General features: G+C 34.1%; 4 protein-coding genes across 4 annotated transcripts; all 4 read left to right on the top strand.

Moving 5' to 3' along the window:
- The first annotated feature begins 9,251 nt into the window (after positions 1-9,251).
- On the top strand, positions 9,252-17,693 carry LOC129003525 (uncharacterized). Its single transcript, XM_054431821.1, has 6 exons — positions 9,252-9,306; positions 11,289-11,480; positions 12,299-12,374; positions 13,273-13,405; positions 16,115-16,297; positions 17,508-17,693. Exons 1-6 carry the CDS (start codon positions 9,252-9,254, stop codon positions 17,691-17,693), a joined length of 825 nt encoding a protein of 274 aa, XP_054287796.1.
- Positions 17,694-18,329: 636 nt separating this feature from the next.
- Positions 18,330-18,942, top strand: LOC129002320 (cytochrome P450 4g15-like). Its single transcript, XM_054430031.1, has 2 exons — positions 18,330-18,501; positions 18,762-18,942. Exons 1-2 carry the CDS (start codon positions 18,378-18,380, stop codon positions 18,920-18,922), a joined length of 285 nt encoding a protein of 94 aa, XP_054286006.1. The 5' UTR covers positions 18,330-18,377; the 3' UTR covers positions 18,923-18,942.
- Positions 18,943-20,506: 1,564 nt separating this feature from the next.
- Positions 20,507-47,029, top strand: LOC129003526 (cytochrome P450 4C1-like). Its single transcript, XM_054431822.1, has 12 exons — positions 20,507-20,621; positions 30,618-30,809; positions 33,177-33,295; positions 34,742-34,853; positions 37,605-37,796; positions 39,834-39,906; positions 40,300-40,432; positions 43,283-43,459; positions 43,829-43,897; positions 45,570-45,735; positions 46,388-46,567; positions 46,869-47,029. The coding sequence occupies exons 1-12, from the start codon at positions 20,507-20,509 to the stop codon at positions 47,027-47,029; spliced, it is 1,689 nt and encodes a 562-aa protein (XP_054287797.1).
- A 4,214-nt stretch (positions 47,030-51,243) lies between these two features.
- Positions 51,244-58,080, top strand: LOC129003528 (cytochrome P450 4c3-like). Its single transcript, XM_054431823.1, has 6 exons — positions 51,244-51,348; positions 54,142-54,318; positions 54,719-54,787; positions 56,673-56,838; positions 57,475-57,654; positions 57,920-58,080. Exons 1-6 carry the CDS (start codon positions 51,244-51,246, stop codon positions 58,078-58,080), a joined length of 858 nt encoding a protein of 285 aa, XP_054287798.1.
- Positions 58,081-72,089: the final 14,009 nt, after the last annotated feature.

Raw genomic sequence — 72,089 nt, forward strand, 5'->3', positions numbered from 1 at the left:
AAGTTTTGACACTTCTGGTGTTCTGATATAATTTTCCCTTCCATCCTTGGATCTTAAGCTTTAACATGAATCCTCAACAGCTATGCTACCTTTTACGTAGCTCGAGATATTTAATGGGGACTGATTCGTTTACAGAATTGACAGACTTCATATCTATAATATGTAATATGACTCAAATTAAATACAAGCATTGACTGTTGGATACTGAAGTAGGTCTATATGGACCATCTGCACCAGCATATTTTTTGTTAAAAAAGAACGTAGTTGTGTGAGCCAGCCACAGAATGCACTAGTGACTAAAACTATATTTTTTCTACTTTTTTATTTTTATTAATGGTCAAAGATATAACCCAATTCTATACTTTGTAGTAAACCTATTAGCATTGACTATTGGATACAGAAGTTGTTGTATTAATAGTAAAAGCTATTTGTTGAATTATGAATCAAGAAACATGAATTCGTACTGAATACTTGTACGTAAATACACAACTTTCATTATGCACAAGGGATTTAATAGAATTTGTTTTTTTAATTTTTTTATGATTACAAAGTACAATAATACGATAACTTGTGTATTAATAATTACAAATTACAATATTATGAATCATATTACTAATCGCCTCCATTACTATTATCAAATTACTTTCTGGAAGTATCAAACGTGCCAATTTAATAACAAATATATTGTTATCATAAAAAACTTGCAAGAACTAAGAAATACATACCGGTAACCATATCCTAAACTTAAATAAAGAAATTACATTTTTAAATTTTAGAAAGCAACAGAGTAGCCATTCATTAATTTCACTCAGCCATCCCATGCAACGTTGCCACTTTGAACGAGAGAGCCCATGGTCCGAGAGAGACAGAAAATGGGACATTCAGTCAGCTGATCTGGTATCCTCTCCCCCATCCCACTGCCAACTAAGCGGTGTTCTGGGTTGGGTATTTACACTGCCATATTACCACGTCTATCCATATCCATAACAGGCATGGTCACCATGATAAAAGACAGCTGTACACAAATACCATGGTGCCACGGCTACAAGCAGCTTTAGTGTAAACAGTTTTCTGGCGGTGGATGTTTTATTATGGATTGTGCTAATAGAATAATTAAGGTTGTGCTACTAATGAGTGTTATTTTAGATGAAGAAATAGCACAAGGTTTTTGAGTGTTATTAAAAGAAATAAACTACACTGTAACTTTCAATATTTATATCAAATAAACAAGGTACAATTTATAACAGTTCAAGTATTTAAATTGTTTGACCTTCTGTTACACACAACAACAAGATGGAAAATAGCCTAAATAGCCTATAGATAATAATGAGGGAAATATCAAAAGTAACAATAGTAAAAATAAAAATACAGTAGCCTACATGCAAATACTGGATATTGAAAGAACTAAGAGTAAAACAAAAAATAAATACATAGTTGGATTAATAATGAAAATGTGTTTACAATAAATGGCACATGGACCAACCTAGAAAACAATAAATTGTAAAGATAACAATAACTATGATAAATATGTTTGTGAAAACTATACATTTCATTAATAACAATAACAATGATAAATATTTTAAGTGAATAGCTATTGAAAATTATTACCAATCTAAATAATTTTATTGTAGGCTAATTTGTTTCATACATTATGCAATCATTTCAAAACCATTTCGAGTCATCTTCAGATTAAGTAAAACAAATATAAATAATTGCCATTACAGACTGTATTATTACTACATGGTAAGTACTCCTAAATATGATTATGACAAGATGTGACGACACTATCAAAAATTCCAAATACTTATTTTTTATGTACTTTAAAATGTAGTAAATTCGATTTCATATTTTTGTGAGTATGTCTTTTGGAAACACATTAATGTCCTTATTGCTCAGTATTACGTGAAAAAGACAATAGGACCTTTGCTAATTAAAATTTTACCAGAATAAAGTGTGCAGTAGTGAGGTTGAAGTATTATTTTAGCTACTTTTAACCAGTGTGGAAAGTTACTTTCAATTATAGGCCTGCCTTAAGGCTAAGGTTGAAGTTTTGAATTATTGAAATGTTAAACGTGTTTTATAAATCTGAAACCCTAAAATAAAATTATGACTTCGACATTCCCTAGTTCTTAAAATTATCTATCTCTCAACACAAAAATCATGAAAATCCATCAAAAGGTTGATATAGAATCATGAAATAAAAAAAGCTGTCACATTTTAATATATTTGAGCTGTTGGCCCGTCCTATGTACAGGAGTAGAGTAGTCTATTAAAACTTTATTTACCGGTAGCATGTCTATTACTAATTCAAGCATAGTTTATGCAGTTCAAAATGTATAGTAAATAAAAAACTGCCAAGATGAAGTAAAACATGTTTTCATTGTTATTCTATCAACCTTTCCTTAGTCAAGTAGTAAAAAAGTTTTCATAGGCTTTCTTTTGAAGATTCATGAGCTTCGATTTGTATACAGCAATGGTTTTACTTATCTCTGTGGTATAATTATTTCTACTAATCTTACTCATTTCCTATAATCAATGACCAAATCAGAGTAAATAAAATAACCTAATAGTTCCATAGAATATGTTTTATTCAACCATCTGTTAGTTAAACAAATTATATTGCACTAAAACAAATCAAAGATTGCTTTACAAAATAATTTGAATATCCTAGTATTTTACTATAATATATAATTATTCTCTCATCCTCTTACCAAAGAATTGAACATATCAATGATCACCATTATACATAGTAAATGTCAACCCTTAGCATCTGCAACAAACTTGCAAATAAACAAAGCCAGACAGGACACATAAATTCTATTAAACCTTGGTTAACTACGAGTTCCTGTGGGAAGGTTTTTGACTGGGTTTGAATGGAGGGGGGTACTCTTGTGGTAACGCCATTCGCTACTGTTATATTTGCCGTTATATAAAGATTTTAGTGTATACAATAATGTACCATAATGTTGCTTTTTTTACAATATTTAGATTTGAGTTATAAAGAGTTGGCAATATGTTTTGCATTTGTGTCCTGATTGCGATCAGGCGACTGTGACGTCACATCGTATGTTTCCAATAAAGCTCCCGGATTGGCTACAACCCATCACGCCACTTTTCCCTCCACGTTTAACCGCCGATCCAAAAGTTTCCTTACTTGCCAGTCCTCAGTCCTCAAGATTCCAGCAAACCGCAATCATGTAGTCGGCCAGGTTTTTATTTCACTCCCAAATGTTGTTTTTATTGGATGGTTTATTCAATGGTGGGGGACATCGTCCTAAAGACCCTGGTCCAGTTCACTCGTTCAGTTGATGTTTGGTGATCTTCATAGTGTCTTCAGCACTTTCCAGAAGGTAAGATTATTTTAGCTCCTCACTTAGTCAAGAATAATTAAAAACCTTTAGGTAAATTTCTCTTTTAGTTTTCACTAAGTTATATACTAATAAAATTGAATTTATCTGCCTGCACAATAAATAGCTCGAGCAAAAATTGTGCTTAAGTTCACTATTGTAATTGCATTGTAAACTGTTGCACATTAAATAATATTTGTTACGTTTGAGTCATTAAGTTTTTATTACCAAATTTCACATTCTAAATGAGCCGTATGATTATGAATGTTAATACCTTGATTAAAAAATTCATGTTGGCCTACTTCTAACGTGTTTCAATACACTAAATTATCTGAACCTTTTAATGTGACGGAACCTCGTATATTACTTTATAGACATACTCTATTTACATTACTTAAATACCATTCAATAACAACACGAATTTGCCATTTATCTAAATTATACGGAATAGTAGCATTAGCTGAGAATGATGAGGAGTGGTGTTTTACCTTTTATAAAGTGGTCACAATATTAAATGGATGTTTTACACTAAATAAAATATATTTGTTTTAAGTTTAACTTGCTTATTTTTATAACATATTTTACAACTAAATTGTTTAGTATCACAAAAAACGTCAACTCAAAACTGTGTTATCAGTTGAGTGAGTGGGTTATATTGATAATTTACAGGGCTTCAGTATTTTTTTATTATATATAGTAATATCACACCTATTATTAGTATGTTATAGTGAGCCATTATGTTTTGTAAGTTCTGTTCACTTTTAGGGCTACTTTTTCAATAAAAACGTGATATAAAAAAAACTTAAGTACCCTGAAAATCATTTAAAAATGTACTATATCATTTGTTAAGTATATTATAATATAGGCTACCTAATGCTTTTCAACCCAAACAACTAGAGCGTTAAGTTCTTAAAAATAGGCCTACTAAGCAGTATAGGAATGGAGACTTGTAAAGATTGGTAGGCCCATTGACCGGGTACTCAAGGGGGGTACTCAGGGGGGTAGTCAACCGGGTAGTCAAAGGGGGCCGTAGATTTTTGGAGACTTTTAAAGATACGTGTCCTATTTGACCGGGTACTCAAGGAGGGTACTCAGGGGGGTAGTTAACCGGGTAGTCGAAGGGGGCCGTAGATTTTTCGAGACTTTTAAAGATAGGTGTTCTATTTGACTGGGTACTCAAAGAGGGTACTCAGGGGGGGTAGTCAACCGGGTAGTCAAAGGGGGCCGTAGATTTTTGGATACTTTTAAAGATACGTGTCCTATTTGACCGGGTACTCAAGGAGGGTACTCAGGGGGGGTAGTCAACCGGGTAGTCGAAGGGGGTAGTCGATGTTGGAGACTTTTGAAGATACGTATCCCCTTTGACTGAATACTCAGAGTGTACTCAGGAGGGACGGGGATATTTCTAGACATGTAAATGACTTTGCTTTATTCAGTCATACATTTACTTGGTACACTGTGAATTCATACTGTTGAGAGTTTGTTTTATATGTTGCTTTCAAAAGAGCAGTCAAACCAAACGTACATTCCTTTATAAGTCCTGGTTTGGAACTGTGCAAACAGGTTTGCATATGGATAGGTCAGTAACAAACCAGTGTTTCAAACAGTTATTCTTGTCCGACCTTGAGAGGCGAGACAGTTGCACTTTGCCGGGTATTTTTATCACTCAGGGAGTAAATATAGTGTTATTTAATAAAAGAAGCATACTACGTCTACGAACATTTTTTTATTTGTTAGTAAAGTGAAAAAGTTTGATAAAACATTATTTACAATTACATGTACAACACAAATAAATGAAGTTGTTTAATTAAACACAATTTATAAATAGAAAGTAGTTATTGAACTATAATTATCTTCAAAGAAACAAGAATAACTTTTTGAATTAGGTCTTATAAAAGTCAGAAAAGTAGATTGATGAACTAATTTAAGGAATATTTAATTTCTTTGTGTTGTATAGTCAATTGCAAGTTTATACGTCTACACCAGAAGTGCCATCGCCGTCGTCGTCTTCATCAAAGGACCACCTCATATTTACTATGAGACAGTTTCTGGGCCCGATACCTTCATACCGCAGCCGCAAAAAGGGGTCTTTTGTTGTACGCTTCGATAAAGTCTTTGGTTATGAAATCCGTAAATCTTGCTGGGAGAAACGTAGACACATTGACAAATGTTCTTCCGTTCGTATCTTTGTCCGGCATTGACACCTCTGCTGAAATGCACAACCCATAGTTTTTTGACTTTATCCTTTTAAACTTTTCAACGAAGTACAGACAAACATCATGACATACAGAGATGAAACAAAACTTTTCCCCACAAATCATACCCAAGGAACAACATAAACATATGTTTACCATTTTAAAAATACAGGGTGTTCGAGAAACTGGGGTGATGGGTTCGAATCTCAGAGTTTTCAAACGTAAACAATATGTCACGTTGTGCATAATTTTAAAGCTCTAGACTAGACAAACAATTTAGTAAAAAAATAACTCCTTCATTCATTTAAAAATGGCGACCATTTCTATGGAAAATATTAATATTTACAGAATACGCTGTATTTTAGAAACCACTAAACATATTTTCATTCTGTTTGAAAAATTCTTAATCCTCTTGAGTTCAGCTTTAATATTAGATGCGACATGTCAACATTAATGAACTAATTATTTTTTCTATTATATTTTTTATGTTTGTAGCCTTGTAAATGAAAAATTTTAAACGGCAACATTTTTTGTCAAATGGCATATCATTTTGCAAAAACAAACCACTTATAAGTTTAAACCCACCGTCTATCTTTGGTAGTGTTCTAGTAATTAACCAAAAACTCCAATTGCCCAAATAAAAACCACGTTAAACGTGCAGTACTGGATATAAGTGGATGCAGATACACTATTCAATACAGTACTGCACGTTTAACATGCGTTTTTTACGGGCAATAGGAATTATAGGTTATTATAGAAAACTACCAAAGATAGACGGTAAGTTTCAATATAAAAGTTATTTGTTTTTGCAAGACCTTTAAAATTATACGCCCTTGGGCATATGTTGCTTTTTAAAATTTTTCATTTACAAGGCTACCAACATAAAACAATAAAATCATCGAAAATAATTAGTTTTTAAAAAGGTTGACATGTCACATATAAAATTAAAGCTGGACTCACGAGGATTAAGAATTTTTCAAACAGAACGAAAATGAGTTTAGTGGTTTCCAAGATACAGGGTATTCTATAAATATCAATATTTTTCGTACAAATGGCCGCCATTTTGAAACGAATGAAGATAAAGGAGTTCTGTTTTCACTAAATTATTTGTCTAGTCTAGAGCTTTAACATTATGCACAACGTGACATATGTTTACATTTGAAAACTCTAAGATTCGAACTTATAACTCCCCGTTTCTCAACACCCTGTATTTTAAAAATGGTAAAAAAATTGTATGTTGTTCCTTGGGTATGAATTGGTGGGAAAAAGTTTATATCTGAATTGCAAACCGTTCGTCTGTAATCTTTTTAGGACAGATTAGAAGACTCACCCTGTCACGAGTGCAAAATGCCTTTTCTGCACTTGCAACTTTGCGCACGAGTAGCAGGTGAGTGCGCAAACATTTCTCTCGTGTGCAGCAAAGTGCCACTTCACCCACTAGTTAACAAATAACTATTTATCTCGGTGTCTTTTACTTTGGTTTTAGCCCTGGTCAGTATGGAAGTATTGACCATTGTATCCGGTCTGCTGTACTCCAGCCTAGTGTTGGTAGTCAGCCTATATTGCTGGTATCGATGGAGGTACAGAGATCTACTGAGAGTCGCTTCCAAACTACCCAGTGCATCCCGACCCTTGCCTCTGATTGGAGATGTACATGCAGCACTGTGGGGGCTGGAGAGTAAGTAATTTGAAGATATAAGTTAAAAAATATTAAACACAAAATAATATTCAACAATGGTAAAATCAGTATTTCTTATTGAGAATCAATCCAAATAAATTGAAAAACTTGTGGAAGGGAGTTCAAATGTGTTTTAGTGAATCGATATACATTTTATAGATTAATGTAATGCGTTTTAACACTACCTATATAAATTACAGAGAGGTATATTTAATTAAGTGACTGACTAAGGATATTTAAAAGAATTTAAATGTGTCTACAGAAAACAAAATCTGATTCTTCAGTCAGTATTTGTTGAAATACTAATTATTCTTATTATTTATTACTGAAAACTAGTTTTAAGTGTTTATTATTTGCTTCAGATTTTACAAGCTATATTCTTGAAATGTCAAGAAATGCTGTTGCACAAGGCTTGCACACTGTGTGTTTGTGGATCGGACCGTTGCCTTATCTGATGGTCCATGACATTGACGACATAAGGGTAAGGTTTCTAAACATTATGTACAGTTAAATTTTAAAATTAACTGAATGTCTATAACTGTTTTGTATTTAAAAACATGGTGCTTAGTGGCCAAGGATCATTTGCAGGATTAAATGGCTTAATTTGCCGATCTGTCGGTAATCCTTTTGTCATAACCAACCGATTTAGAGGTTAAAATTTCATCAGGCTTCATCAAAAGTCATATGAAGTTGAGGTTGAGGGCGTCATAGGTGAAGATGATGTTGGATTTAAAAGAGGCATGTTTATTTTAAATATGCTGTGACTTATTCTTTATTAATTTGCAGATCTCGAATTCTAAGCAGTCTTTATTGTTTTAGATTAAATTTGCTCTTAACATTGTTTAAATGAATGTCTGGCCAATGTAATGCAGGGTTATTAAAAAAGATTGGTACAAAACTAAACTGTTGGTACGTCCATTGTTAGTTATAAATATATTCCAATACTCTGTTTAAATAGTCAATAGAGGTGTAAATACCTTCAAGCACAACCATTAAATAAAACTGGCAGAAATAGCGTTAGATAAACTTATATCGGATCTAAAAAATCCAGTCAGCACTGCTTCATGATATAGTACTTGGGTTCTGAAAACAGCACCCACTTATACCCGTTACACTTGGTTACAAAATCACTCATTGTATAATATAAATGCCTCTATATCACAGATAAGCACACAAGAAACATTCGACGGAACACTTATGTGGTGTCTAGCACTAGTCGTTGGTGTCTAGGGCAAAGGCCAACCACCTCCACTAGATCAATTACTACAACGCTCACAGTAGAGTATGACCACGTGCCCCGCCCCGCACAGTGCCACAACCTTCCTTGCTCTTCACAAAAGTATATTTTCGGCACTGAATTCTGAAGTTGAAAGCACACGCTCGACCTATAAGCGTGTTTCCTGTGTACCTTACTTATCTACGACTTTATGATGCAAATTGTAGCTAAGGTTAACATTATTACTTGCTGATGCCGTTGGATTCTGTAGCGAGTTTTGGCACCATATGTAGCGTTAGCAAGACGACGGTGGGTAATGTGGGTGAGCGTTATGTAATGACGGTAGATGATGTGATATGGTACTGTGAGACTAATTTAAGCGTGCTGATTCTGCTACCAAATGATTTACATGAAAGACGTGTTGGGGACCAGAGGACGGAGATCTTTTACTGGAAGCTCGCATAGCCATCTTTGATTATTATCCTAATACAAGTAAGGGGAAGGCGTTCTCTTGCTCGCGGTGGGCTGACGAGTTAGACATGCAGCCCTGCCACGCAAAGCGCTGACACTATAAGAAATATAGCGTGCCGCTATGCGTCACAATCTGAAGCTAGATATTTTTTTCCACCGGTTAACATTTCCAAAGTGGTCACTAGAGTTTGTTTGATGAGCCATATTACTTGATACAATGCTTAACTACAATTTAATAATGAATATTATACCCTCTGAATTAGTCTTTGAAAGGTATTGTATCTTAGGTGGTGATGAAAAGCTCAAAAACTATTGACAAAACACAGGAGTATGACTTTATAATGATGGGACTGGACACAGGAGCCGGCCCTGTCAATTATAGCGTGCTCACGGCTCCCGGTAAGTATAATTCTGTTTTATAACATATCCGTATCAATCCATTTACGTTTAAAACACAAATCGTTATTCAAAGTAAAATGCATAACTTGTAAAAAATAATACATCAACGTATTACATTAGTGATTTTAACCTAGTTTCTAGAAGATAAATTAAGAAGTTGAAAACAAATTTTATGGGTCTAAAACTAGTTTTTATTTAGTATTAATTTCCTTATATTAATTTTCTTATGTATCAGTTACGGAAACGAATAATTGTAAAGTATTACAGGAGCTATTTAAAAACTAACTACTGCCATGATTTTCTATAATGATATTTAAAAAGGGAATAGTTTTGTGATATTATTAAGGAGATATTTTAGTGTATGGCATTCAAATTTCAAATTCAATCAAGCAAATGGAAATTCGCATAGTCTGTAGGTTTGCTGCGGCGGGGGCATTTATATATATGTATCTAAATATATAAAAGGCAAAGCCCTAACTGACTCACTGACTCACTCACTCATCACAAATTCTCCCACTTCCCATTTACCTAGGAGGCTGAAATTCAGTACACCTATTCTTTGGGCATTAAATAGGAAAACTAAGTAGTTTTTATTCTGATCGGGCTTTCGGGCTCCGCCCCAGTGGCTCTGGAGTTTTCCATCTTAACCTTATGATTTTTCATATTTAAAAGGAATTAATGAATCTTAACAGCTGTTTCAATTAAACAAGTTGATTCTGTTCTATGATGTTCAATAGCATTAAAGTTACAATGATGACCAACAGGGTGCAGCACTAATATTTTTTTAATGTATGACAACAGCTAATTTGCAACCAAAAGGTGAGTGAGCGTAGCGAACGAACTTCAACCTGGAGGCGAGTTAGCGTAGCGAACGAGCTAACCTGAAGGCAAGTGAGCGCAGCGAACGAGCTCCAACCTAAAGGTGAGAGAGCGTAGCGAAAGAACGTCAACCAGGACGTGATTGAGCCATGCGAACGAGCTCAATAGTTTTATTAATACTTATGAAGTTAAACGGGGCAAAGCTCGTGGGTACAGCTAGTAATAAATAAATAATGGTGTAAAATTGTCCAGCTGATCATTATGTAAACAAATGTGTTCTTCATGATGATAATATAGGAACCTTAAAGGCCACTGGGGCAGAGCCCAAATGAAGGGTTTCCTCAATTTAAGTGTCTTGTCAGACCAGACGTAAACTCAATGAGATCTTTTAAAAAAGTTGCAAAATAAAAAAGTCGGTTGAGATCACACGGAGGAGTTACGAAAAGAAACTTCGCGTTTGCCTATTGATATACACTTATTAATTGCATGGAAAACACTTTAAAATCCACAACCAACCCACAATATCTTGATTTTTAAACTCATTTAACGAATACAAAAAGCGTTTTTCAGCAAAAGACCAATTTTCAAGCTACAAAAATTAAAAATAATATTTTGATTGTAACTAATTCAATAAATATTCACAACAATGTTTAATAAATAACAATTTAAATACAATGAGCTGTTATCTCAACTTTAATAGTGTAAATTCAAAAGTATTCACCTGTTCGAACATAACCAAATATTTTCTCCAAAAGGATACATGGGAGCCTTTTAAAGACCTCTAGTGCAGAGCCCTGTTGTATTTTCTTGAAAACGCTTCTTATTGCACATATAGAGTTTAACTGGAATCACCATTCCAAGGTCCATTTTTATATTATAGTGATCAATGAGTCAGGTGTAAGAAATATAATTGCTTTTCGTACATATAGATTTCCTAGTCATGAATTATGTCACAATATAATTCTAATTTTCAACTAGTTTTATAATGATATTTATCCATTGTTTCCTGAACGGTGGTTTTTAGCTTATTTCTTAGCTGCAGTTACATTGAATTTATCTTTTATTGTTAGCAATGACATCAATATGCAAACTGATGAACAACAAGTAAATAAATCCTAATATCAAAATTTAATCATATAACCCCTTGATAATTCCAATTTTAGGCCCAGTTTGGAAGCCAATTCGAAAAATGATGAATGCAATGTTTAGTCCTCGCAACTTGAACCTGATGATGCCAGTTTACAACAAACATTCTCGCTATCTCATCAACAGACTGTCCACTGAGGTGGGCAATGGACCGACTAAAGTCAACATGATGGAGTATATAAATGACGCCGCATTCATGATAATCAACGGTAACGCTCCATGGTAGAGTATGTTCCTTCATTATAATTATATTTATTTTTCGTAGGCATATCAGGCTTAACTTCCTACACATGGGAGCGAGTTAGTCTAGTGGTAGAGTGTGGGACTTTGGCCCTGAGATCTCGGGATCAAATCCCGTCAAATCACCAATGAATTAGATTTAAAAGATAATGGTATAACCCCAGGTATATTCTAAAGTAATGTGATAAACGATCATTGTTAATCAATCACATAAATATTTTTTTATAAACAGTGTTTTTCTCCTTGTCACATTCAGCTCTATTAACAGAAATGTATTTTTAAAATCTAGATTTGTTTCAGTGCTCCTTCTAACATTTTCATATGTGGACGTGCTTACGGATTCGTTAAGTTATTGAAATATAACATCTATCTATATATTAATAGGCAAGCATGTTTCTTTAAAACCTTTTTTCTCAGCTCGTGTGAATCGTAGGGAAAATCTACGCATACCGTTGGAAAGCTATTTTCCTGTAGGTGTGCAGAATCCCTTTATAAATTTAAATAGGCTCAAAGATAAGCACAAAAAATGAGTTTAAAAATTTGAAAAAATTTACATGGATCTTATGCGTTGCTATGCTGGTTACGAAATAACAACGAAATATAAACAGAAAATCAAAACAAATGGAGGAAACTCCAATCACATGTTTTATTTACAGTGTGGGGTGAAAATAGATAAGTGAGTACATTACATATTTTTGGTCGAGTTTCGACCTCTCGTTTAGAATAATAATAAACACACCATTCATCATAAAAAAGTATTAGTCATTTAATTCTGTTTGTTTACCAGATTTCGTATTCGGACACGATAACAACATTGATGTTCATTCTGAAGAATTTAAAGCATTGGTAAAAACTGAGGAGAGGTAAGTTTTTCTTTTCAAGAAAGACAAGGTAAAAACACACCCTGGAAAATTATTAGCTAACAGAAAAAGAGATTTTAACGAGTATTTGCTGTAATAATATTTGGGCCCTATGATATATTTCAAGTTTTATACATGTATTAGGTTCTACCATGAAAAAATATAATTCTATTCCGAGTTGCACTACCTAGTTTTAAAGTGAGCATAATTGAAATTAGCCATCATCTTAATGGGAATCATTACAAATTTATGTAAAATGCAAAAACTGTTGAACTAAGACCACCTACTAAAACATACTGCATAATCGTTTTACCACATAAACTAAAACTAATGTTGGTAATTCAATTGTATACGGTATCTCCCTTTTAAGGAATCTCATTATTTGTTTTGAATAGTACAATTAGAAATGTCATCCTTTGTAAAATGTACAGTCTGTTACTGTGTGTTTCATGTTGAAGATCTGGTTTGAGTTCCAAATGTTTATTTCAATTTTAGGGTGACACTTTTGTTTTGCTCAACTCTTCTAACTCCTACCATTTAGATAAACAAATGGTTAAACAGATTTTTACAATAATATAAAATTAAAACCGTAATCCAAACTCCAAGTTTTATTTTCATCTTCGAAGTTTTTACCTGCAACCAGAAAGTGAAGTTGTCGGCTTAGCCAAAAACTAGGCTGGTCTCGTCGGGCATTTCGACTTCTAATAAAAAAATAGTATGGTATAAAATAATAATAAACTTGCAATTTACCATAGAATTATGTAATTAGTGCCACTATTTTAGTATTTGGATTACTTAGTACCATTTTTGTTTTTTCATTTTTCATATTATAATAATAGGTCACTAACAACGTGCTTAAACTATTATACTACTATATTAAATATTGTTCTTGTATTTGCAGAATTACAATACTCTTTATGAACCGTTTTATCAAGCCCTGGTTAAGGTGGCAACCTCTATTTGAATTGTTTAACAAGAAAGAGATAACTACAATTAACAAATTTTTAAGTACATTTTTAGAAAAACAATTGAAGGTGAGTAAAATATCCCCCCTCGTTTTTTGTTAAGCTATTAGCAATACATATACAGTATATAAGTAAATACAGTGATTTCTTATTGATTAAGAAATAGTCATTCCAAACCAGAATCATGTCCGTAACATTCGGTAGTTCGATATAAAGCTACCTGGAGAATATTTTAATAATACAAACATAGCTTCTCGGCTGTCCTCGGAATTTTGGTATCTCAAAGCTGCAAGTTTGAATGGTGAGTCCACCGTGTACCTATTACTAAATTACCTAAGGTGCATCCTCCAAATATCTTTTACGGCATAACCTAAGGCAGGGCTATCCAACCTTTTTTACTCAAGGGCCACATTGACAATTTTTGGAGGAAAAGCGGGCCGGGACGTCAATGTTTCAGTGTAGAAAAGTAGCCCACCTCAAAAAATCCCACAAAGAGTTGTTTTTCTAATTCAGCTCAGCAAAGAAGTTTCGACATTTCTTGCAGATTTGTTTATGCTATATTACTTTTTGACTAACTAAAATTCACTAGGTTTTTATGCGAATGATGCTGTGACCAATCAAAATAATTTAACTACTTCTCATATTTATTTATGAGTAGGCCTATATGAAATTTGGTTGACATAAGTATACTTTGTTATCCTTATAATTAGACCAATTCGTATATACCAAGGCAAAAATATGGTTAAGATTCCACTATAAACTTCAGGTCCCTTAATTGCCATTAGCTGTATGGTCTATTAATTAACAGCTGTGTCAAAGGAATATGTCGGCCTTAGTCACTAACAAGACTACAAGATCGCGCCACTCATTCTACACTCATCTCCATTCATTCTTGGCTTAAAATACCTACTTTGTATGGTGGCCATTTCATTGAAAAGTATTTACAAAAAAGTATTAAAGTATGATTATTCGAATTCAAAAGAAAGTTAATATAAATTATTTTACAGTATATTTACGATGATATTGGTATTTCTTCTATACAGGTAATGGAAGTTTGCGTGACTGATGAAAACACGAGACGACACAACACCAAATATTATCGATGTAGGCATACTTCTAAGTTTACTTAATTGAACATGATATCTTGTATTTAATGTCCTCCGAGTAGTTATACAGTAACACCCAAGGTGAGGATCCCTAGTAGCTATAACGGGGTAGCTCAAAATGCGTCTCCCAAATAGTTATAACACAAAAGGTGAGGTCTCCGAGTAGCTAAAACGGGGTAGCTCAAAATGCGTCTCCCAAATAGTTATAACACACTTTTCTACGGTGTGGACTCCGAGTAGCTATAACAGGATAGCCCAAGGTGCGTCTCTCAAATATTTATAACACTCAAGGTGAGGTTTCCGAGTAGCTATAACGGAATAGCCTGAAATGCGTCTCCCAAATATTTATACCACTCAAGGTGAGGTTTCCGAGTAGCTACAACGGAATAGCCTGAAATGCGTCTCTCAAATATTTATACCACTCAAGGTGAGGTTTCCGAGTAGCTATAACGGAATAGCCTGAAATGCGTCTCCCAAATATTTATAACACTCAAGGTGAGGTTTCCGAGTAGCTATAACGGAATAGCCTGAAATGCGTCTCCCAAATATTTATACCACTCAAGGTGAGGTTTCCGAGTAGCTATAACGGAATAGCCTGAAATGCGTCTCCCAAATATTTATAACACTCAAGGTGTGGACTCCGAGTAGCTATAACGGGATAGCCCAAGGTGTGTCTCCCAAATATTTATAACACTCAAGGTGAGGTCTCCGGGCAGCTATAACGGAATAGCCTGAAATGCGTCTCCCAAATATTTATAACACTCAAGGTGAGGTCTCCGAGTAGCTATAACGGGATAGCCCAAGGTGTGTCTCCCAAATATTTATACCACTCAAGGTGAGGTTTCCGAGTAGCTATAACGGAATAGCCTGAAATGCGTCTCTCAAATATTTATAACACTCAAGGTGTGGACTCCGAGTAGCTATAACGGGATAGCCCAAGGTGTGTCTCCCAAATATTTATAACACTCAAGGTGAGGTCTCCGGGCAGCTATAACGGAATAGCCTAAGATGAATCTCCCAAATATTTATAACACTCAAGGTGTGGACTCCGAGTAGCTATAACGGGATAGCCCAAGGTGCGTCTCCTAAATATTTATAACACTCGAGGTGTGGACTCCGAGTAGCTACAACGGGATAGCCCAAGGTGCGTCTCCCAAATATTTATAATAGAGTAGATATCACATTATAGCCTAGGATGAAGCCCCAGAGTAGCCATCACGGGATACCCCAGAACGAAGCCAAAGAGTAGCTATTACGGGATAGCCCATGATGAGGCCATAGAGGAAATAAACGGGATAACCCATTTTGAGGACCTAGAGTAATAATAATGAAATAGCCTATGGTCACACCCTAGAATACTTACGATGGCCAAAGACGAGGCCCCAGATTAGTTATGATGGGTAGCCCAAGGCTAGGCTGTTGATAAGATTTCATGATAAACCCAATGCGAGGCCCCCTAGGCGAGTAAGTATAATGACATAACCCCAGGCTAGGCCTTAGAGTAGATATAATGGAATAACACATTACAAGGCCCTAGAGTGTCCATCGTTTCTGTCTATCGAGGGTGGGTGTTCTAACAGACTCGTTTTCATGTTGTTGTTTTACTAAGTTTTAAGATACTGTATATCTGTATAGCCGTTGTACCATTTTATACCAGCAACCTTTGTTTTAGGACTCTCAGAAGCATCACGAGCTGAAACTAAATACGTCAACGGTCATAAAAAATGATAATGACGACAAAAATAGCAACGATGGATTCTTAAGTCTTCTAGACGTGTATAGACCCTTCCAGGAAAGGAATCCTCTGTTTACAGAAGCTGACATGAGGGCAGAAATTTGTATTTTGTACGCAACGGTAAATGGAACGTATTTCTAGAAAAGAATAATTTCGAGAACTCATTATTGCATTGGATTCTTAAAAAGATAACTACTTATTCTATCGGTTATTGCCTAAGAAAATTAAGTAATAACAAACGAGAATTGAGTAGAATTGTTCATAGATTTTGTTTCAATATGTCACTGGTTTTAATTCCTAATATACATTTTGTTATAATAAAAATACAGCTGAAATATATTACCATATCGTTCAGTAGTGTAGAGTTTTTATAATATTCTTAATATAAAAAAAATACACTCCTTGGGAGCCAATAGTATGAAAAAATATACGAAACTAAAATACCATTTTAAATATTGATATTTATATTGTGGTATTATTTTCTAGGGAACTGACACGGTTGTCAACCAAGCATCGCGTTTCCTCATGGCTATGGCACAATATCAAGAATACCAGGTACAAACAAATCAGATTTATACTAAACTAGTACATCTAATTAGAATTCACAGTGAAATGTTCTTGTCTTGTTGTGTATTTATAATATAGTTACTACAATAATTTTTATATTTTAAATTTTTGTCAACCATCTTGTATGTTAGTATTTATAGTGTTTATACATCAAGTGTTTATAGATTCCAGTAAAAAAGGTCATTTTTCACATTTTGTTTAAAAAAAATAAAGTTTTATAATTTAATATCCATTCTAACTTTGTATAACTATTTTATGTACAAAATGTTTAGAAAAGCATGATACCTTTTGAGTCAGTGTACCAGTCCATACAACGCTGGTAATTTTTGTTTAGGCCAGCCAAAGTATTGAGTTTTAAATGTTTTTGTGTAAATATAAATGTTTCGTGTGTCAGTGTGTGTATGTACTACATGTGGAATGCAACGACCGATGCTTTTAACAGTAATTAACAAGGCAGAAGATTTAACAATGGGGCTGTTGGCCCCGAAACTCATGGAAGTTTATAAGTCATGGAAAAAGACGACTTGAATTGTAAATTATTTAACCTATTATTAGTACTCTTTATAAGACAACCCACTCTTTGAACTCTTTGTTTACAAGAGGCGAAACAGGGATAAGTAATACCATTGATCATGTATAGAGAGTAGTTACATAATTTGTTTATAGGTACAAAACTATACAAACTATATAAATGTATAATCAAATACATTTTTTACAAAAAGCATAGGCTCCAATAAACATATTTGTATTGTAAATGCCAAAGGACAAGCTGTATGAAGAGATCACCTCAGTTGTTGGTCCTGATGATGACGTCACCACAGATGATATCCGTCAGATGATCTACCTTGACCAATGCTTCCAGGAGGCCCTTCGTAGAGACACCTTAGTCCCTTTAATCATAAGGAAAACCTCCGAAGAAATCAAACTGAGTATGTTTTGTGCCAGTTGAAATTAGCTTTTTAACTACTAACTTAGTAAAAGTAACTTGTAATTAGTCGTTATTTTTTAAATGCATTGTAGACATTTCTGGTGTAGTACACATTTTTCATTGTTTTTAGGCTACTATAAATTTAATTTGTATTGAACCTTTGTCTTTCTGATATCTATTGAACTCAGACAATTCATAAAGCCCAATTGTCAAGCCAATCGTAATGCAAAAATAAAAATTTAATAAACCTCACTTATGTAAATATGTGGAAATTTGCATTAGATTATGCAATTGTTTTACTTCTTCTTCTTTCTTCCCTAACTCATTTTCGTTTACTTCTATTTATGGTGAGTTGCTGGCTTGATTGGTAGCGCCACGGACTTTGTGCCCAAGACAGCGATTTCATGGGTTGGGATCTGACACTATTTTTTTTCAGTACACGTCCCCTTGTACTGTACTGGCTCACCCCTTTCGTTGCAGAATAAGTTTCATGCACAAGCCTCTGTAACCATTTTAGATGGGCTAATGTAAGCTAAAAGAGGTCACGGACTGTTTCAAAAATATAATTATCCATGCAAAGTACTACTTTACTACCACCCACACTGCAAAAGAACAAAAGTAAAATAAAAGTAATTGCTATGTTTTCCAGGTGATTGCACTGTGCCAGCCAATCAAAGCATAATTTTGTCACTCTATGGAGTCCACATGAACCCCAAGATATTCCCTAACCCTGAACGGTTCGACCCTGAACGATACTCACCAGAAAACGTCGCATCAAGAGGCAAACATGTCAACGTAGCCTTCAGCGGAGGACCAAGGGACTGCATAGGTAATGGACAAGCCATATATGCTCCTAAAAAGTTTGTTATATCACATGTATTGACCAGTTCGTATTGGTTGTCTAATCCCATATTTGTATATATATCATTTTTTAACTACGTCCCAGGGCAAGTTAAATATTTGTTTGCTAGAAAAGAAAAGACATCGGCAAACCCCATGTCAAGTTCAATAAAAAAAAGATTACTTCCCTTTTCTTTAAACCTTGTTGGACATGTATTTTACAATACCCATGTTATAACCTTGTTGCAGGCAAGCAGTACGCATCGCTTTTCATCAAGGTCTTGGTGGTACAAATTCTGAGAAAATACAAATTGACACCTGTAGTGGATGTACACAAATTGCGGGTGAAACTGCGCATCGTTTTAAGCAGCATGGAGGGATACGTCGTGGAGATGGCGCCTCGTCGTTAACACATTTTAATAAGCTAGTATAGGGCTTTACAGATAAAAAATGAAGCAAACTAAAGATAAGTAGTGATATAAAATATAAGTCCTAGTATAAATACTTTATAAATTTGTTTGTATGGTAGATTGTATTTTAGATGAAGAAGAAATTAAATCTTTATGTTATCAGGATATAGTGGAACTGACATCTTTTAGTAGAGACGTTAGGTTGAAACATTTTGTTACTTTTTACATTTAATCTTACTAATATTATAAATCTGAAAGTTTGTGAGTTTGTGTGTGTGTTTGTTGCTCAATCACGCATAAACTACTGGACGGATTGGGCTGAAATTTGGCATGATGATAGCTCACATTCCCGATTAACATCAAAGCATATTCTTATCCCAAAAATCCTTTCGGGCTCCGCCCTAGTGGCTCTGTAGTTCCCCATGTTAACCTTATGATTTTTCATATTTAAAAGGAATTAATGAAACTTAACAGCTGTTTCAATTAAAGAAGTTGGTTCTGTTCTATGATGTTCAATAGCATAAAAGTTACAAGGATTACCAATAGGGTGCAGCACTATTATTTTTTTTTTTAATTTATGACAACAGCTAATTTTCAACCAAAAGGGGAGTGTGCGTAGCGAACTAACTTCAACCTGGAGGCGAGTTAGCGTAGCGAACGAGCTAACCTGAAGGCAAGTGAGCGCAGCGAACGAGCTCCAACCTAAAGATGAGTGAGCGTAGCGAACGAACTTCAACCAGGACTTGAATGAGCCATGCGAATACTTATGAAGTTAAACGGGGCAAAGCCCGCGGTACAGCTAGTTAAGCATATTTAAGAAACACTGAAATTAATTTGTACTGCTATATAATAACTACATTAAGTACTTGGATGAAATTGTGTTTACAGAGGTTAATATAAAACAAAGTCTTACTGATCTTTTCAATTTGGATAATTTTGATGTTTATTTATTTATTTATAAATGGTTGCACAATTTTTTACAAGAAAAATTCAGTGGTCTTACAGAGAGAAGAATCAGAGTAAACATAGTTAATCGTAGTTAACTAAAACTCGCACTGTCTTTGCGATTATCACAGGCCAGTTCAAAAGTAGGGAAACAACTGGAAAACAAGACTTCAATAACAAGACATAAAAGATAAATAATAACTGTAAATAACAAACTATCTTAACAAGTTAACAAAACAAAATATTCGAAAAACAAAACCAGTATAACAACAACAACATAGAACAATAATGATAGTTGTGCAGTAAAACCTAGTAAAACTTTAGTAAAAGAGGCAGAACAATCTTGATGAAAAACAGATAAAACTTGCGGAAAAATAACAATATGATATACTCTGTACAATAACAAGATAACAACAGTAACAACAGAATAGACTGTATTAAGAAAAATAAATAACAATGCAACACCACTAAATAGAAAGTTTAGAAACATGCAAAGATAGAAACAGCAAACCGATGCCAACACACGGATAACCCCAGGATCCCCTCTGACCCCACACTATTGACATAGACTCACTGAACCACCATGAACACTTCCCCACAGAAGTGCCTCGTTTGCGTTGAGGCTAGTTGTATTAAAGAATGGAAGTCGCTCTCCGTTTGAAGGCAGCTGAGCTCAGGCGAAGAAATCCAGATGAGAAGCTACCATGTTGCCAAGACGCGTCGATCTGGGAAGAGGAGAGTGTTGTAGATAGTTGTAGGGATAAGATCTCTTGTAGAATAATGTTGTAATGATGTTGTATATAATTTGAGAATACACAGTAGTGTGGAGACGTTTGTGCTTTCATAAAAAAAGACACCATTAAAACATATCATATGTACAAAAGTCAAGTTTTGAGCATGTTATTTTAAATTGATTTTAAGACGATAGATATGTCTATTTGTATGTTGCTGTTCATAAACCACCTATACTTAATGAGAAAGTTTTCATAAATAAATTAAATGAAGTATTAATGGATATTAAAAGTAAATATATTATTTCGCTTGGAGATTTTAATGAAAACTTAAAAGAGAATCTTTAAAGCAATTTTAATGAATGGCCGGAGTAGGGGTGGAAGGTTCCAGAGCTGATCTAACTTATTAAAGGGAGCTGCTTCGATGTGGGATTGTTAGTTCAAGAGTGTAGATGTTGTACAGTATCAAGGTGTCAAGACCTGGGGTGGATTCCTGCAGCCTAATCAATGAGTAGTAAGTTTATTTTATTTTATTTAATTTGAATTTATTTACTTTTATCCATCCATAGGTGTTTTCTTATTAAATATTTAATATTGCCTTCAATTATTGCCTTCAAAATATAGGGTCGCCTCTTTTGGTTTACCTTAGTAGGATAGAACGATGAGTTTCTAATATAAATACAATAATTCAATTACAAATATTCTCAGGGAGGGGAACTCGGCTGACTCAAAAGATCTTCAAATATTTATTAACATACAATAATATTTGCCAATTATTTAAAACTAAAATGGGGATAATTAATTGATATTGCTCTTAGGCTTGGTTAGTTAGGTTAAATAGCCCAACGATGAATTGATTAGGTTTTAAAGTTAATAGTTTAATGGGTAAAGTCTTGCTCAAATTGTTTTTTTTTATTATTCTTGGTGATATAGAGATAAAGTGTTTTAATTAGAATTTGGTTTGATCAGATTGAAAATAAAATAAGTCTTTGCTTAATTTCTTCAAGTATGCCTTATAATAACAAAATGGAGAGTTCTTACCAGGTTTGTAAAACTCTATAAACCTTTTGCTGGGGTACACCAGGAAATCTAACAGTTTTATATGAAATAAAAGTAAGTTACTATTTGTGGTTGATAGGACTATTTTGCTAGAAATCCCGAAATGGAAACTTTTGAGGACTGTTTAACGGTTTTTTTAGTGAAGCCCTTTCAAGTGACACTTTATTTTTAATATCTTTATTTTAGACGTCTTTATCTTGACGCAGTGTGATTAGGTGGTCATATGAAAATTAATTGGCATTTTATAATGTATTTTATTTAATTTTTAACATGAAATGTATGTTTAATTGGTTTTGACATGATAGCTATGTTGTAATTGGTTTGGATACAAACTTGTAGTTTTCACCGATGTTTTTATTTTGTAAAGGCCTTAAATATAAAGTGTCATTCGATTGGGCTTTACGTTTAGACATTTTGAACTGACCAAAAAATACCCCGTGTTAGTGTCCCGGTAATGATTGTCACACGAACCAATAAAAACACGATTATGCTACTGTTTTTATGTAACCAATTTTAAAATTTAAGAGGAATAATTCACACTTTTTTCTCATTATGCACATACGCTACGTAAGCCATTTAATTATATTTTATGTAATATGAAATACTACAGGGTAAAATAATCCGGAACAAAAATTTGAAAAAAGTCTGATACGAGTTTACATCCGTAATTAAATCATTTTAACTTGTTTTAGCTTATTTATTTTTTCCTTATAATCCACACTGAAAATTAAATAAGTATTCCATTTTGTAAATAAACAGTTGCAACTTTGCAATAACTCCTTGAAATATACTAAATTAATACTTAAGTTTACTATTTTAAAAATGGTTGTAAACTAAATCTAATTTAAATATTATTTTTAACGTTCAAGTCATTTATTTTTTAATACTAGAATATGCCATCATTTAAATAAGGTGGAAGATTATGACTTTGAAATTGTACACCTACATTTTTTTTACAAACACTTTTTTATCAGCTAAGTGAGGAGGTCATATTGACTGTTTACAGGGGTTTGATATCTTTTCGATAGTGACATCACACCTAATTATTAGTATAATCATAGGCTAATGTTTTTCAACCCAAACAACTGAAGTTGTAAGTTCTAAAAATACTTACAAAGATTTCCCATTAACATATTTGTAAGGATTACAGTATTTCTTCCAAGCAATATTTAGAGAAATATTAACTAAGGCATGGAAAGTAAAACATTCTATATTTCTCCATTTACTCATATTTTAACATTTAAGTAGCCTAAGTTAAAATAAATAAACATATATAATTGAAAGTTACACGGAGCTAGAAATGAAGGAACGGCCATGGCTTTTAAGGTTCGTTTTAAAATTGCTGAAGAAGCTATTATTTATTCAAAAGAGGAAATGGAGAATACAGGTTGAAGTGAAACTTATCACCAACTTCGCATTATATCCTTGTTTACCCAGTAAATCACGCTTACAATAAGTCCTTAGCTCTAATCCTGTTTGTCTCACAAAAGAAGATTTACTGTATTTCCTTTTTTACCAAGTGTGTCAACAGCTAGAACAAAAGGAAATGCATTAGCATATGAAAATCAGCTGGAATGTATAACATGTTTTCTGTTTTGTACTCAGCAATTAATCTTTAACTTTTGGTAGCAGCTACTGGTTTTCCATTTAACTCTTCTTATTTGGTTATTAGTTAGGCGTGATTAGACCTAAACATCAGCATCCAAAGTGAAATTTTTACTCCAAACTGTTCAATATAGTCCGTATTTTGTGCCTAAGGTTACACAATTTTGAGCGTCGGGTTAGGGGGAGAGGGGTTTAAGTAGAAAAATTGGTAGTGGTTTAGATTTTTATGAAATATCTCGAAAACTATGTGGTTGGCACAAAATGCGTTATTTACAATTAGCAATCAAGGATGGCCAGTTTCATAATCTTGTTAAGGTAAATGGTTAAAGAGCGACAAAAGATTAAAAAAAATTTAGTGAGTTATGTTTATCAATCAATCGTCATGAGATGAGACGTCAATCAATGGGAATAATTATCGATAAGATGTGCAATGTCAAATCAGCATTATGTCATGCTGACATGCCAATAATAGGCCTACAAATATCCTACTCCCAATCCATGGAAATATTAATATTGTTTATGAATAAATGGTAACATAAACGAATATCATCCACATACGGTGTAAATGGTCTTTTGGAAAACACTCTTGTCACAATAAAATGTATTTATATCTAAACCACTGATCTTAAGCTAATGAAATAATAATGTATATAGTTAAAAGACACATAGCAAAACTATAACTGATATCATAAAGACATAATTGACGTTTGAAGTACTGTCATGAGAAACAGGCACTGATTCAAATATTGTGGTAGTTAAATTTTGTATGTTCTATTAAAAAAAATGTTTATTTTGTTAATAGTATTTATACAGATAATACCTGGGGAATGATCTCTGCTTGGTTCTCTTAGGTTTAACAGACCAAACAAATTAAAAGAGACACATAATGAAATTATCATGTTTTTTTTTTGTACAAAATATGCACACCTAACTCTTGTTTTAATAACCATAATTCTTTTGGTTAAATCTTCGTCTTTATTTTGTAACCATCAAGGAAACCTATTAACCCAATATTTATCTGTTTTTCAATGAGTCGTATAGCAAAACACGTGTTTCCATGAGGTAATGGCTTGTACCAATCAAATTTCTAACCCTTATTTTTTAAGTCCCTTATTCCGAACCTTTAGCATAATCCTTCCACTGTTTTTTTAGGTTATGTTTGAGAACCCTCAAATATCACACAGACATAAATAGCTTGTATTATAATACAAGTACTGTATAATATAGTACATAGTATCAGTTTTCTACGGTTGGCAAGAGCATATATTCTAAGGATTTTTTTTTACTTATTACTAGTACTATAAACTATGAAAGATCAATCTGGTCTTGTGGTAAAGCGAAGGGGTTCGGTGCCCAATGTCCCGGGTTCAAATCCCACACACATGGATTTTATGTGTGCCGCAACCCTCTAGGATTAGCCTGTAGTAATGTGTAAAAACAGTTCCGGGCTAGAACTAGAGTCCTAGATGGGACATAAAAAAACATAAACTATTGGTCTTCGTAGCAACCCAAAGTTGGTAGAGTATCGATAATGTATTGATCAAATCAAACCCATCAGTAGTAATTACAGTAATACGATAATGATTTAAAGTTGGCATCGAACCTTCAGCGTTCAGCCTGTAACCACAAAACTCTACAAGTTAGTAAAAGTGTGCCACCAGTGTTCTATTACATCACTAACCGAATGTACAGCACAGATGCAAATTAAATTACTCCGACAACCTCTGAATACCTGATGAACTACGGTGTCAGCTCTTTGACGGTATAGAGGCTATTGAAGCAATCTTATGCCAAAGCACGTATAACGTGTAAGTCCTGAAGTGAAACCCACATGATAAGACGATGCTAATTGATTACATAACATAACAATGACATGTAAGATATAACATAGGTCAATCAAACATATTAAAAACCCCTACACATTACAAACATTAGTTAGAGTAAGGTTTGCAGGATAAATATCATTCTTCACAGAACTATTAAGTTTTTTGATGTGCTTTATGTTGTACAGATTTTGTGAAGACGTGGTCAATATCACAGAACCTTTTTTAACTTTTCAAGCACATTATCACAGTATTAATAGTTGCATAGCCTTAATTATGTAAAAAAAGAGTTCATGATTAAGAAAATTGTTCATAAGACCTTTTGTTTCTGTTTAGGTGTGTAAACCAATTATAGTGGAAGCTCACAATCCATCGAAATTGAAATTATGATTAAATAAGTTTTATTTGTTAGTATTACAAATTAATACTACATCGATGTTAGTGCATACATCTTTTAGGTTAGGGCATAATTCGACGTCACATGTTAATATATTACTAATGAAGTGAAAAATGTAATGTTTTACATTGGAAAAGTCATTCATTAAAATGGTAACTTTTAAATTTATACGTTGAATTGATGAAAGGTAACACGTTGTTGTAAAATAGTTGAATAAAAGAACATCGTTATTCTTGTGGTGCTAATTCTTAGTTTATAGAATGGCAAGATTAATTTAAAATGCTGTAAAGTTATATAGCTTAAGGGTTTCTGCTAAGATGAGAGCAAAATGTGTTCTGACGGAGTTGTTAAGTTGTTTCACTTTATCTAATGAGCTGAGTAAAACTTAGAAGCCAACATTTTACTGTACATTATCTTCTTTCTTCTGCGTTGTTGCTTATTTTCAATTCTACGGGTGCTATTTTATTTGTGAACGAATAAATCAAATGTTTTTCTAATTTGAATTACGTCCTCCACAATTTCAGAGTTTATATAAAAGAAATATACCATTACCACTTTTAGCGAGAATGTTGAAAAGTTTCGCTCTATAAAATAATTTGTCTACGCAAAAACAAAATAATGTAGTATGTGTAAGTAAAAACCCATATTGAAACACAATAGAGATAAACTGCAGACCTATCATATCGTTAAAGACAAGAACTTTTGAAATTAAAAAACAAATTCTCCTTGCAATTAATAATTGTACAAAAACATGTCCCAACAGGCGAATAGTGGTATATATATTTACCAAGCTTATTCCAAAAGGAAAGGGAATATAGTAATAGTTAATAAGCACATTCTAAGTACTATGCCAAATAAAAACTTTATCATATGATTAATCATTTTGTCCGTAAATTCCACTTAAAGTTAAGCAAAATAAGAAACACCCTTTCTATCTATTCTTTCGTAGTATCTTTCAAGGTATTGCTAAAAATACTAAAATAATTGTTTACTGTGCATACAACTCTTTTGAGGACAACCATTCTCTTCAAAAATTTTATATTAATATTATTGTATAATATTATTTCTATAATAATAATTATTATTAATATTGTAATTATATTACAAATTGAGATAGGAACGCCACCTAGATGCATTAAGTTTAACTCATAGTGAGTTTTTAAGTCTGTTGATCTGTGTACCTTTGATACTGACTAACATCAGCTGTTTCACTAGCCAGGATCATTTGTTAGATTCCCAATGATCAGGAACAGCTGGGTACAGTTTTGAACCATCAAAAAGCTGCTGACTTTTCTATAAACCGTCTATGTCTTTATTGTTAATATGAAACATAAAATTAAAAACAGAGAAAATGTATGTTATATATCATATGTATTATTTAATTTGACATTCCTTTCTTACCAATCTATTAGATTTATTTTCGATTTCATTAAACAATTCTGCTATGCCTTAGTGTGTGTGTGTGTACCCTACGAACCTATACACAAATATAGTTACCGTATTTATATTTAAGTACATATCAATTCAATTTAATTCAAATTACCTTTATATACCAAGTACATTAGGAATTTATACATGAATAATGTCATATTTCTTAGTGATAAAGTTATAATAAAATATACATTTTTATATTAAATAAGAGAAACATTGTGAAAGAACAAAGAACCAACAGAAAATGACATAAATAAAGTTAAAAAATAATTTAAGGGGAAAGAGAAGTACATATTACAGTTTATCAAATGAATAAATAGCCCTGCTAATGAAAAATGTCTTATGTTTATTTTTAAATGTTTGCTTAATATGTGGATTACAAGCTGGTTTTGGTTTAAAAAAATATATAAAACAGCCCTGATATTGGATTAGTTTCAACCTAATTATTTAATTATTTTTGTTTAATTTTTCGCTAGACAACACTAATATATGTTTTCATAAAATTTATGTCTTCTGAATCAACATTACATTTAGATAAATTTATCCAGTAGACATCAAAATCAGAGTTATTCGATCAATTAACGTGCGTGTGTCAACACGTCTGTTTTTGCATGTTTATGACCACACAATACTTAATCGAATTTAATCACCTACCGCCGTTTTGATTGCCACATTCAGAATACAATGTAGTGATAGCGTTTTAAATGATAATAGATGCTAAAGCGTTTGGGTTGATGGTCGCAAAATTATCATAAGAGTTTAAAAATCTAAATATAAAATTAGGCACATTGACTCTTCTTTGTTCCACTCTCTAATGGTCTATCCGTCTCAGTGATGAATCTTCGTGTCTTCTCTCTACAACTGTGAGGAAGGTACGTGCGACTTTTACTACTAAAGTAAACTTTCTTACTCTATTGAAAAATCTGAATCATATTTAGATGTGTAATTAACGCTCGTTAAGCCTAGAGGGAATGTTAGTTAAAATTCTATAAAAAAATCTATATCAATTTATATGACTAATATTTTGTCAATATTTTTTTGGAATACAGTATGATTTATGTATTATGAGTCATTGACTGACTGGGTAGCTGAGTGGTTATAGTGCTCGCCTAGTAATCAAAAGGTCGCCGGTTCGATCCTGAGAAAAGTCAGTAGCTTTTTGATGGTTCGAAACTGGACCCGGCTGTTCCTGATCATTGGGCTTTAAATAAATGATCCTGACTAATGAAACCGCTGATCTTAGTCAGTAACAAAGCTACACAGGTCATCACACACCATTCTACACTCATCCTTCACTCATATTTGGGTTAAAATACGCACCTAGGTGGCGTCCCCGTCTCAATAATTGATTGATTGATTGATTGATTGATTGTGTAAACAGTAACCAGCTTAAGGTTCAAGCAAATCGGCATTACTAAATATTTGTGTATCTTCAGGCCTGTATAGTTTTTATGTCAGTTTGGGGCTAACAGCATAAATGAATCCAATTTCTACTATAATTATTTATGAATCTACATTACTCATCGGTAGAATTTTAGTTTTTCTTGAAACCGTAGAACAAAGTAACATTTTTGGTACAGAGATGAGTGATCCTAGTACATAGTTATTTTAATGACGTTGTATTATTTTAATTATTTCTAATAAACATTACTTACATACCCTTCTCCACTGGCTAAAGATGTGTTGAATTAATATGTTGCATGAGCTACATAAAATTATTAAAACCGAACAGTACAGTATCTAAGATAAATGGCGATGTAATACTACCACCTCATATATTTATAATGTGACGGGCAATAGGAGATATAAATAAATATGCGACGTAAATGTTAAATTGAAAAAAAAACATTAACTGCAAGTATCATTAGGTTATCTATATGTCGTCATAAATAAATAATGGAAAATCGGATAAAATAATTTTAAGAAACGAATTAAACAATTGTTATTAAAATATTGTATGGTATGCTTCTATTAACTCTAAACAATAGGGTACAGCCCCCAATGCTGTAAAAATTATAGTCGAAAAGTTATTTCAAGTTTTGTAATTTGTATCCATTAATGACCAAGTTTCTTCATTGGTTACCTATAATAAGGGGTTGTTGACGAAGGAGACAGCACGAGTCAGTTTTCTGTTATTGATTATTTTATTTTTAAAGGAGACAAATTTTGACATTTATATTAAAAATATTTTAACGTAGGGTTCAGAGTGTTCCAGCCAGTATAATATAATACAAAATTGAATTAAACTTTAAACAGCAGATCTTAATATGCTTATTATTTCCCGTTATAAACAAATTATTTGTATTTGTTACGGTATTAAGCATTTACTTTTTGTACACCCAGATAAACCCCCTAAATTACATGTTTCGTCATGGAACTATAAAATATTTTCCAATTATAATCAAAAGCGCATGATGGGATAGCATGCAGAATGCTGAATTTATTATTTACGTATTCCGTGTACGCTTAGAAATAATTTTGCAACTTTTAAAGATACGAGTACTACGACCTCGAGCAGCTGGTGCAGTCGTTTGCCATTTCGTTCAACGCTTAGATTTAACCTAACCTAAAACATTAACTGAATGTTAACTGTTTGAAAGACTAATTATGTATATGCTTTATATTAACTGTTTGAAAAAATACAGGGTCTTCTAAGCTGTCCTAAACAGATTACAATCAAACAGCATAACATACAGAGATGGAACAAAACATTTCCCCACTAATTCATACCCAAAGAACAACATAACAATATTAAATATGTCATGTTGTGCAACATTTTAATGCTCTAGACTTGATAAACAATTTAGTGGGATTAGAACTCCTTTATCTTCATCTGTTTCAAAATGGCAGCCATTTGTATGGAAAATATTGATATTTAAAGAATACTCTGTATTTTGGAAACCAATTAACTTATTTTTGCTCTTTTTAAAAACTCTTAATCCTCGTGAGTTCAGCTTTAATGTTATATGCGACATATCAACATTTTAAAAACGAATATTTTTTTAATTATTTATTTTTGTTTGTTTTGGTAAATGGAAAAAGGCAACATATGATAAATTTTGAAGGTCTTGACAAAACAAAAAAATTAATAATTGAAAAATAATTAGTTTTTAAAATGTTAATATGTCACATATAAAATTAAAGCTGAATTTACAAGGAAGAATCTTCAAACAGAACGAAAATAAGTTTAGTGGTTTCCAAGATACAGGGTATTACGTAAAAATCAATATCTTCCATACAAATGGCAGCCATTATCAAAGGGGTAAAGATAAAGGAGTTATGTTTTTACTAAATTGTTTGTCTAATTTAGAGCTTTAAAATGATGCACAATATGACACATGTTTACGGTTTAGTACTCTGAGATGCGAACCCATGACCCCCAGTTTCTCGGACACCCTGTATTTTAAAAATGGTAAAAAATTATGTTGTTCCTTGGGTATGAATTTGTGGGGAACAGTTAATCTCTGAATGACAAGCCGTTCGTCTGTAATCTTTCTAGGACAGATTAGAAGACTCACCCTATATAATGTGAAACACGAATGTAAAATGCCTTTGCTGCACTCGAGAAACTTGCAGGTCAGTCAAGTGCAGGTCAGTTGCCGCAGGTGAGTGCGCAAACATTTCTCTCGTGTGCAGCAAAGTACCACTTCGCCCACTAGTTAACAAATAACTCTTTATGTCGGTGTCTTTTACTTTGGTTTTAGCCCTGGTCAGTATGGAAGTATTGACCATTGTATCCAGCGTGCTGTACTCCAGCCTAGTGTTGGTAGTCAGCCTATATTGCTGGTATCGATGGAGGTACAGAGATATACTGAGAGTCGCTTCCAAACTGCCCTGTACATCACGAGCCTGGCCTCTGATTGGAGATTTACATGCAGTACTGTGGGGGCTGGAGAGTAAGTAGTTTGAAACTAAGATACAAATGAAAACTAAATAATAATCAACGAGCGGTTGGCCCAACCTACGTATGGGAATCGAGTAGTTAACAAGAAATATAATTCAGAACAGCTAGTTTAAACGCACAAAGACAAATTCCGGCAGTTTTAATGGGAAAATCATCCTGTAAACAAAGTACGTAGCCACATATTTTTTTCATCTAATTATAGCGGATTATTTTATATTAATGCCTATAGGATGCACTTTAAATCCAACAGTTTTACAATAAAACAGCAAGTGTGAATCTGTAAATCTTGAATTGAGATTGACAGCTGATTCACACAAAGTAGTTTCCCATTGGTCCTCAGACGTTGCCTTCCTTTCAAAATTATCTTTCCTCCAACACAAAAATCATGAAAATCAGTCCATTGGTTAACTCAGTATCGTGAAAAAACAAACCAAAAGCACTTATTGTAGAGAGAGTATCCTACAAAAATGGAAAGCTTTGTGTTAGTGAATCAAACTACAATATCATATATCTATATTACAATATCATATATTACTATTAAAGAAGAGGTTCTGTCAGTCTGTCTGTCTCTGTATGTGTGTTTGTGTGAGCTAAAATCCAAAACTACTGAACCGACTGGGCTCAAATGGGACAAAAATAAAGCTAAAGCTCCCAGTATACAGTATGTTATAAAGACAGGAGTTTTTTATTTCATGACTCTAAATCAACCACTTGATTGATTTTCAAGAGTTTAGTGTCGAAATAAACATAATTTTGAGAACTAGAGAATGTCAATGTATTAGTTTTAATTTAAGGTTTCAGCTGTTAAAGTCTAGAAGCCAACACCTATGTAAATATTTCTACTGCTTGAACTTTGAAGATAGATTAGGAAAATAACAAGGTTTACATATTTTCATTCATCTTGTTAAATTTTTGCAATACAAATTTACAATACATGTCTAACTGCTTGAACTTTATTCGGATAAGGCTTGAAAATATTGATGTTATCGAACAAGAAGATCAAGGATGGTAAGGAATCACGATTTTAAATCACTACCTCAACCTCTGACGGGTATTATTCAGAGATAAACACATGGATGACGTATGACCTAAAATTCTGCAAGTATAATTTTACACAATCTAGAACGTTGCTCGGCGTGTGTTCACGTGTGGTTACGTATGGGTGCGCTAATGTCACTTTTATTTCAACTAAATGTCTTATAAGGGTTCATGGTGTTTTTTTTTCGGCTTCAGCCACGTTGTCACCATTATGCTACCGACAGACGTTTCAACCCTTACTATGAAGTGGCATCCTCAGTGGCTAGGCTGAGACTGGGATGCTTTGGGAACGTCAAAGTCAAGCCGGCGTGCGTGGAATGCAGGCATGCAGGGGTCACTCACTTCCCTTGTTCCTGTATCTTCTTATTTGGTCTGAATTGATGTATTATATATGTTGCCACGACTGTGGAATCTAAAAGCTGTTGTCTTTGTTAAAGTTGTCTGGTTGTTCCCTAATTTCTGTTGCTTCCCTGATTTTTCTGGGGTAGAAATATGGTTCCTTATCAATTGCTTTAACTTCATCCGTGGCAGTCCAGAAAAAATACAAGCTATGCGTGGTGGAGAGAAATACTTCATTTTTTGTGTATCACAAAGAGTACCACTAGGTAGACGACCACTTGGTAAACCAAGAATAAATTGCAAAGACCAAGTAATGAAATACATCTCCAAACTGGGATCTACATTAGAAGAGGCAAGGTATAGAAGAGAATGGGAGGCCAGAATCCATTAAAGTTTTAGTGGCCCACGAGATAAGACAATGCACGATAAGTGATAATATGCAATGGAAGGTGATTGATATGTTACTACTGTACTCAAAACCAGTGCGTGTGAATCAGCAACCAAACTCACATAAAGGATTTTCAAATCAACACAATTGCGGTTTTATTTCAAAATTACCGCGTTTAAAATCTATATGTTATAGGCTTATAATCGGATTAAAGAATAGGTGGTTAAGTGAAATTTGTTTAAAAGATTATTTTCCCTATTAAAACTGCCAGAATTCGTATTTATGCGTATAAACCAGCAGTTCTGAATTATAATAAGTTTTGACTCCTCGATTCCCGTAGGTAGGAAGAGCCACTACATAAATTAAACAGGTGTGTATACTCTTTTAAGTAATTGACAACATAACTTCTAAAGGTTGAATATTCATGATTAAATATTTAGGTAAAATATTCACATTTAATCCAAAGAAAAGGGAGAATGTATTTAAATGTGTCTACAAAAACAATAACTTAATTTTAAGTCATTAGTTGATTTAAGTCTAGTTATTGTTATTATATCCCCGTTCTAAACTTGTTTCAAGTGCAATTGTTTTCAGATTTAACAACCTATATTCTTGAAGAATCAAGAAAAGCTGTGGCCCAAGGACTACACACTGGGTGTTTCTGGATTGGACCTTTGCCTTATCTGGTTGTCCATGACATTGACGACATAAGGGTAAATTAATCATTAAAAGCTATTAGGTTGAGGTGTAAATGTTTTATAACCAAATATTTTAAATACATGGTGCTTAATAGCCCAGGATCATTAACTTGTGCAATTGAGTGGGTTAATAATTTTCCTGTCCCTCGGTGATCTTATTGGTTTCCATCGTGACCGATTTCGAGATTGAAATCTAATCACCATGCTTCTTCAAACGCCATGTCACTCAAGCATATGTTGTCGTGAAATACACAAATAACTGCAGAAAACATAAAACAAGACAAACAGATTGTGGCTGATTTCCTAATAGTTTGTAGATTTAGATCTTTGTAGAAACTTCTAAGGAGTCTAAATACGTCTTTTTTCCGGAAAATTGTGTAAAACATCTATGCTTATATCGAGGTTTGCGTAATTAGTCATTATTTCTTTCTTCAAGGTTATTGTCAAAAGCATTTTCTGCTGGGATTTTGTATTGGATGAAACGTGCTCTAAGCTCTAAGCATTGCTGAATTAACAGGTAGTCTGGCCTTATGAGTTAAATTCAATGTAACACAGAGAAGTAAGGCTCAGGAGAAACATTCAATGGTACACGTTATGTCTAGCACTGGTGCTGATGCATGAAGCAAAATCTAACGTCACCCTTCTCCTTCATTAACGACAAAGTTTACGGTAGAGGAAGACCCTGTGAACTGTAAAGTGCTTGCTGCTCTCGCTCTTCCTCGTCTCAAGTTTTTCCCGGTCTCACATACTTAAGATGAATACATAAAAAAGTGCACGGTCAACACACAAGCTAGTTTCCTCTGTACCATAGGCCTATCTCTTTGTGACTGTATGAAGCCAAATGTAGCTAAGCTACAAATTACTTGCCGATTCTGTTGGATCTGACCATATATTGTTCATATATTCATATACGTTCATATATTGTTCATATTGTTATTATTCTGGAAGTTTTATCTGTTTTTCATGAAGTTTGTTCTGCCCCTTTACTGAAGTTTCACTCGGCCACTGCATTGCATCATTGTTATTGTTCCTATACTGGTTTTGTTTTTCGAATCTCTCGTTTTGTCAACTTGTTCAGATAGTTTGTTATTTATAGTTGTTACTCATAGTTTGTTATTCATAGTTTGTTATAGTTTGTTATTTATAGTTGTTATTTATCTTTTTATGTCTTGTTATTAAAGTCTTGTTTTCCAGTTTTTTTTTACTACTTTTGTACTGGCCTGTAATAATGTTTTCTGCTTCTTCTGTTTGTAAGATAATTTTTTTCATGTAAAAATGGTGGAACCATTAACAAATAAATAAATAAATAATGTGATGAAAGAAATATTTTTCTACCCATAAACGTTTCCCAAGTGGCCACTAAGATTGAGTTGAGTGTGTCATATCAACTTATGCATGCTTAAGTTAATTTAATAAAGAATATGCTCTCTGAATTTGCATTTAAAAGATATTGTTTCTTAGGCGGTGATGGCTAGTTCAAAAACTATTGACAAAGCACAGGAGTACGACTACATGGTCATGGGACTGGACACAGGAGCCGGCCCAATTAGACATGGCTTGCTTACGGCTCCTGGTAAGAATGTATTTTGTATTATAAAATAACATGTTTATGAAATATGCATGTTAAAACATGAATTCAGAGTAAAATGCATGGCTTTAAAAAATGAAGCCAACGTATTACATTAATGATTTAAGCTAGTTTCTAGTCAAAGAAATTAAGAAGGTATATCGGTTTGATGGGTTAAAAAGTTTGTTGGATTAGTATTAATTTTCGTTTTTGGATAAATGTTTTAGTGTACCTGTAGCGAGATCGAGTAATTGTCAAGTATTAATTTCAAAATTAATAGCTGTCACTATTTTCGATGAGTTTATTAGACTACTCAAACTAAAGTCAAAACAAAATGGGAATGACTGACTGTGTTCATTAAATTTAGATATTGCCAAAATGTTATGAAAATATTTATTCATTTTTCTAAAGTTTGTCTCGTGTTTTATTGTCTTCATACACGTTTCCACACTTAGTCCTAACCGTAGTTGCATATAAATGCCCACTTGTAATTTTGTCATTGATAATGTAGCTTAACATGGTACCATTTTTGTCACCAGTCTGTTTACGAATTTACGTCATTTATTACTTTATAGTGAACAACAATTTTAAACACTATTCAATGGATTCTTGTAATTTCCTGACTGTTATAATTGCATTTGGTTCAATTGAAATTCTTTTGGTTGGTAAATGTAATAACGTTAAATATAATTAAACTAACCGTAAATGCAGAGTCTAAGAGCCTGATGTGTTCAGGTGTTTTTTGTTTTCCTTAACTTTAAATTATCAACGTTAGTTAAAGTTTTTATAATAAAATAATAATAATAAAACGACTCTTATTTCAAGCGGTTTTCAATAACAATACTCTGATTTTCAAAACTACTCAAGTCAATACAAAAGAAATATTACAATAACAACATTTGACTTTAAACTGACAATACCTTAACTTATGTTTACAAAAGGCATTTTTTGGAGTTCAGTCGAAAAGCTTTATAACTAAGTTTATAACGAATTTCCCTACTGTATAGGGAAGTAGCTATTACCGTAGGTGGCGTGGTAAGACCTAGGCCCAGAACCGATTTACTTTTTCATTTTGATGACCCCATAAGCCAAAAACACCATTCATTCAAATATATATATATATATATATATATATATGCATAGAGAGAGAGAGGGAGAGATTTATATACCTATATATGTGTCCGTGAACACGATAACTTGAGTAATCTTTAGCCGATTTTGATAAAATTTGGATTGAAGGTTTAAGGCAGGATACACTTGAATGAGTTCGCCAACCAGAATGATCAGACCATGGGAATGGGGTTTTATGGGGTAAAATTAGTTTTTCTAATTTTTGACCCTCAAAACATGAAATATCCCTAATTTTCTCTTAACCTTCTTAAAGAGTTAAAAAAAATTCAGCATATCAAAGTTTTATTGGCCGGTTATTGGTTATGGAGAAAACAAAAAAAATTGTAAATTTAAAATTCCCATGTTATTCTTATAGGGAATATTTTAAAATGTTCTAGTTTGATTATTTATGGATACATTTTGATCAAACTTGGCAAATATATTGATTTTGTACTAAGCTATCGTTATTTTACTTAACAACACACTTTATTAATTTCCTTGTAGCGGCAAACCTAGGTACTCATTAAACCTAATGTTATTTTAATAGATTCAATAGATTTTAATAGATGATTGAAATTCGCTTAGACGGCAGGTTTGCTGCGGCTGGGGTATTTTTACATTTTCTGGTAGATGTTTGTATTTCCGAGCCCTGAAAAAGGAAAAGCCCTTTTTCCATGTTCTAACTGGACGCGAGGCAAGTGCAGCAGGCCATTATGTCTTGTACTGCTCTCTCTAACACATTTCCTAGTTTTCAACTTATCTTTCAGCTAAGTGGGTCTGCTAGTGTAGGTGACCCTGTGAACAATAGCCACAGTCCCTAACAAACATTATGTCCGCACAGGAACATCCACTTTGCTTTCTAAAGTAAGACATGTGGTAAAATTTTCTTAAATCATACACTTTTCTTAAAGCATTGTTTTGCAAACGATTGATCAAATTAGTATGTTTAATTGAAAGGCTGAAACCAAAGGCAGGCAAAGCATAATTAATGACAGGCATTACCAAAGACTTCACTATTTGTAGTTTTACATATTTTGTCTGTATTTTCCTAAATGTATTGAACACCCTGAGCAAAGTCATGACCTTTTAAACGATTGATTTTACCTGTTTTGAAAATGTTAACTCCACGTCAATTGTGAGACCAAAAACTTTAATTGTCTCAGTAGACTTCAATATCATGTTCTCCAGAATTACATCGAGATCGTGCTTGTGACATAAATAATGCATGCTGCGAGAATCATTGAAATAATGTATGAAGGAGCGCTTCTTAACATTCAAAGACTGTCCATGGTTCTTGGACCACAAGAAATTTTCATAAAATCAAGGTTTATCAACTGTTGTGCTTGTAAACTATCTGTGGGCTTGACGAAAAGAGAAGTTGCGAATCATCTGCATACAGAAACAGTGAGCAGTGAGATAAAGGTTTCTTGGGTGTAGTCCTATTCTTCTAGAATCACTTTAACTTAATGGCAACACGGTTAAATTTCCTTGAGATACCAATGATATTTAACCTTATAGAGTTTTCCTCTGCAATGATAACAAGGTAACGCCATGTTTCATACCAAAAATCGACTAAGTAGTAATTCGACTAAGACTCTCGTTTACCGTTTGTAGGAGTTAATGTTGGGCTTTATTTCTCCATTTCAGGCCCAGTTTGGAAACCATCCCGAAAAGTAATAAATACAATGTTTAGGCCTCACAACTTGAACCTGATGATGCCAGTTTACAACAAACATTCTCGCTATCTCGTCAATAGACTGTCCACTGAGGTGGGCAAAGGACCGACAAAAGTCAATATGACTGAATATCTTAATGATGCCGCATACATGACAATAAACGGTAAATATTCATTGTAGAATATGCATTTTAATTATCATTTTATGTATTTTTTGTAGCCATGTCAGGCTCGACTACAACACAGGAGAGTAAGTTGGTCTAGTGGTTGAGATTGTGACTTTCGTCCTTGAGGTTTCGGGTTAAAATCCCGCTAAATTACTAATAGAATTTATCTGAGTGTGGCTGCAGCCACAAAGTCTAGCCTAAATCCCGAAACAAGATTCCGGCCAGAGCAAAGTGTCCTTGAAAAAAAAACTTTACATCTCTTATATTGGTGCCAAAATTAAAAGGGGCTTCCACAATCTCGGACTGTTGTAGGGAAAGACAAATATTAGCTCTAACACTGACAGCATTTAACCTTTCATTTTACATTATTTATATTTAATCAATAATTTTTACATTATATAAATAATTTCAAATGCGTTGTTTTCCTAGTCAAACTCAGCTCTATCAAAAGAAATGTATTTGTTTAAAAATTCTAGATTTGTTTCACTGTATACATTGGCATAAGTTGGTGTGCTTAAAGTTTCGTTCATTTATTGTTGTACTAAAGTACTCGTCCTTCGTACGGGGTTGGCGTATAGTAAAAGGCGATCCAGAAAGTAAAGAACGTTTCGTTATGACGCCGCTAGGCGCGCGCCGATCTCGTACTTTTTGGTATGTGCGTACTCGGCAACTCAGTCGGCATCCAGCCGTGACAATTGGAGCATTCTAGCGCTGCCCGTTTTTTTCACAATTTCAACTTAAGATGAGCGCTGCAATAAAAAATCCCTCCAGTTAAGGGGTGCGGTCAGTGATACGGTTTTTGTTGGAAAACACTTAAAACCGAAACTTCTCCTCAATTTTCACGGACTTTGTTGTTTAAAATTGTCACGCAACAAAGCGAAAGACCCGTTATCGGGAATCGGCGGTTTTTGCGAACCTTTTCATCAACTTTAGCGACCAGTTCCATCAGTCATAATGCTCGGCGTCCACCCTTCGCTTCGTCATGGCTCATGAGCGTCAGATCGGCCATTTTTAATCTGAATGCACCATTTTCTCAGAACTTTCAATCATTACGTTTTTTTCCCTTAAACTTCATACCCTTGGAGATAAATGTCTATCGATTTTAAGTTTAAGGCCAACACAAACCGTATCACTAACCGCACCCCTTAAATGGCGGGATTTTTTATTGCAGCGCTCATCTTAAGTTGAAATTGTGAAAAAACGGGCAGCGCTAGAATGCTCCAATTGTCTCGGCTGGATGCCGACTGAGTTGCCAAGTACGCACATACCAAAATGTACGAGATCGGCGTGCACCTAGCGGCGTCATAACGAAACGTTCTTTACTTTCTGGATAACCCACGTATAAAACCGTTATTGCAGTTATACTGCGTTGGCAATGGGGGAGGACACGGTTTGAGAAAATTTGGTTCCTAAATTTACGGTATGCTAACACATTTACCATATCCATAATGTTCTACAACTGCACCTAAACAATAGAAAAACGTAATTATCAAATATTCGCACAATATCACAAATAATTTATTAAATTGAAAAAATATACATAACTGTAAACAATTCTACTTTGATAGTTCTCATTGTGTATCACAGCTTTTTGTAACTGCTTAGTTTAAATTAGCTGTTGTCATAAATGCAAAATAATAATAGTGCTGCACACTGTTGGTAAACCTTGCAACTTGTTAATTCTATTAAATATCATAGAACCAAATTGTTTCGTTGAAACTGCTGGCAAAATTTTATAATTAATTTTGAATCCATAAAAATAACATTGGAACTTTTTACCCTCATGGGTTAGACCTATGGGATTTTCACAACTTTAATATGCCTATGTGTTTTTTAAGACTATCAAGTACCTCTCTGAAAAATTTCAGCTCAATTGGTTCGATATGGACCAGAACGTGATAGAACTTTAGAGTTATACACAAAAATCCACACTTTCACATTTACAATATTATAGTAGGATTATGTTTGTAATTAGAATAAACACCTCTTTTATGATAAAATATACTTTTTCATTTACTTCTGTTTGACTACCAGATTTCATCTTTGGGTTCGATATCAACGATGTTGATCCTGAGGAATTTAGAGAATTTCTAAATATCGAAGAGAGGTAAGTTAAGCTCTATTTCCCAAGACCAATACAATATGAACACACGCTGGAAAAATGTACAAACAATTACAAATATGTCAACTAGGGTGTAATGTAATTAAATTGGGGCCTTAACATATTTCAATGTTAATCCTATATTACACCGGTAGCTTTTCCTCTTAGACGTTTCTCCTTATGGCAGTGACGTCATCCACGTAGTCAATGACATTGGCCATTTCGAGTCTTAGAAAACATGATATATGGCCTAAAATAATAATAAAGGTAAGTTATTAAGGAAATTATTGTTATTAGGTTATTAACTATTGTAATACTCACATTACTTAGTACACCTACCTTTTTTATGGTGCTAAAATTATTTTACTACAATAATAAATATTGTTCTTGTATTTTCAGAATTACATTACTCTTTATGGACCGCATTTTCAAGCCTTGGCTAAGGTGGAAACCTCTGTTTCAAGCTTTAAAAAAGAAAGAAATAACTGACATTAGCAATGTAATAAAGACATTTTTAGGAAATGCATTGATGGTAAGTAATGCCCCTCCCTGGTTACAAACTTGTAACAAAGAAACTTGGCACTTGCTCTCCACCTTCCGTCATGGACGGGGCCACTATGGAGAGGATAGTCAAGTCCCTTTTCCCGGCTCACAGTGCTCACACGTTGTGTCCACTGCGGGATTTCTGAAAGGTGGATAACGTACCACTTTTAAGTCATGAAGAGATGGAGGCGGCCGTGCTATCCCTGAAGAGTAATAAGGCTCCTAGACCTGAGGGGGTACGCGGCGAAGTCCTCAAGAAGGTTTTGACTACTAACCCCTTAATCCTTTTGAGCATATACAACGCCTGCGTAGTCGAGGAAGCTTTCCCCTCGTGCTGGAAAACAGCTGGTCTTGTGCTTGTTGGGAAGGGGAAGGAAGACCCAGACCTGCCATCCTCCTACAACCCTCTGTGTATGTTGGATACGGCTGGCAAAGCTCAAAAAGTTGAGCCGTTCCCGGCTGAATTCAGCCATGGTCGCTGCGAAGGACCTTTCCCCTCGTCAGTATGGATTCAGGATGGGGTGGTCTACGGTTGACGCTATTGAGGAGGTGAAGCAAGCCGTGATGAGATCTTAGGATTTTAACCACTACTCTCGTAGGGTTGTGCTGCTCGTATGCGCGAAACGCATTTAATTCCGCGAGGTGGTGCGATATGCTGGATGCTCTCCGGATAAGGATTATCTCCGGTTCCGCCTCCTCATGTATGACACTACAGAAGGCCCACGGACGATGGGTGTCACTTTCGGTGCTTCCCAAGTTTCCATACTCGGCCCAGACCTCTGGAATGTCGCTTATGACAACCTTCTGAGGTCAAAAATGCCCAAGGAAACTGTTTTGGTTGGTTACGCAGACGACGTTGCAGCTTTGACAGCTGCACGTAGCGTTGAGCTGGCTCAGCTAAATCTGGACCGTGTTATGCGTACCATAAACGCATGGATGGCATACCACGATCTCCCGCTAGCTTTGAGCATAACTGAGATCGTGATATAAAAAAAAACTTATTGACACCATCGTGTCGTTGAGGGTGGGGGCTGTCGAAGTCCAGACTGTTCGTACTGCCGAGTACCTTGGGGGTATAGTGGACAGCAAGTTTAGCTGGCGGGATAGATTTTCCGTATGAAGGACAAGGTAGCTAGGGTGGTTTCCTCTCTTAGTCGGTTGATATGTCGGAGGGCCTCAGTCCAGTTGTAGAAGGCTGTTAATGTCTTCTGTCCAGTCCGTACTCTTATACGGTGCTGAGGTGTGGGCAGACGCTCTCAATAAGGAGGTATATAGGATGCGGCTCGCCCGAGTGTAGCGTCAGGCAGCACTAAGAGTAGCATCCGCATACCGAACAGTGTCCGAACCCGTCGTCCTGGTGGTTGCTGGAGTCATCCACGTCAAACTTTTGATGACAGAGAGAAAGGCAATTTATCAGCGTCGTGGGGAGGAGCAGGCACGAACAGAGGAACGCACCCGGACCTTCCAGCTGTGGCAGGAGATCTGGGAACAGGAGACACGGGGACGCTGGACCAGGCGACTGATACAGTAAGTCCATCCTTGTGTTAATCGGTGGTGTGGAGAGGTGAACTTCTACCTCACCCAGTTTCTGACGGGTCACGGCTTTTTCCGATCGTACCTGTTTAGGGTGGGCAAAGCCGTGTCACCCGATTGAATATACTGCCCAGCAAAGTCATTCCCGATGACGTGGAACATACCTTTTTCCATTGCCAGCGTTGGGAAAAGCCCCACCTGGAGGCTCAACAGTTAGTAGGACTACTGTTGGTGGACACGGTCATACCGATTATGACGGAAGGTGAGGACAATTGGACCTGTGTGTCACATTACATCCAGGGTATTCTCCGCGCCAAGAAACTCGACCTTAACTGGGAAGCGGTGTAGGTCATAAAGAACCTTAATGCCAGAAACGTTGAGAGCCCTGAGGGCTTAGGTCACACGTTGGCCTGACTTGAAGTAATGTGACAAACAATTCCAGGTCTGTGTCCAACCGAGTAGAGGGGTTTTTTTAGTGAGTAGTCTGTGATAAATTCAGGAGTCTCACACTACAGGCTGGCTACCTGTGTGCGTAAAAACATTTTCCCTCCTCTCCCTAAAAAAGTAATGCTTCCATGTTTTAGCTAAGTAATGTAAAACATATAGAAATGCATAAGTAGTTAAAGATCTTCTTGATGATCTTCCTGATCTTCTTGATCAGGACACAGTCATTTTGAACCAGAAACCTGTCCTTAGTTTGTATAATGCGATATGCATTTAAATGGGAATCCTAGTTAAGTAGTAGTCAAAAGTTATATTCCTACATTACAAAATTAATTACAGATAAACTGACAGAGAGGGTTTGACAGTTACGCTAAATGTCCTTGACAACTAGGTATCAGGTGCTGGAAGTATTGAGTTATGGCATTGTGTTTTCACCATTATTTTATTTTATGACAATTCAAATTGAGGGTATATACGTAAATATATAGGGTAAAGTCATACATACATACCCAGCATCTGCATACTTTTACTTAGTTCGAGTGCAGTTTCCCGAAATTTTGAATGCTTTAAGTATGGATTTCTTTGTTAAAATAGGAACTCACAGCACCAGAGTAGCTATAACGGGATAACCCAAGACGAGGCTTTAGAAATGTATTCAGTCTGTCTAATAATGTTGTGCGCCTTCAGACCGACTTTTAAAAACATGTTTCTTTACTAGATGCGACTGGGCCTTAACTAACGATAATTTAATATTGTCAATAGATGTTTAAATATCTTAAATGTTTCGGGTGTAATAAAGGTTTAAGATACAGTATGTTTGACCTAAACCCATGTCCCATTCTGGTCAAACCTTACATTACAGAAGGCCGAGAATCATGCAGAACTGAAACTAAAAAAGCCAATGGAAAATGAGAATAACTATGAATACTCCAAAGACGAATTCATGAGCTTCCCAGACGTGTATAGACCCTTCCTGGAAAGAAACCCTGAGTTTACGGAAGCTGACATGAGGGGAGAAATTGTCACTTTGTTCGCAACGGTAAATGACATGCATGTACTGAAATTTATTTTAAGAATTTTAAATTTAATTGAATTCTTATAAAGATAACTACGAATTCTAGATGACACTTCACGACAAAATAAAAAAGTAGCCTAGATGAGAATTGATTCGAACTCTTCAAACACTTTTACGTTAGTATAGACTAAAATTTGTTTCGTCCTGATATATATATATATATATATATATATATATATATATATATACATATATATTTAATGATGAATAAATTTTACAGCTGAAATATATATATATATATACGCACTGTTTAAGATTAAACAGTTTTTTTTAAATATTGGAAACTAAAATACCATTTTAAATATAAACTTCTAATGTATAATGATTTTATAGGGTACTGATACGGTAGTCAACCAAGCATCCTACTTTCTCATGGCCATGGGACAATACCCTGAATACCAGGTAAAAATAACTTATGAGCTAGAACATTAAAATTCTAATTAGAATGTATCTTGAAACAATTTAGCCTTTTTCTTGTGTATTTATGATAAAGTTACAACACTATTTATTTTTTTTTTTTTTTTGTTAACCCTGCTATAAAAGGTGACCTTGTAGCTTTTGCGTTTACATTATATTTCAGTCAAAAAAGGTCACTCATATGAACATAGTTAACAAATTTTAAATTTCCATTTACAAATTAAAATTGAATGATGTAATTTCTAACTTACTACAGCCATTTTATTGTACAAAATATTTAGAAAAGTATGATAGCTTACTAAGCTAAATTCGATCATATTTAGACAGTAGGTACATATTTTTTAATGGTTTTATAAACTAATATAGGCTAATTTTCCTACAGTTACCTGACAAAGTGGGCTGTCTTGTACCACAGCCATCAAAGTAGGGAATTGCTGCATTTAATTAGTTTTGCCACACTTATTTTACTCTCGCCACAATCATTTTTCCCACACTCCATTTTTCCAATCGAACAACACTAAAAAGTGTGCTTTTATTAGACACGTGATACGTGTACGCTTGAGAAATAAGTTGGCAACACTTAATAATACTACGAGTACGATCCTAGTGGATTTAACCTAACCTAGAACATGTTTTTAAAAGTTTGAAGGACAAATTAATTCTATGCTTTATAGTAACTTTTGGAAAAATATAATGTGTAAAACGAGTGCAAAGTGCCTTTGCTACACTCAAGAAACTTTCCAAACTCGCCTGCGGCTCGCGCGTACACACTTCTCTCATGTGCAGCAAAGTGCCACTTTGCACATTAGTTACACATATAAACTATTTTACAACAAGCAAAGGCTCCAACAAGGTCACACTGGCGAGCATTACGGCATGTTTTTAGCGAATTTCCCTATAGGGAAGTAGCTATTACCGTAGGTGGCACGGTAAGACCTAGACCCGGGACCGATTTACTTTTTCATTTTGATGTCCCCAGAGGCCAGAAACACCGTTCGTTCAAATTTATATAAATATATATATATATATATACGTCCGTGAACGCGATAACTTGAGTAATTTTTGTCCGATTTTGATGAAATTTGGTTTAAAGGTGTAAAGCGGGATAAACTTGAATGAGTTCGCGAACCAGCACGATCGGACCATGGGAACAGGGCTTTACGGGGGGTTTTATGGGGTAAAAATTGGTTTTTCTCACTTTTGACCCTCAAAACACAAAATTTCCCGATTTCTCTTAAGACCTTTTTAAAGAGCTTAAAAAAAAACAAATAATTTAGTATATAAAAGTATTTTTGTTCGATTATTAGTAACGGAGAAAATTAAAAACATTGTAAATTTAAAATTCCCATGTTATTCTTATGGAGAATATTGTCAAACGTTGTAGTTTGCTTGTTTATGGATATATTTTGATCAAACTTGGCAAATTTATTTATTTTGTACTAAGCTATCAATATTTTACTCAAAAACACACTTTATTAGTTTCCTTGCTCAGCAAACCTAGGTACTCGTTAAACCTAATGTTATTAAAATATATTTAACTGAAAATCAATTCAGACAAATGGAAATTCGCTTAGTCGGCAGGTTTGCTGCGGTGGGGGTATTTTTAAGTGTGGCCTTGCCTCCAATAACAAAATTATATGAAATGTACTGGTTAAAGGACAAGCTGTATGAAGAGATCACCTCAGTTGTTGGTCCTGATGATGACGTCAGCACAGATCATATCCGTCAGATGATCTACCTTGACCAATGCTTCCAGGAGACTCTTCGTAGTTTCACCCTTGTCCCCTTAACCATAAGGAAAACCTCCGAAGAAATCAAACTGAGTATGTTGTGTCGGTTAATATTAGCTTTCTAACTACTGACTTAGCATGAAGTAACTAGTATTATCGTCGTTTTAGCATTGTAGACATTTGTAGTTTAGTACACATTTTTTATTGGCAATACAGTTTTTGTAACTTTTTAGTGACAGTATCACTAAAAATTATATTTTAATAGAACATTTGTCTTTCTGAAATCTATTGAACTCAGACAATTCATGAAGGCCAAATTTCAGGAACATAACGTAATGTAAAAATATAAATGAGGTAAACCTTACTTATGTATGTATAGGCAAATTTGCATAAGATTAAGCACTTATTTTACTTGATACTTCTCTTTCGTATACTTCTATTTTCGTGAGTTTGTGGCTTAATTAGTAGCGCTGCGGACTTTGGGCCCAAGACAGCGATTTCATAGAATCGGATCTGTGACTAATTTTTCTCAGTACACTTCCCCCCCCCCCCCCCTTGTACTGTACAAGGGCTCACCCCTTTCTTTGCTGGATACGTTTCATGCAGAGGCTTCTGTGACCCTTTTGGACGGGGAAATGCAAGGTAAAAGATGCTGCCAAATATTTTCAAAAATATAGTTATTCATGAGATGTACTACTTGATTACCAACCAAACCACAAAGTAAAAAAAGTTCTTTATTTTCCAGGTGATTGCACCGTTCCAGCCAATCAAAACATAGTTTTGTCACTCTACGGGGTACACATGAACCCCAAGATATTCCCTAACCCTGAACGGTTCGACCCTGAACGATACACACCAGAAAACGTCGCATCAAGAGGCAAACATGTCAACGTAGCCTTCAGCGGAGGACCAAGGGACTGCATAGGTAGAGGACAAGCTAGGCAATTAGCTATGGACCAACTGTGCTTAGCCAAATTATTAAGAAAAACCTTATTTTTATAGGTCAATGATATTGACTAATTCGTATTGGAAGTCATCTAATTTTAATTATATATGTTTTAACTACGTACCAAGCAAAATCCACCAACTACGTCTTAAGTTGGCATGCTAAAATATTTGTTAGCTAGAAAAAGAAAATACATCAGTAAGTCCCAAAATTATGTAAAAATGTAGTGTTTTTAAAACGCATTACATATTTTATAATCCACATGTTATTACCTGTGCAGGAAAGCAGTACGCATCGCTTCTCGTCAAGGTCTTGGTGGTGCAAATTCTGAGAAAATACAAAGTAACGCCTGTAGTGGATGTACACAAATTAAGGGTGATGCTGACCATTGTTATAACCAGCATGGAGGGATACTTCGTGGAGATGACGCCTCGCCATTAATACTTTTTTAATACGTTAGAAATTAACAATGAGAAGAAAGATCACAAGAAAACACATACTGTTTAAAATACCATGGTTTTTAAAATTATTGTTAGGTATAATGAACAATTCTAATAAGCCTCGTGCAATAAGTGAAACATTTGAAATCTTATTTAGTAAATTATATGTTATCAATCAAGGTTCTCCGTTGTTACTAACCGATTTCAACATAATGCAATAACTCGAGAACGGATTGTAAGTTTTCTGGACATATAACTATTTTAACTCATGTTAAACCCAATGTAAAACTTTATAAACCTCAGGGAAAATAAAAAAATACAGTTGGTATTAGAACTGCATTTACTTAAATCCCTCGAAATATTTATTTTCCTTCCGATGACAATATAATCTCATCAAATTGTTGTTTACAAATTATTTGTAAATATAGCATTTACGTGTAGTGTAAAGTAATAAGCATTTGGTATCTGTACTGCATGTAATAGGATTATAAGTTTGTACTACAACAGGATTACATTTTTGGATTTTCATAAACTCTCATCTAAGCAAAAGGTTAGCTGTAGCCCATCCTATACGAATTCTTGAGATATTTTAAAAATGTATACACTATAGTTTATGAAACAAGATTTATGGCACCAGAGAAACGCTTAATAAAGACATTTTTATTTATTTATTTAGTTTAGTAGGAATTGAGATCGTAGTTGAACCCAAATATTACTAGGTAATTTTGCTGAGAAATTATGATATCAGAAATGTTTCACCTAGGGAATCACGTGCTATCCATGGCTAATTAACCAAACCATTAATAAACAGTAGTCATCTGAAAATACAGTAAGAAGGAAACATTGCCTTTACTGTGATATTGGCAAAATAAAATGGTTACTACCTAATTAAATTTCAATCGAAACAAATTCAGATTAGTAATTGAACACCTCTTATTTTTCTTACCTAATTTTCTATGGCTTGGCCATAGTTTTAGTATAATTTCAAGAATATTTATTTCATGCTTGTCAAAACCTTGCCAAAAATTGTAAAACCATCGGGATCAGCAAATTGTTCATTATATAACTTCTTCTTACTTTTGTTTAAATTTGGTAAACTCGAAGATGATCATTTGCAATATTTTATCCTAAAGTGGTAATAATAATCTCACTCAGTTTTCTTCTTTATACACGTTGTCCATTTGCTAAATAAGAAATGAGTTAGTTGTAATTAAATATTCCATTAAAGTTTACAATCTGAGCGTTAAAGGCCTGCAATATAATTCAAGCGGCTTTAATCTAGGTAAATGGTTTCCAATCCACGTGGTCTGCAACTAAGGCTGTTCTTGGTAAACGGTTTATCTTTCATGTAGGATTTGTGATATATTGTTATATTATATTATAAATATTCTCTTTATGTATAAAAAGCCCTCTCGTTAAAATATACTTACAATAGAATCACTAATACATTCTACACATCCTACACAAACATGGATGTATACAGGCATGTAATAAAATAATTTAAGAAAGAGGTAATATTGTAATTTATCTTTTGGTACAATTAAGTTATATTACATTTGTTAGGAATAGTTTCTAAAAACCGTCAACCCCTGTTTATCTTATTGTCTTTGCCTTATTTACCGCTTTTACACACACCTTAAACGAATAATCAAAACCTAAAAGGCGTGTTGATACATTAATTTGAGCCTTGTATACTTTTGGATTGTTTCCAATTGTTGTATAGGGGATCTCAACAAAACGTCGATCAATAATACCATAAATAAAGCATACTCCCCTAGTAGATTTCTAGTCCTTATCATATAAGCTAAAGACAATTATTTTATTGTTAGTTCCGTCCGTTACTCTATAGGGGTCGTGTTTTGTCTACTTGTACTTTTGTTTATTTGTTTCTTGTTATTTCAGTAATTTAAAACCTCATTTAACAGAAAGAAACGATCTAATCACAAACAATTACTCGTCTCCTAGTTACATAACCAAACAGTAAATCAAAAATGATGAAATTGACTCTAAAATAATCCAAACGAAATTTTCTCGATACTAGTGGTCACTGGTCAGAGTCTCCAACATGGAATGGACATGAAAAACAAGATTCATAGTTTACAATGGGATGAGAAGTCCACTTGTGTTGGTTGGCCTATGATAATACTGAATTTAACAGCAATTTCAGAACTATAATCATACAATCACCATTAGTTGAATTAATTGATGATAGTTTAGAAGCAAACTAGTGAAATCTGTATACGATCCCCTACTTAAACTGCTGTTTTTATTCTGTTCCTGTTTTGTTGTTATTTGTTTTGAAGTTACAACAACCTATATCCAGTTATTTAGGTCAGAAATGACGGTTAGATAAAAGTATGGATACCTCGGCTAATTTATTTAAGGGGTTACCACAGGAAACCCCAATTCTGCACATCTTCTAGTGGTATAAAAGTGCATTTTTTAGACAACTTTGAATCGGTTTCCATAATCAGCATGGATATGAGGCAACTTAAAAGTCTTAAATATCCCAATGAGTCCCAATGAGTGAAATCACATTTTAAATTATTAATAATACACCTAAAATATTAAAGATTTTTTTTTTTTTTAATGATGTTTGGTTAATACATCACAGCTACTTATGAAATGAAGAATATAAAACCTAGACTCACAGTGTTATCAATAAATGCTAGTGGAAATATGACCACAGCTACATAAATAGGGGCCATAAAAAACGTTGCTACACACGGTTTAACCATGTTGTAACTAAGAATTCTTTTGGCAATATTGTAAACTAATTCCAATGGTAATTACAAATCAGTTGCTGGTAAACCAAATCTGAAATAAGTTTTCTCTTGATTTGCCCGTTAGAACTTAACAGTGCGTGTAACACAGGGTAAGCCATTGTTTTCTGATTTAAAGCCAGGTATTCTTCCGCATGAATGGTGACTGGGATTACTTCAGCAGGAAAGCTGTTCTGGAATCCACCAACAGCTACAACAAACGACTGCTAGGATTAACTTACCAACAGTTTGGGGGATACCATAGTGTTGCGCAGAATCATAACCTCTTTATCCTACCAACTGGGAAAACAGCTTAACAGTTTCTTGACCATTCAAATGACTAATCTGAAGAATTTAAACCTAGATATGAAAACATATTCTTCGGTTTAAATTCAATTAGCTAATTTAAAATAGAACCAATACCGCAGCAAACCTGCAGACTAAGTTTAGATTTGCTACAAGGAAGGTAATAACTTTTTTATACCAAAATCTTGATTGCTAAGCCATCAACAAAATACTGATTGACAATGTTGTTGAACAACATTTATTAGCAAACTAGCTGTACCCGCGGGCTTTGCCCCGTTTAACTTGATAAGTATTCGCTGCGCTCACTTACCTTTAGGTTGGAGCTCGTTCGCTACGCTAACTCGCCCCCACGTTGAAGTTCGTTCGCTACGCTCACTCACCTTTTGGTTGAAAATTAGCTGTTGTCATAAATTAAAAAGAAATAATAGTGCTGCACCCTGTTGGTAATACTTGTAACTTTAATGCTATTGCACATCATAGAACAGAACCAAATTGTTTAATTGAAACAGCTGTTAAGATTCATTAATTCCTTTTAAATATGAAAAACCATAAGGTTAACATGGGGAACTACAGAGCCACTGGGGCGGAGCCCGAAAGGATTTTTGGGATAATAATATGCTTTAATGTTAATCGGGAATGTGAGCTATCATCATGCCAAATTTCAGCCCAATCCGTCCAGTAGTTTATGCGTGATTGAGCAACACACACACACACACACACACACAAACACATAAAAAAAATAAAAATTTTTTAGATTTATAATATTAGTAAGATTGGATCAAAATAGGCTATATCCGTCAACATGCAAACTAGACTGTCTTTAAGGTCAATAACAATGGTTAGATTAGTTAAGTAAGAATGTTTAAGTAAAAAAAGTTTACTAACTCGATAAAAAAAATAATATGGGAATTTCTTAATTTACAGTTTTTCCTGTGTAACCATTAGGCGTATAACATCGTTTCAACAAACTAATTTTTTCATGTTCCTTAAAATTAATCTGAAAGAAATCACAAAATCCAGTGTTTTGTTTCCTATGTGTTGGAAACACCAATACCCCATAATCCCAACCCATTAATAATAACCTCCACTCCCGCTAGCTTTGAGCATAACTGAGATCGTGATATAAAATTAAAAACTTATTGACCCCATGGTGTCGATGAGGGTGGGGGCTGTCGAAGTCCAGACTGTTCGTACTGCCGAGTACCTTGGGGGTATAGTGGACAGCAAGCTTAGCTGGCGGGATAGATTTTCCGTATGAAGGATGGTTGATGGTCAATGTCGGAGGGCCTCAGTCCAGTTGTAGAAGGCTATTAATAGGCCAGCAACCACCAGGACGACGGGTTCGGACACTGTTCGGTATGCGGATGCTACTCTTAGTGCTGCCTGACGATGCGGCTCGCCCGAGTGCAGCGTCAGGCAGCACTAAGAGTAGCATCCGCATACCGAACAGTGTCCGAACCCGTCGTCCTGGTGGTTGCTGGAGTCATCCCCGTCAACCCGCAGGGGGCCCCCGCTTGCGTGGGTACGTGGCCTAGCGACCACGCGGAACCTAGCTAGCCCCCAGAGGGGAGGTAACTGTCCGGTGTTGGAATCGGCATTTCAAGTAGGCCACAGACATGGACGACTGGGCATTGGGTCCCAGTGACATTCCTTCATCCAGGATGGGGGGGGGGTGTTTAGCTCTAGGAGAGATGGAAGTGCATCATAATCTCTAACCTACCTGTGTCTGTGGTTCTTTGGGTTTCGGCCTGCTTGTTGTGTGCGACCAGCATTCTGTGTGGCAAATCCTCGACTTTGGAAGTTAGCCTTTCCTGGAGGTGAAAACGGGCAAGTACCCGTAGCTCATGGGGACACTCAAGGAAAAACGTAACTTTCCGCAGTGTGAGGGCAACGGTTTGTAGGCACTTATGCAAACCAATCCCTGTCTCTGATCACGGACGGTATGGTTATCTTGAGTGTGGGGGGTTCTTCCTGGAACCTCAATTGAGTCAAGGGTGTCGCCACCTTTGGTGGATAGGTTCATCCGGGTGGGTCCCACTTCTATACCTGCCTCCTTTTGGGAAACCCTGATGGCCTGGCAGTGATGTTGGGTCTGACGGGCAAACGAAGTAAATCGGGTGCTGGGTCCGAGCCCACTAGGGGTATCCGGGGATCTATCGCTCTGGTTATCTCTGGTTTCCCAGCAACTGGGTAAGGCCTCGATCGGGTAGTGGTGTAAATGGGAGTTTCCCCTTCCTTCCGGCTATGATGGCGGGTTCTGCCTGTCAGGGATTAGATAGGTCCCGAGTGTTGCTTGCACTAAATGCGTCGGGGCGCTCCATTATGGTCCTCTAGGGCTTTGTACCTAGTGGAACCCAGGTGGAGTGACGCTTAAACAAGTAGCCGGTATCCCTGGTTAGGATTGAGGGGCAACCCTTTTTCCGAAGGGTCTGCTTCGGCAGCCGGTGAGCCTGATGACCTTAAGTCATCCGCCTATGATGTGCTAAAGGTTGATGCGTAAGCTTCGGCCTACATCATGGGGCCCGGGTATGTCCTCAAGGACAGGTACCGGGTATGTAGTCAGGGGGCTTCGGCTCTCATTACAAGAAATCGAAATCGAAATCGAAATCGAAGTCATCCCCGTCAAACTTTTGACGGCAGAGAGAAAGGCAATTTATCAGCGCCGTGGGGAGGAGCAGGCACGAACAGAGGAACGCACCCGGACCTTCCAGCTGTGGCAGGAGATCTGGGAACAGGAGACACGGGGACGCTGGACCAGGTGACTGATACAGTAAGTCCAACCTTGGGTTAATCGGTGGTGCGGAGAGGTGAACTTCTACCTCACCCAGTTTCTGACGGGTCACGGCTTTTTCCGATCGTACCTGTTTAGGGTGGGCAAAGCCGTGTCACCCGATTGAATATACTGCCCAGCAAAGTCATTGCCGATGACGTGGAACATACCTTTTTCCATTGCCAGCGTTGGGAAAGGCCCCATCTGGAGGCTCAACAGTTAGTAGGACTACTGTTGGTGGACACGGTCATACCGATTATGACGAAAGGTGAGGACAATTGGACCTGTGTGTCACATTACATCCAGGGTATTCTCCGCGCCAAGAAGCTCGATCTTAACTGGGAAGCGGTGTAGGTCATAAAGAACCTTAATGCCAGAAACGTTGAGAGCCCTGAGGGCTTAGGTCACACGTTGGCCTGACTTGAAGTAATGTGACAAACAATTCCAGGTCTGTATCCAACCGAGTAGAGGGTTTTTTTTAGTGAGTAGTCTGTGATAGATTCAGGAGTCTCACACTACAGGCTGGCTACCTGTGTGCGTAAAAACATTTTCCCTCCTCTCCCTAAAAAAGTAATGCCTCCATGTTTTAGCTAAGTAATGTAAAATATATAGAAATACATAAGTAGTTAAAGAGCTATCTTCTTGATCAGGATTCAGTCATTTTGAACCAGAAACATGTCCTTAATTTTTATAATGCGATAAGCATTAAAATGGGAATCCTAGTTAAGTAGTAGTCAAAAGTTATATTCCTACATTAAAAAATTAATTACAGATACCTCGGATAAACTGACAGAGAGGGTTTGACCCAATAGTTACGCTAAATGTCCTTGACGACTAAGTATCAGGTGCTGAAAGTAATAAGCTATGGCATTGTGTTTTCACCATTATTTTATTTTATGACCATTCAAATTGAGGGAATATACGTAAATATATAGGGTAAAGTCATACATATGTACATACCCAGCATCTGCATACTTTTACTTAGTTCGAGTGCAGTTTCCCGAAATTTTGAATGCTTTAAGTATGGATTTCTTTGTTAAAATAGGTTAAAAAAACTCACAGCACAACTCAGTCTGTCTAATAATGTTGTGCGCCTTCAGACCGACTTTTAAAAACATGTTTCTTTACTAGATGCGACTGGGCCTTAACTAGCGATAATTTAATATATTCAATAGATGTTTTAAAATCTCAAATGTTTCGGGTGTAATAAAGGTTTAAGATACAGTATGTTTGACCTAAACCCATGTCCCATTCTGGTCAAACCTTACATTACAGAAGGCCGAGAATCATGCAGAACTGAAACGAAAAAAGTCAATGGAAAATGAGAATGACTATGAATACTCCAAAGACGAATTCATGAGCTTCCCAGACGTGTATAGACCTTTCCTGAAAAGAAAGCCTGAGTTTACGGAAGCTGATATGAGGGGAGAAATTGTCACTTTGTTCGCAACGGTAAATGGCATGCATGTACTGTAGTACTAAAATTTATTTTAAGAATTTTAAATTTAATTGAATTTTATAAAGATAACTACGAATTCTAGATGACACTTCACGACAAAATAAAAAAAATTGCCTAGATGAGAATTGATTAGAAATTTTAAAAACTTGTACGTTAGTATAGGCTAAAATTTGTTTCGCCCTGATATATATATTTCAGCTGTAAAATTAATTCATCATTAAATATATGTATATATAAATGTATATATATATATATATTTAATTATGAATTCATTTTACAGCTGAAATATATATATATATATATACGCACTGTTTAAGAGTATAACATTTTTAAAATATTGGAAACTAAAATACCATTTTAAATATAAACTTGTAATGTATAATGATTTTATAGGGTACTGATACGGTAGTCAACCAAGCATCCTACTTTCTCATGGCCATGGGACAATACCCTGAATACCAGGTAAAAATAACTTATAAGCTACAACATTATTCTAATTAGAATGTATCGTGAAACAATTTAGCCTTTTTCTTGTGTATTTATGATAAAGTTACAGCACTATTCAATATTTTTTAAATTTTGTTAACCCTGGTATAAAAGGTGACCTTGTAGATTTTGCATTTACATTATATTTCAGTCACTCATATGAACATAGTTAACAAATTTTAAATTTCCAATTAAAAATTAAAATTGAATGATGTAATTTCTAACTTACTACAGCCATTTTATTGTACAAAATATTTAGAAAAGTATGATAGCTTACTAAGCTAAATTCGATCATATTTAGACAGTAGGTTCATACTTTTTAATGGTTTTATGAAATAATATAGGCTAATTGTCCTACAGTTACCTGACAAAGAGGGCTGTCTTGTACTTATTATAGCCATCAAAGTAGGGAATTGCTGCATTTCATTAGTTTTGCCACACTTATTTTACTCTCGCCGCAATCATTTTTCCCACACTCCATTTTTCCAATCGAACAACACTAAAAAGTGTGCTTTTATTAGACACGTGATACGTGTACGCTTGAGAAATAAGTTGGCAACACTTAATAATACTACGAGTACGGTCCTAGAGGATTTAACCTAACCTACAACATGTTTTTAAAAGTTTGAAGGACAAATTAATTCTATGCTTTATAGTAACTACTAGCTGTGTACCCGTTCTACGCACGGGGATCTTATAATATTCAGTTGAAACCTTCTTATATAAAGAACAGCAGTTGGTTTGCATATTTTAAGATATGCTGGCCAAACTATTATACATAGCTTCATTTTATGTTGTTTTTTGTTGTTCCGGATCGGTATGACAATCAATAAAAGGTTAAATTACCTCTGTGTCTGCCGGTCGATCCTATAACGGTAGGCTTACTTTTATTTTTACTATCTGATCTCGTTTGCATGGCTCAATCACGTCCTGGTTGAAGTTCGTTCGCTACGCTCACTCACCTGTATGTTGGAGCTCGTTCGCTGCGCTCACTTTCCTTCAGGTTAGCTCGTTCGCTACGCTCACTTGCCTTCAGGTTAGCTCGTTCGCTACGCTCACTCGCCTCCAGGTTGCAAATTAGCTGTTGTCATAAATGTAAAAGAAATAATAGTGCTAGTGCTGCACCCTGTTGGTAATCCTTGTAACTTTAATGCTATTGAACATCACAGAACAGAACCAACTTGTTTAATTGAAACAGCTGTTAAGATTCAATAATTTCATTTCTCATAAGGTTAACATGGGCTTCCAGAAATTCCACGTCAAAAATCGACAAAAACTTGATTTTCAAGGGTTTACTGTTAAATATCTAACTGTCTCATATTCGATGAAATACGTCTAAAACCATCTCATATATGTATAGTATTTGGAAAATAAGTTTCAGGCGGGACAGTGCTATAGTTATTGAGGAGTAGTTGTAATAAAGTGCGTATTTTAGCGTTACCAAGAGAATGACAGATAGACAGACAGACAGACAGACAGACAGACAGACAGAAATTGAGATAAGGTTTGATTCGGTTTCTCTGACCTATGAAATGTAAAAATAACCAAAAAGTTCATTATTCTAAGCAATGTACAGACAAAACTCTAATTTTATTTATATAGATTGGAAAAATATAATGTGTGAAACGAGCGCAAAGTGCCTTTGCTACACTCAAGACACTTTCCAAACTCGCCTGCGGCTCGTGTGTACACACTTCTCTCATGTGCAGCAAAGTGCCACTTTGCACTTTAGTTATACAAATAAACTATTTTACAACAAGCAAAGGCTCCAACAAGGTCACACTGGCGAGCATTACGGCATGTTTTTTTAAGTGTGGCCTTGGCTCCAATAACAAAATTATATGAAATGTACTTGTTAAAGGACAAGCTGTATGAAGAGATCACCTCAGTTGTTGGTCCTGATGATGACGTCAGCACAGATCATATCCGTCAGATGACCTACCTTGACCAATGCTTCCAGGAGACTCTTCGTAGTTTCACCCTTGTCCCCTTAACCATAAGGAAAACCTCCGAAGAAATCAAACTGAGTATGTTGTGTCAGTTAAAATTAGCTTTCTAACTACTGACTTAGTAACTAGTAATTTATCGTCGTTTTAGCATTGTAGACATTTGTAGTTTAGTACACATTTTTTATTGGCAATACAGTTTTTGTAACTTTTAGGTTATAGTATCACTAAAAATTATATTTTAATAGAACATTTGTCTTTCTGTATCTATTGAACTTGGACAATTCATGAAGGCCAAATTTCAGGAACATAACGTAATGTAAAAATATAAATAAAGGTAAACCTTACTTATGTATGTATAGGGAAATTCGCATAAGATTAAGCACTTATTTTACTTGATACTTCTCTTTCGTATACTTCTATTTTCGTGAGTTTGTGGCTTAATTAGTAGCGCTGTGGACTTTGGGCCCAAGACAGCGATTTTATAGAATCGGATCTGTGACTAATTTTTCTCAGTACACTTCTCTCTTGTACTGTACAAGGGCTCACCCCTTTCTTTACTGGATACGTTTAATGCAGAGGTTTCTGTGACCCTTTTGGATGGGGAAATGCAAGGTAAAAGAGGCTGCCAAATGTTTTCAAAAATATAGTTATTCACGAGATGTACTACTTGATTACCAACCAAACCACAAAGTAAAAAAAGTTCTTATTTTCCAGGTGATTGCACCGTTCCAGCCAATCAAAACATAGTTTTGTCACTCTACGGGGTACACATGAACCCCAAGATATTCCCTAACCCTGAACGGTTCGACCCTGAACGATACTCACCAGAAAACGTCGCATCAAGAGGCAAACATGTCAACGTAGCCTTCAGCGGAGGACCAAGGGACTGCATAGGTAGAGGACAAGCTAGGCAATTAGCTACGGACCAACTGTGCTTAGCCAATTTATTAAGAAAAACATTATTGGTCAATGATATTGACTAATACGTATTGGAAGTCGTCTAATTTTAATTATATATGTTTTAACTACGTACCAAGCAAAATCCACCAACTATGTCTTAAGTTGGCATGCTAAAATTAAGTAAGTCCAAAAATTATGTAAAAATGTAGTGTTTTTCAAACGCATTCCATATTTTATAATCCACATGTTACCTGTGCAGGAAAGCAGTACGCATCGCTTCTCGTCAAAGTCTTGGTGGTGCAAATTCTGAGAAAATACAAAGTAACGCCTGTAGTGGATGTACACAAATTGAGGGTGATGCTGACCATTGTTATAACCAGCATGGAGGGATACTTCGTGGAGCTGACACCTCGTCATTAATACTTTTTTAATACGTTAGAAATTAACAATGAGAAGAAAGATCACAAGAAAACACATACTGTTTAAAATATCATGGTTTTTACAATTTTTGTTAGGTATAATGAACAATTCTAATAAGCCTCGTGCAAAAAGTGAAACATTTGAAATCTTATTTAGTAAATTATATGTTATCAATCAAGGTTCTCCGTTGTTACTAAACGATTTCAACATAATGCAATAACTCGAGAACGGATTGTAAGTTTTCTGGGCATATGACTATTTTAACTCGTGTTATTAAACCCAATGTAAAACTTTATAAACCTCAGGGAAAATAAAAATAAATACCGTTGGTATTTGAACTGCATTTACTTAAATGTTCTAAATATTTATTTTCCTTCCAATGACAATATAATCTCATCAAATTGTTGTTTACAAATTATTTGTAAATAGAGCATTTACGTGTAGTGTAAAGTAATAAGCATTTGGTATCTGTACTGCATGTAATAGGAAATTATAAGTTTGTACTACAACAGGATTACATTTTTGGATTTTCATAAACTCTCTTCTAAGCAAAAGGTTAGCTGTAGCCCATCCTATACGAATTCTTGTGATATTTTTAAAATGTATACACTATAGTTTATGACACAAGATTTATGGCACCAGAGAAACGCTTAAAAGACATTTTTATTTATTTAGTTTAGAAGGAATTGAGATTGTAGTTGAACCCAAATATTACTAGGTAATTTTGCTGAGAAATTATGATATCAGAAATGTTTCACCTAGGGAATCACGGGCTATCCATGGCTAATTAACCAAACCATTAATAAACAGTAGTCATCTGAAAATACAGTAAGATGGAAACATTGCCATTACTGTGACATTGGCAAAATAAAATGGTTACTACCTAATTAAATTTCAATCGAAACAAATTCAGATTAGTAATTCAACACCTTTAATTTTTCTTACCTAATTTTCAATGGCTTGGACATAGTTTTAGTATAGTTTCAAGAATATTTATTTCATCCTTGTCAAAATCTTGCCAAAAATTGTAGAACCATCGGGATTAGCATATATTTCATTATATAACTTCTTCTTTCTTTTGTTTAAATTTGGTAACCTCGAAGATGATCATTTGCAATATTTTATCCCAAAGTGGTAATAATAATCTCACTCAGTTTTCTTCTTTATACACGTTGTCTATTTGCTATATAAGAAATGAGTTAGTTGTAATTAAATATTCCATTAAAGTTTACAATCTGAGCGTTAAAGGCCTGCTATATAATTCAAGCGGCTTTAATCTAAGTAAAATGGTTTCCATTTAATCCACGTGGTCTGCAACTAAGGCTGTTCTTGGTAAACGGTTTATCTTTCATGTAGGATTTGTGATACATTGTTATATTCTCCTCATTTAACAGAATGAAACGATCTAATCACAAACAATTACTCGTCTCCTAGTTACATAACCAAACAGTAAAGCACAAATGATGAAATTGACTCTAAAATAATCCAAACGAAATTTTCTCGACACTAATGGTCACTGGTCAGTGTCTCCAACATGGAATGGACATGAAAAACAAGATTCATAGTTTACAATGGGATGAGAAGTCCACTTGTGTTGGTTGGCCTATGATAATACTGAATTTAACAGCAATTTCAGAACTATAATCATACAATCACCATTAGTTGAATTAATTGATGATAGTATAGAAGCAAACTAGTGAAATCTGTGTAGCTTTTATTATTCTGTTCTTGTTTTGTTGTTATTTGTTTTGAAGTTACACCAACCTATATCCAGTTATTTAGGTCAGAAATGACGGTTAGATGAAAGTATGGATACCTCGGCTAATTTATTTAAGGGGTTACCACAGGAAACCCCAATTCTGCACATCTTCGATTGGTATAAAAGTGCTTTGAATCGGTTTCCATAATCGGCATGTATATGAGGCAACTTAAAAGTCTTAAATATAAAGTCCCAATGAGTGAAACCGCATTTTAAATTATTAATATTACACATAAAAAATTAAAGATTTTTTTTTTATTATGTTTGGTTAATACATCACAGCTACTTATGAAATGAGGAATATAAAACCTAGCCTCACAGTGTTATCAATAAATGCTAGTGGAAATATGACCACAGCTACATAAATAGGGGCCATAAAAAACGTTGCTATACACGGTTTAACCATGTTGTAACTAAGAATTCTTTTGGCTATATTGTAAACTAATTCCAATGGTAATTACAAATCGGTTGCTGGTAAACCAAATCTGAAATAAGTTTTCACTCGATTTATCTGTTAGAACCTAACAGTGCGTGTAACACAGAGTAAGCCATTGTTTTCTGATTTAAAGCCAGGCATTCTTCCGCTTGAATGGTGACTGGGATTACTTCAGCAGGAAAGCTTGTCTGGAATCCACCAACAGCTACAACAAACGACTGCTAGGATTAACTTAACAACAGTTTGTGGGATACCATAGTGTTGGGCTGAATCATAACCTCTTTATCCTACCAACTGGGAAAACAGCTTAAAAGTTTCTTTACCATTTAAATGACTAATCTGAAGAATATAAACCTAGATATGAAAACATATTCTTCGGTTTAAATTCAATTAGCTAATATAAAATAGAACCAATACCGCAGCAAACCTGCAGACTAAGTTTAGATTTGCTACAAGGAAGGTAATAACTTTTTTTATACTAAAATCTTGATTGCTAAGCCATCAGCAAAACACTGATTGACAATGTTGTTGAACAACATTTATTTACAAATTGGATCAAAATAGGCTATATCCGTCAACATGCAAACTAGACTGTCTTTAAGGTCAATAACAATAGTTTGATTAGTTAAATTAGACAGTTTTAAGTTCATACAGTTTACTTGCTCTGTAGAATAAATTGCATGGGCATTTTAAATTACTGTACATTTTTTTTCAGCGTAGCCATTAGGCATACAACATCGCTTCAACATACTAATTGTTTTCATGTTCCTTAAAATTTATCTGAAAGATATTACAAAATCCAATGTTTTTTTCCAATGTGTTGGAAACACCAATACCCCATGATCCCAACCCATCAATAATAACATCCATTTCATAGTTTGGTAATGCTAGTTCTTGAAATCGTTCAGAGACATTTAGGTTTACTAAATTGCATTAAAATCTTATCACTTGACCATTATTTATTATTTTTGTTTGTACCGAGCTTAATTAAAACATTGAACATATAAGGCTATTTGATCGAGTACTTCAAATACTTATACAAACTACAGTATTTACGGTAAATGTTATGTACAGAATATCTTATTGCAGTAAATCGCTAAGCAACATGCTCAAGGGAAATTAGGAAAACGCTTCCTTCCGAAGAACCACAAACTTCTCCCCCTGGAGTTGACGAGGAGGTCTCCAACTCCCCGTAAATATTGGGTTTTATTTTGTAACTCATTTGTGTTACTAGGTTATCTTTGTATTTAAAGGTGTGTAGCCTTATGTCAGTATGGTTCTAACTACTTCACGTTTTTATTGACGACAATAATGTAAAACAAATACATGTTGAAACAAAGTAAAACAAATACAACAGCTGATGTATCTTCAATATTTGAATAGCTATTTACATTACAAGAGTAGTAAGAGCGTCTTTACATCACGCAGGTGAATGTTGTGCAACGATCGGTAGCGAGTTGCATAATTCTCCTAAGTGATGTAAACAAGCTCTTGCGTAACGTGTAACGTACAAGATTTTACTTGACCCGACAATATACACAGGAGGTTACGAAAAATTTTTTTCATAATCCATTTCACATCTTCTAACAGTAACGTTCAACAGCTAACAAAAAAACATTGTTCTAACAGTAACAAACAAAAGCTAGGTTAGGAAAATTCTTCAAAGCATAACAATAAAATTCAAGTGCACAGCTGATTTCTAGCGTTGAACATCGTTGGCTCCATAGAGGTATATTTTTTAAGTTAAGCACTCAATATTATTTAAATGGGTTTCATTTTTTTTTTTTTTTTTTTTTTACTTTACATCACTCGTGAAGTAAAGAAGTTGTATAAATCACGCTTGGGATAGGATAGTTTAACATGGCGGGCTAGGTAAATGAGATAAAATACATTCCTTTGATTTAGTTTCATGTTCTTATAAGAGGGTTTATCAAACAATTGATATTTTTTAGGGAAGTTTCACATCAAGACCTTTCATTGAACTATGTGGTTGAAGTTTCCGACTTATGGGTTTCTTAAAAGTTCAGATCCTCCTTAGCTTTATAGATTTGTTCCGTGTTTTTATGTTTTTCCAGTAAAGCTGTTAGTTAAGTAACAAAATCTAACCCTTATTAATAAAATTGATGAACTGGAGCTTCTAATTTAAAAGTATAGTTCGGAAAGTACCTGCTGCAGTTTTTTTTTTAATTCAGTTTTACTATATCTTTTAGGTCACTACGCAGTGTTTGGACATTGTTCTACAATTACAATACAATTAAAAGAATTATATTCAATAAATTAGTGCCATCAAATCTTGATAAATCATTGTATCCATTTTGTATCTTTATGCTTGAATAATTTACCACTATTATAATAACCCCAGGGGCTAAGAATGTATAAATTTTTTTATTCGGATCTGTTATAACCAACTAATATGGTACGTTTGTATAAAAAAAAAAAAAATGTTCACTCCTGTCATAAGAATAAAAATACGAAAGTGCATTCATCACTAAATTCATTTTCATTTTAACGAAAGAGAATAACGCTAAAATTGGCAAGACAATGCAATATATGCAATTCATATCTATATCGTGTTTATTCAAGTTTGATTTAGTACCCTTAAATAACAAAAAAAATATAAACAAGATAAACCTGTTATATTTTATATTTCAGAATTGATTTTTAAATTATCTCGCAGAAAATGTAATAATGAAATAGGTCAGTTTGGTTCTTTTAAGAAAAGTAAAAATATAAATTGCATTTTCTAGTTGCTAATCTCAATACTCTAGCTAGTATATTTACGAATGAGAAACCAAAAATATTTTAAGAATTTGTTGGCTGGTAACAGCGTTTAAATATAAATAATAACCTTTGATTTGAAAATTTCACAAGTAGTGGAAGAATATTAGGAAAATCGACCTAACAAATTCGAACTACCTAGAAATTTTGCACAGCTGTTAAGTAAGCCATGTTCTTGAAAATGTCAAAAGTCCCCCCGGAAATCCCTGATGTGCTTCAGCCGCCATCTTGGAAAAAAGTTTTGACAATATTTCCCAAACTATTGGTATTAGAGAATTTTTGTAAATACAAAAGTTAAAGAACGTTTAAAAATACACAATTTTTATACTACAAGGTTTGCTCTATTTCTAACGGCTATTGAGATAAATAATAAAAATAGTTTTAAATTTAAAATTCCCATGTTATTCTTATGAAGGAAAAGAAAATTGTTGCAGTTTGCTTATTTATGGATATATTTTTATCAAACTTGGCAAACTTATTTATTTTATACTAAGCTAATGATATTTAACATAATTACACACTTTATAACCCTCCCAATAGCAGTAAACGTAGTACTTGTTAAATTTAAAGTTATTTAAATAGGGATTCTATCTTTCATTTTTAGGTATTATTTTAATAAAAACCCAGGCAGGCAAATGGAAATCCATTTTTCAATCATATTAACAATCATTTTTCTTATTAGTATTATGATTTAAAGCCCACTTACTATTTTGTCACTACCATGTAACTACTAAAAACTTAAGTGGTACCTACGTTATTACTCCCGGTAGGTATAATTTTTTGTCGGTAAATATTAGGAAATTGAACCTTAAAATCCGGACTAAATTGAAATTTTGCACAGAGTGAGACTAGTTGATGAAAATGGCAAAAGTTCCCAAAAATACCGGCTGTGCCTCAGCCGCATTAAGTCCGGATTTTAAGGTTGAATTTCCTAATATTTACCGACTAAATAATTATACCGGGAGTAATAAGTAGGCCTACCATGTAAGTAGTTACATAGTAGTGAAAATATAGTGAGTGAGCTTTAAACTTACTAATATTAATAAGGGAAAACTATTGTTAATATGTTTAAAAAAATAAATATCCATTTGCCTGACTGGATTTGTACTAAAAATATATCCTAAAAATGTAAGATGGATTCCCTATTTAAATATCTTTAAATTTAACGAGTACTAGGACAGGTTTACTGCTATAGGGAGGGTACTAAAGTGTATATTTATGTATAATATTAAAAGCTTAGTATAAAATAAATAAGTTTGCCAAGTTTGATAAAAATATATCCATAAATAAGCAAACTGCAACAATTTTCTTTTCCTTCATAAGAATAACATGGGAATTTTAAATTTAAAACTATTTTTATTATTTATCTCAATAGCCGTTAGAAATAGAGCAAACCTTGTAGTATAAAAATTGTGTATTTTTAAACGTTCTTTAACTTTTGTATTTACAAAAATTCTCTAATACCAATAGTTTGGGAAATATTGTCAAAAAAGTGAAAATTGGCCGCCATTTTCCAAGATGGCGGCTGAAGCACAGCAGGGATTTCCGGGGACTTTTGACATTTTCAAGAACATGGCTTACTTAACAGCTGTGCAAAATTTCTAGGTAGTTTGAATTTGTTAGGTCGAATGGCATTTGAATCCCTAAAATTCCTGGACTAAAGGGTAAGAAAAATGTATTTAAATTTTGTATAGCATAAGCTGTATTGCAGTTTTCAACCGTTTTGAATACAATACTCAAATCAGGCAATCCAGGAGTAAAATAATTTTCAAAAATACATGGGTTTGATTTCAGGACTTTGACCTGTTGAAATTGCAGGCATTAATATCGCATGAAAATCGCAGGCATGTTGCAATCGCAGATTGCCTGAAATCGCAGGCCTAAACTGGATAAACCAATTATTCTGCCATGGCTCTGGGGATTTCAACGGTTGACGTCATTCAACTAATCTCATATAAATGTTACCTTTAGACATAAAATAAAATTTAAATCGCGTTAAATGCATGCATAAATGAAAACATAGTTTAGCTGGAAATACAGTTATATAAATCATACAATTATTAAGTTGTTACTTCGTTAAAAAAATATATATATAGTATTTAACATGAATTACAGTCTGCACATTTTACCATAAAACAATTAAAAAAAAATCTTCATGGCTGAAGTTTTATTATATATATATATATATTTTTTTTTTATTAAAGTATACAGTTGATAAAACATAATTACCTAATCCAGGACTAATTTGTTTTAGGGTTTAAGAATGTTATACTAAAGACTGGTTTTGTCTTTATTAGTCTCTAGTTTTTTATGGGACATTCAAATACACTTAATACACACGCTGTATCGTATTTCACGTAAACTAAATAAGTAAAACCAAAGTCTAGCTTAGCAAAACGAACCATTACATACTTACAATATTTTCCCCAGATGTTATACAAAATGTTATTTGTAGCCTACTTTAAAGCCGAAACATTAAATTATTTAGAACGAGAATTCGTGCATCGACATTATTTATAGATTTGTCCACTTAGTAAGAATTGTTATAGAAAACAACAATGTAACTTGAGATCACAATACCTAAATGTTAACATAAAACACTAGATAGTGTAGGCAAAAATGAAAACATACAAATCAGCTGATTGACAATTAAGTATAGACAGCTGATACGTATGTCGATAAGCTTGTTTATACTTAAAACAGTATATCTATATTTCTAAATTGGTTTGTGTTTTTAAGACCGTATTTTTGTATTAAAATTGAATTACAAAGCTATATATGCACATTTACAAGAAAATCTAATATTACTATTACTGACCCTATACTAAGTTTGCTACAAGGTAGACATTAAAAACACATTACAAAGGTAAGGCCGTCCTAGAGATGGAGAGATTAGTTCAATGACGGACATTAGGTGGGACTGATGGATTATTTGTTGATGCCGAAACTTGATAGGTAATATATTAATTATATTGCAGAGGAATAATATAATAAGACAGCAAATATCTTAACCAATGTAAATAATTTTGAAAAATTCAACAGCTAAATTTAGCATTGTAAGAAATTAAAACTTGCTAAAATTGTGAAATTCAGTTGAAACCTTAATAACTTTAAAGCTATGTTTTTCTCATAGTTTTATTTCATGTAATGATGGTACGTGTGTATTGGTTATTAAAATTTAAAATGTGCAAGATTATTTTCCTTGTCGGAAATCATCTATTCGATTAGGTATGACTTTTTAAATTAATATTTAGTTTATTCCAGAAACAATTAGCTAAAGATTTCAGTGTCGCTTTTAATTAATTGATCGTCTCATACTGTGTCAGTACTGTACGTGAATAAAAATAGAAAAATATTCAATTAAAAAGTTGAAACGTTGTATACGCATTTAAGTTCAATAAATTTTGCAATAAGTAGTGTGGTAGAGGTAGCGTATACAACTATCATATTCTTACTGATGATTATACTTACTACTTACGACGTGATTACATACTTACAATAACTTTAAACTGTATACTTCATTACAGAATTCCGGTGGTGTTATGAAAATTTATATTTCAAAGTATAAATTAAATGTCATTTTCGTATACACCAAGATGTTCTACATATGGTGACACACACACAAACATCTTTTCGAAAACCACTATTTTAGGTACAAAATCACCCAAAACTTCACGAAAACAATACTTTCTACTACACATACTACACAAAACATAGTACTACATAGTACAACACACATACTACACATAAACGATATATTTGGGAGAAATTAAGAATGGATTAATTTTATGGTGGATTACATTTCTTATTAGGAAATCCCACTTGATCGATCATTAGTCAATTATCGAGGCTCAAAAGCTTCAATTACAGCCTCAAGAGAAACGGCGTTTTCAGGATTTATTTGATTACAGTCTAATGATGTGAAAATCACAGCTGATTCTGTTGATTGAGTGTCCAGCTGTTCATCAGATATTTTTGTTAATTTTGCAACGAGGTATTGCATGACACAAAAAAGTTAGTTCAAAAATAATATAAAACTAAGTATAATAGTAATATATATCTGATGTAACCTACATTGAAAGTAAATTAGAATTTACGGTAGCATGGAATTGAATATACCTACAAATTTTATGGTATTGTTTGAAAGCTTAGATTATGGACCAGTTTTTTAAAGTATTTGCTGCTCTTTAAAACCTTTTTTTAAAAAGTGTTATGTTTACTTATGTTTTAATATTTTTTTTGAAAAACACAAATCTTTATTTCTATTCAATTTAATAAGTACCTATGCAGATTTAGGCAAGTTGAAGAACATGTATTTTTATACAAAATTTTGTGGAGAACGCGATGGTACTGTTAAATGTGGATAACAGTTTTAAAATAACCCAAAAAATGCAACATTTTTGCAATTATGTCAATTTTTTCCAAAAAACTTAAAACAACTCATCTCTCGGGGTGTGTATGAGATATATTTTTCTAAACCACGTTTACGAGTTCCATTTATGCTCCTCTTATACCCAATAAAAATTTTAACGCTTATTCGCGACCACCCTTAGTATTTAACATGAATTACAGTCTGCACATTTTACCATAAAACAATAAAAAAATAAATAATCTTCATTGCTGAAGTTTTATTATAAACAAAATCGATGTATCTCACCTAACACAAGTAGGATTAATGGAAGCAGTTTGTATTGAGCTTATAGATTATAAGGTGGTAGTTATATCATTGTACAGAAATCCGAGTTCCGATGTTAATAGCTTCTTAAGTTTACTAGATGCCTTACTTGATTATGTGTGTAAGAAAAAAACTAATTATCGATTGATTTTGGGGGGGTGACTTCAACATTGATATACTTAAAGAGAATGTTACCAGTAATATGTTTCTCAATATCCTTAAGTCATTCAATTTGTACTGTATAAATAGGGAGCCTACCAGAAACCTGAGTTGTCTGGATAACATAGCCACTAATTGTCATAAATCTCAATTTAAACAAGGAATTTGGCCCCATACTATTTCCGATCACTCAATTATTTGGTTTGAATTAATATTACAAAATCCCCTAAAATGCAAGTTAGATGAAATTTCCTATAGAAATCTAAAACAGATCAATTTGTTTGCAAGCTCTTTGGCCAATACTGAATGGGATGAATTGTTTTGTACTCCTGATGTTAACCTAGCGTTTAAATTATTTCCGGATAAACTCCTTTTATTGTATGACTTTTATTGCCCTAGAATAACAAAAAAATGTGTACCGGGAAGTCAAAGAGTCTCAAAGCCGTGGTTTGATAGCAGTCTGAAAGAACAGAGAAACACTGTAATTTTATTAAATGACTTGTTAAAAATACCCAAGTATAGAAACGATAAGTTGAAAGCATTTTATCTTAATTTTAAGAAACAATACAGGTCAGCTATGATTAAGGCTAAAATCAAATACAACGACAGTTTTGTCAGTAATGCGCCAAATAAATGGGCTGCCGCTTGGCGGCTCATAAAATTTGAATCCAACATTAACAAAACACAGAAGCTTGAGTCCCCAATTTCAGCTCAAGAGTTTAATGATCACTTCATTAAGATCGGTAGAAGGGTGGCTGAAAAAGTTAATTCATCCAATTGCAATAGTGACTTTGTCAACTTTCTTCAAAAAGTAAAGCCGGTGACCAAAGAGTTCCACCTTCAGCCAATAGATAACCGGTCATTGCTATCAATTGTAAGATTATTAAAAACCTCCCGATCCGAAGATATATTTGGTTTGTCAAATAATGTCGTAAAGGAAATCATCCCTTTCATTTTAGAACCATTAGTCTATCTCATAAACTTGTCTATTTTTTCAGGTACATTTCCCCATAGCCTAAAATTTTCCAAAACCCACCCAATTCATAAAAAGGGAGACAGAACAGTTATTGATAATTTTAGACCAATTTCTATAATTCCAATCTTTTCAAAGATAATTGAACATCATGTGAAATCTCAACTCTACAGTCATCTTGATAAGCACGAAATTCTGAGCCCAGCTCAATTCGGTTTCAGACCTGGTTTTTCAACAATACAGGCAGTTGACAAATTAATTTCTGAGGTATTAAAATCTTTTGAAGACAATAAATATCTTAACGTAGCTTTAATGGATCTCAGTAAAGCTTTCGGTAGTACGTCACACCAAATTATTTTGCATACATTAAAATTTTATGGAGTCCAAAAAAATGAGCTAAATTTCTTCAATACTTATCTATGTGGCAGATTCCAACAAGTGGTTGTTGGACAGGACTCATCTGAATTTGAGGAAATTCTAGCGGGAGTCCCTCAAGGGTCAGTGTTAGGGCCTATTCTGTTTCTCTTAATGATTAACGACTTACCTAGTAACCTATCTTGCCAATCACTCTTATATGCCGATGATACCACTTTATTTTCCTCAAGTTGTAGTTTTACTGAGTCTGAAGCCACAGTCAACAACGCAATTACTTTATCTTCTAATTGGTTTAATGCAAACTCTCTTACCTTAAATCATGATAAAACTGAGCGGATTTGCTTTTCGCTAAAACACTTTGAAGGTTCAAATATCCCGTCAACAGTGAAACTTTTAGGCATACATTTGGATGCAAAGCTTACATGGCAACGCCACACTACGCATGTTGTGTCTAAGATCTCCCGAGTCTGCTTTTTGTTGAGAAGACTTAAGAGTTGCGTCTCGGATAGTATGCTCATTACCGCTTATTATAGTTTCTTCCACTCTCATCTTCTGTATGGAAACATTCTGTGGGGTAATAGCGCTGGAGCCAGAAAGGTTTTCTCTTGGCAGAAAATTTTCACTGAGAATAATTTTTGAAATACCACGCAGAACGACCAGCAAACCTTTTTTTAGCAAACACAGAATAATGACTCTACCGTGTATATTTATTTTTCAAAATTTGCTATTTGTTAAAGAAAATCTTTCATCATTCCCAAAACGTAATGAATTTCACAGTTATAATACTAGAACAAGTAACCACCTAGATATTCCGATAGTAAGATTATCAAAATCAACTAATAGCCACAAATTCCTCCAAATACAGCTCTTTAATAAGCTACCTGTATCGTTTCAAGAGCTTAGCTTTAATAAATTTAAAAATAAATTGGCTGTTTGGCTTCTTGACAGAAGTTTTTTTTCAGTAAAAGAATTTTTAGAATACCAAATACCTAATATATAGTTCATTGTTTTTTCCCCTTTTCAATTCCTGCTGTAACTTATTTTCTTTCAACACAATTGACCTAATCCATAGAAAGTTTGTATTTATTTTGACGTTGTCTATTGTACTTTTGTTTGTATTTAATGACAATAAAGATATTCTTATTCTTATTCTTATTCTTATATATTTTAATTAAAGTATTCAGTTGATAAAACATAATTACCTAATCCAGGACTAATTTGTTTTTGGGTTAAGGAACGTTATACTAAAGACTGGTTTTGTCTTTATTTGTCTCTAGTTTTTTTATGGGACATTTAAATACACTTAATACATACGCTGTATCGTATTTTACGTAAACTAAATAAGTAAAACCAAAGTCTAGCTTAGCAAAACGAACAATTACATACTTACAATATTTTCCCCAGATATTACACGAAATATTGTTTATAGCCTACTTTAAAGCCTAAACATTAAATTATTCAGAGCGAGAATTCGTGCATCGACTTTATAGATTTGTCCACTTACTAAGAATTGTTATTGAAAACAACAATGTAACTTGAGATCATAATACCTAAATGTTAACATAAAAAACTAGATAGTGTAGGCAAAAATGCTAAGATACAAATCAGCTGATGACAATTAAGTATAGACAGCTGATACGTATGTCGATAAGCTTGTTTATACTTAAAACAGTATCTCTGTATTTCGAAATTGGTTTGTGTTTTTAAGACCGTATTTTTGTATTAAAATTGAATTACAAAGCTATATATGCACATTTACAAGAAAATCAAATATTACTATTACTGACCCTATACTAAGTTTGCTACAAGGTAGACATTGAAAACACATTACAAAGGTAAGGTCGTCCTGGAGATGGAGAGATTAGTTCAATGGTGGACATTAGGTGGGACTGATGGATTATTTGTCGATGCCGAAACTTGATAGGTAATATATTAATTATAACGCAGATGAGTAAAATAATAATACAGCAACAATCTTAACCACTGTAAATAATTTTGAAAAATTCAACAGTTAAAGTTGGCGTAGTAAGAAATAAAAAATTGCCAAAATTGTGAAATTAAGTTAAAACCTTAATCTCTTTACAGTTGTGTTTTCTCATATTTTTTTCTAATAATAAAACGTAGTGTAATGGTTATTAAAATATAAAATGTGCAAGATTATTATATTAACCTTGTCGGATATTATTCATCACATAATCCAGGTGGTATTATGACAATTTCTATTTCAAAGTATTAATTAACTATGATTCATGTATACACCAAGATGTTCTACATGAGTTGACACACACACAAACAAATTTACAAACATATTTTCGAAAACCACTATTTTAGGTTCAAAACCACCCAAAACTTCACTAAAACAATATTTTCTACTACACATACTACACAACATATTGTACTACATAGTACTACACACATACTACACATGAACAATATATTTGGGAGTAACTAAGAATGGATTAATTTTATGGTGGATTACATTTTATGTTAGGAAATCCCACTCCATAGATCATTAGTCAATTATCGATGCTCAAATGTTCAATTACAGCCTCAAGGGAAACGGCATTTTCCAGATGTTCATCATATAACTTTGTTCATGTCACAACGAGGTATTGCATAACACAAAAAATTTACTAAACATCAAAATGTAAATCTAAGTATCATGATTATGTATATCTGATGTAACCTAAATTGGAAGTAAATTAGAATCTACGGTAGCATGGAATTGAATATACCTACAAATCAACTAATATGATATATTATGATTTGTACAAAAGCAAGCATAAACAATATATTTTCGTATGCAGAAGTTATTGTATATATAAATTGAATGTTTCCTTTGCTAAGAATGATT

The sequence above is a fragment of the Macrosteles quadrilineatus genome, unplaced genomic scaffold (genome assembly GCF_028750875.1).
Source record: "Macrosteles quadrilineatus isolate MER2022 unplaced genomic scaffold, UCM_ALF_1.0 Scaffold_9__3_contigs__length_116548681, whole genome shotgun sequence".
NCBI lineage: Eukaryota > Metazoa > Arthropoda > Insecta > Hemiptera > Cicadellidae > Macrosteles > Macrosteles quadrilineatus.

Coding starts and splice junctions, on each gene's coding strand:
- LOC129003525 (XM_054431821.1), top strand. CDS start 9,252: ATGGGACTGGACACAGGAGCCGGCCCTGTCAATTATAGCGTGCTCACG. Junction 12,375..13,272: donor TTGGTAAAAACTGAGGAGAG/GTAAGTTTTTCT, acceptor TTGTATTTGCAG/AATTACAATACTCTTTATGA. Junction 16,298..17,507: donor TTTGTATTTTGTACGCAACG/GTAAATGGAACG, acceptor TAAATGCCAAAG/GACAAGCTGTATGAAGAGAT.
- LOC129002320 (XM_054430031.1), top strand. CDS start 18,378: ATGAACCCCAAGATATTCCCTAACCCTGAACGGTTCGACCCTGAACGA. Junction 18,502..18,761: donor AGGACCAAGGGACTGCATAG/GTAATGGACAAG, acceptor ACCTTGTTGCAG/GCAAGCAGTACGCATCGCTT.
- LOC129003526 (XM_054431822.1), top strand. CDS start 20,507: ATGGAAGTCGCTCTCCGTTTGAAGGCAGCTGAGCTCAGGCGAAGAAAT. Junction 40,433..43,282: donor TTTTAGGAAATGCATTGATG/GTAAGTAATGCC, acceptor CTTACATTACAG/AAGGCCGAGAATCATGCAGA. Junction 46,568..46,868: donor AGGACCAAGGGACTGCATAG/GTAGAGGACAAG, acceptor TTACCTGTGCAG/GAAAGCAGTACGCATCGCTT.
- LOC129003528 (XM_054431823.1), top strand. CDS start 51,244: ATGGTGTCGATGAGGGTGGGGGCTGTCGAAGTCCAGACTGTTCGTACT. Junction 51,349..54,141: donor GCTGGCGGGATAGATTTTCC/GTATGAAGGATG, acceptor CTTACATTACAG/AAGGCCGAGAATCATGCAGA. Junction 56,839..57,474: donor CTCCGAAGAAATCAAACTGA/GTATGTTGTGTC, acceptor CTTATTTTCCAG/GTGATTGCACCGTTCCAGCC.